This window comes from Contarinia nasturtii, unplaced genomic scaffold, assembly GCF_009176525.2.
Source record: "Contarinia nasturtii isolate CC-2019 unplaced genomic scaffold, AAFC_CNas_1.1 Cnas_scaffold_187, whole genome shotgun sequence".
NCBI classification, from domain to species: domain Eukaryota; kingdom Metazoa; phylum Arthropoda; class Insecta; order Diptera; family Cecidomyiidae; genus Contarinia; species Contarinia nasturtii.
Window position 1 is genome coordinate 1,224,908 of NW_022197544.1, and position 66,172 is coordinate 1,291,079.

A 66,172-nucleotide genomic window follows, 5' to 3' on the forward strand; every position below is an offset into this window, starting at 1 on the left:
ATGAAACGGATGGCATAAAAGTACCATTTGCATTTCCTCATTTGTACGAAGAGAAATCCATGCCCTTCGCATAATTTGACGGTTGACGTGTATGCAATACACGATCAAGGAAGTTTTTAGAGCGATTGATAATAATTAATCGAGTAATTTAATAATGCTGCGAATGAGACTCAAAATCTTAAAATAGACAATGGAATATGATCAAATCGATTCGATACATCGAACACAGCCGGATCTGCACGTTTATTTAATAAAAAAAGAGGAGAACACGGTGTGTGCAAGTGCATCGGGTGACCGATACGATCAATATAATATATACATTATATGTTCGAACATTAAAAATAATTTGCCGTTAGTCTCGCCCGCCTTTTTTCTGTTTTCATTTAATTCATCATCGATTTACACCTGAACAGAAGAAAACGAATCTTGTGCACAGTCAAATACCAAAATTATTCCATAAACCATGTAATAGTTTCATTGACTTCTGTTCTGTCAATTGTCTGGATGTGGTGTTTTTTTCTCTGTGTCTCTCTCTGCTTCTCTCTTTCTACAGTGCCTTTTGGCACGAACATAAAAACGAAACAAAAACATACGATGATTATCTTGTTAATGGTCTAGATAGTGAACGGATTTTGAAGGTCAACATAGAAACATTTAATACTGACATCAAAGAGTGAATCAACGACATCCAAATATCGGATCCATGTATCGGATCTCATCAAATGCCTTTTTGTTTTACCTCTTTATTTGTTAGGCGCATACAGAAAAACGATACAAAGTGTGAAATCAGTCACGACACGAATTTTCATTATTCAAATGCATCATAGTTTTTGCCAACCGTTTATTGTTGATTTGTGTATGTGTCTTGTATGTGTGTTCTCCATTATAAACGATAATGAAATATGTAAAACCAACAATTCATTTTTTTATGTATGCATACACATTGTTGTATGCATTAATTACTCTTTTGAATCAATAGATGCACTCAATAGAGATCGGACCACCTTAAGTGACATAAACTATGATTGTTTTGTTGCAATGTCATAGTCACTATTATAAATATGCGCGCCCTTTGATTGCTCATGCCAACATTTGATAAACTTCCTGGAGCGTACACTTTGTTTTGTCTCTTTTTTTTGTCATTGTCGTCATCTTCGCGCCTAATGCACGATCGAATGTAGTTAAACAGACAGACACATTCCAATTCTTTGAATTCCCGATGAACTCACAATCGATACATATCATGAGCGATGTCATGTGTTTGCCTCAGTTTATTTCTATGGAAATCGTGATCGATGCTATGCTATGAGAAATGATAAAAAGCTTTTGCTCGTTTCTTTCATTGCCATACAAAAAAAAAAAGATTTTTCCTTAGTGAGAGATCATGTGTGTAGCGCGCACGGTCGACATTTAGATGATTTTCAGCTGTGCACGCTTTCAAGTTTCACATTGTTTTGCTTTCGTTTCCTCATTCATCGGCGTCCTTGAAGTACTTGCGGTTCTAGAATTCTAAAATTGGTTTGCGATTGCCTTTCAACACCGTCTTTTTTCTTCTTCTCTTCTTCAATTTTTACGGCTTGATTTCACACGAACAAATAATATCGATGCAGATCACCGTCATTCGCTTAGAGGTTAATGGAAGTTTGACGAGTTTTAACAAAGCCGTTCACCTAATTACGGAATTTACGAGAGAGCCAGAAGATGCATAAGAATTTCGTCAAGCATTCGTACATATAATATAAATTGCATAGGTAAAAAAAATAACAAAACCAGCAAATAAACAAATAAACGAATAAACGAATAAACTGCATTTAAACTGCTAAACAAAATTTGATTGAAAACGATTTGTTTGCAACCGAAAAAAAAACCCAACAAACAAAATCATTTCATGTTGCCATAAAAAATGCGAGAGGCAGATTTTCTAGATCAAGCATATATTGGATGGAGAACCATTTGACCTTCGTCCGATCAAATATTCTCCCCCTGGGTTTACATCTCCTGTTGCCATTTATACACTTGCGCACTCATCATCAAATTACATTCAATAAAATGAGAATTCAATTAGAATTAAACATTTATATTACGGCTGATATAGCTGTAAAACAATTAAATTTCCATTGAAATGCTTGGCGTGCATTTTGTCACATAAACTGTGCATTTCAAAATAAGAAACGACCACACACACATATTCATATAATCGAATAACTTATGAAGAAGAAGAAAAAATGTTTAAATGTAAATTATTCCACAAATATTAGTCGCGCACCTCATCGCCAATAATCGTGTCTCACTTTTATGTGGCCGATCGATGAGCAACATTGATGGTGTGTGACACCTGCGTGCTCATGCTCTCTATGCACATCACTTCAGTGCCAGAGTTTTTTATGTTTGCATTCGCGTTTTTTTTGTAGCTATGCCAGCATTAGGATTTGTGTGTTGCTATTTTTTTTTTTCATTCAATTTTACGAATTTTTATGATTGCATTATTATGCACTGCACTCGCAACGATCACGCAACATCCATCTATCTGAAAGACACATTTACAACAGCAATGACTCTTTTAGCATACAAAAGAAGATGTGTAATTTTTGGTTGTGTTTGGTAACGAAAGGAAACCACAATGAAAATAGTGCGGCGACTAATGAATCGACAATTCAGTTTTCGAACAAAACTATTTACACAAAGTGCGCTTGATTTACCCTTTTAATTGAACAACACACAAGAAAAAGCCTAAAGCAATGATGAATTAGATTGTCTGAACGAAGTTAAAAATTGGCATACTCTAATGAGTCAAAAAGCCCCAAGTAAAAAAAAGCAGCTGTTTAGTCTTTGATTCAATTAAAATAAAGTTCTTGGAAATACAATTTAAAAAAATTGTTTAAATGGGTGTTTGTTTTTCTCTTTCTTGAACAATGTGAATGAGCAACAATAAAATTCGTTGCTTCATTTCGAAAATGCAACGAATAAAAATGCACTTGTGTGTGACATTGTTAATGTGATTCCAATAAACCACGTCGTTTGAGGCTTATAAATGAACTGGAATCGCAATTTTCCTCATTTTATCTACTGAAAATATCAATTTATTTCGATGAGAAATATTCCAGAAATATCTACGTTTCATGTTTTCCAATAAACAACCTTTTTAATGCGTGCCACCGATTAATCATCGTTTTCGCGTTTTAAGTGAACTATTCAAAGTAATCGATTGAAAATGCCTTTCAAATGAACGAGAGATAGATACAGAAGACAGACACATCATTCAAATAAATCATTCAACAGCTGTCTATGTGTGTGTGTGTGTGTGTGTGTTGTGGGAAAATTTTAATTTTAAATTATGTTCGCTACCATTTCATTTTATTAATTTAATTATGAAAATATGAATTACATATATATATAAATGATATCGGTGAGCAATTATGATAGCTCTGGATTATTCGACTTTGACATTTATGATTTATTTTCAATTGATTTTGATTTGCAAAATGAATTTAAAATAGGTGCTAAAAGTCGTCATCAATCTGAATCGCACATAAACGATTGAAACGTATATTGATTGAAGTGTTTTGTTTTTTCCAACAAATTGCGTGCCGAGGCCGAAAAAACGGATCATGATGAATTGTTGAACTATTGTTTCAATAATAATATTAATAATTAGTTGCCTAGATATGGGTCGTCAGACAGTTGACATCTTGATAGACCACAAAAACAACACACAGACACACGTATAAATTAGTTTACGAAATAGGTTGAATTAAACGGGAAAAAATATTGAAAAATAACTTCCTGTTTTTCAGTCACGATATCATAAATAAAGCGATGATGCGTAATGTCATCTGCTTTACTAAGCATGCCATCCATAATTTGGCATTTAAAAAAAAGCGTCAAAAAGAACATTTTTGGTGATGGTTTAATTTGTTGTGTGCGTTTATTAAAGAGGTGTATATTTACATTGTGCGCGATTGAATGGCCGTTATGGTAAACCTTGACTCGGTGCGCGCTTCACATTCCCTCGAACAATTTAAAACAATTAACAAATCCGAAAGCATACATTCGCCCAAAAAGCAGGTAGCGTTCAAGTATTTGAGTTAGTGACATCAAATTATACAATTTGAGCATATCGTGTTTCACGAAGTGATTACCACAAATTAAGCGTTTGCTACACATGGAAAATCAATGTTTTATGTAAATTGTTCCACTTTAATCTCGACGCTATTGCGGCCATTGTTGCTCATGAAGAGTGCAAATATTGGTCATCGTCAATCAAAACTATGCGTCGGCCCATTCCACACTTGAGCATCGCTGTCCAAGTCCGTTTTTTAAACGTAGTTTTTTTTTTTTTGTTTTTGCGCAATCGAGATCGATGATAGCAACAGTTCATCATTTGAATTGTGTTCATAGAAAAGACAACAATTTTGAATTGCTCTTTAATTGTGTTGATTTTTTGCGGCTTTTTTGGATGGTGTGAGGTAAAACGGTAGTCAATTTTTGGCATGCCAAATAAAATATATGGTAATCTTTTATTTAATTTGTCTCTGTCTCTCTTTTATTCGGCCAGAAAATGCCGACACTCAGCCGATAAATATGGGATGTGAATGGTATTTACCAAATTATTTTATGCGTGTTCTTGACCTTGCCGAGATGTGTCGTACTACACAAGTAACGACACGTGATCGCAACACCATCATCGAAAAAATTGCCACATTCGATTTATAAAAATTTCGGAAGTGATCACAAAAGTGATATTCATGCCGTCAATAAATCCGTTTAGATAAATCGCATGGAAACGATGATATTTGTCAATGAAATATTTTTGATGCTTTCAACATGAACGAAAAATAAATTACACAAAAGATGTAATATAATCGGCTTTGAGAGAAACTCTAGAATTTTCGATATTTTTTTTTTCGGTGTCAGACATATCGATTAATATGTGTGAAACGGACCTTTAACGTGCAATTATTATCAATTTTATTTGTCAAGGAAGCAGACTTATGGATGCCATATTGGGCTTGTGGAAAATTCGCATTAAATTAATAGAATTTTAATAATATCTTCATTAATCTAAAGCTCTCCGATTTTGGAACCGCCGGCGCCGATATGATAACGATGAAACCGTCGCCGTTTCTACCTTGTATTGATATTATGAGTGTTGACGTAAATTACGTATCCACGCCTGTTTTTGTCGCAGAATTCATGTTTCACCCTTATTCCATGGCAAAAAAAAACCCAAACATAATTAAGTGACTGCCCAAAATTGTGAATATTTATATTTTTTTTGAATTAATCAAAAAGAACAAGCATTTTTGGGGCGTAAAAAGTTTGTTGATCACATCGCATCCAATGAGTATAAAATGAAATTGATTGGATTGTGTAAGCGAACAATGCATCTCGCGTACAACCACGAAAAATCAGAGACAATGCCAATACCATAATTGAAATGTGAGAAAAATGCAAACGCACACGCACGACGACGGCGACATCAACGATACAAACGATTCCGTGTGCCGATTTTATTACACACTTTTTATTGTAATTTATTTAATCAACATGTCGTGATTTGTTTTCCATAAAGAAGCCTCATATTTACAAAAATGTAAATGTAATATGCATTTATTGGCTTTGCCCAGTGAAGAGAGAAAAAAAAGATCGAGTCGCCGCAACAATCAATGCCGGGAAAATGCAATGCGACGATGACGGCGAGGAAAGACAAAACAAAGCAAAGATCATATAAAATAATATATGGGTGTCCACAGGCAATAAGTAGTATATTTGCGCGAATATGCAGACTGATAAATTGATTTCAATGCGTTCAGCGGTGTACGCAATTTTGTACATATTTTTCATAATTTATGGCTTGAACTGTTGGGAGTTTTTCGGTTTCGAAGAAGAGATGAAGAAAGAGATGTGCACATCAGATCGATCGACACAACCAATGTGAGCGAGAGAATCTTCATCCGAAAATCACTGTCGCACCAAAAAATTTCATACTATTTTTGGATTTGACCTTGATGCATTCATGCAACCAATTTTCATGATTTTTTTTTTCTTTCTGCTTTTTTCCTCCTTTTATTGAAACGCATCGCATTTTTCTACATAAAATGTTCAGAAATTTTCGACGGAAAATATGAACGAACAAAAAAAAAATCCACTGCCGCATTCATTCAGATTACTCATTCACTCATATTCGCTTATAAGAAAAAATAATATTCAGTTACAAGCACCGATGAATATCAAAGGAAGTCGTGCAACTGAATTTGTCCAGTTCGAGGTATTTTTTTCCTTGTATAGTTTTCACTAAGAAAAAATAGAAGAAAAAATCCAGATTTAAGATCCGCATCGATCCATATCAGAAGAGGAAAGACAGTGGACCGATCGACGCAGTGAGTGCGAGAAAAACAAATATTGACATACAAAGCGTGATGAAAATGATACAAAGAAAAAACACAGAGACACACACAAATTTAAGATTTCATACAAACCAAGCGAACACTCATATACCACATGAGTTATAACCACGCATAGTATTTATCAATATTGGCAATCAAATTTACGGGAAAAAAAGACGGCCACAAATATAATATCGAGAGCATAAGATATATTTCATTTTTGTTGTTGTTGTTTTTGTTTTGTTTTCTTTTATAAAGCAGACTTATTCGGATTTATGTGAATAAGTAGACATGCAACGGTGACAATACACACACACAAGCAATACTGAATATCCGAGTGACACAAAAGAGCCACGAACCACGCTGTTCGATTTCCGAATAAAAAGACAAGTATAAAATGCGAACAAAATGTATACAATTTAAAGAAGAAAAAAAATTAAATACGGTAGAAAATTCAATAATCACGTAATAACATTGATCTTCGGACCAAGCCTTTAATGGGGGGCTCTTCTTACCTCTCCGCTGCAGAATGGCATACTTAATTTCCCATAAATTCTCAATAATCAATAATTTTAAATGATGGCGCAAAAGTTTCATCTCATTTCATTCTGTCTCCTTCTCATTTTGTTTCATGTTTCTTATGTATGCATGAAAATAGAGTTACTTAATAAAAAATCGAAGCAGAAACGAAAAAATGTAAAAAATAACATCGGACGAAAAAATGATGATGTGTTTTGCAGTAGGCAACAAAACAATGACACCAAACTGCAACAGTAACAGTTTTACCGTCAGCGCAATCACAGAAGCAAAATACATGCATTGCATAATTAAGTAGCTTCTCGCATAAAAGGATCGCGCAAGAGATCTCTCGTATCAATAATTTGAATTGGGTGTATTAAGTCATTTGTCAGATTTAAACGAATTTTTTTCCACATTCGTATATTTCACATGCACTGATGGGCCTTTTGTAGAACGAAGATGAAGATGGTGACGAAGCAGAAGAGATTCCATGGGCGCAGTTGAATTGCGAATGGAAAATTAAGATTTTAATCGTGTCGTATAAACAAGCAGATGTCATTTTTGACGTTCATAAGAATTTACATATATAATGACCACGTTTCCATTGTACTGTTAGTGGTATTTGAGGGGTTGCGGAAAGTAGCGACTTAAGTTCCTTCACGGCTAATGGACTTCCAGAAAAAGACATACTTATAGAAAAAATTGCTTTTGATTGAAATTAGCACATATCTATTTGAAGTGTAATCATCTTCGTGCCTACCTCATCTGTTAAGCCTTTTGCGTAAACATTTTTTCATGTCACGGAACCTCTTGGTTCTAGCTAGCAATTTAATAATTTTATTCATGCCGGAATAAACAACATTCGGAACGGGCTATTCTATGGTCATACTCTATTACTCTTTTTACTTTTGTTCTTTTTCCTGTTTAAGTCAAAATTTCAACGACAACCATGACATGAGTGGATATTTAACTTTTTTCTTTCACTTTCTCTCTCTCCATCTCTATTTCTTTCATTACATGAAATGTTGTATCCGGACATTCCATTCATTCTCGGCATTTGGATATTTTATATTTAAAACAAATCAAATGGATCGACAGTACACAGTTGTGAATTAATTTTCGATCACGAAAAACAGCTTTTGAAGTAATAATTTTTTCTTGTTGTATATCGATGACAATAATGATGATGTTGATGTGGGCTGGGGGCAGAAACATTTATTCAAATTTTAAAATATTCAAAGATGATTGAAATTGTCAAATTAATTTGGTTAAAATTTGAAATATGTGAAGATTGCAAATGATTGGATCTGTGACAAAATGGGGATGACCACTGAAAATTAAAAATGTGAAAAGGCCATAATTACCTGCCTACAAACAATTTTGTACCTCACGCAAACTGTTATAAAATCATGATTTTTGCTGAAAAATAACTCTTTTTTTTTTTCAACGGGAATGAATTTCAAATTTTATACGAAAAATAGTTTTTTTTTTTTAATTTCTCCAAAAACTGCTAAAAAATTGCTATACATAAATTTGGTCCATGCAAACAATTGTTTTTGTACATTTCAAAAATTTTGAAATATTGGAATTACGTACTAATTTTGCAATAAGTTTCCAAAAGTTTCACGACCGCCTTATGAAAAAAATAAAATTGAAAATTTCACAAATTTTAGAATAGTTTTCTCATTTTGACTTCAACGGACGGACGTATGGATGGATAGATAGACGGACTTTCGGATTCCTCCATCCGTCCATCCTTTTCTACATTGAAATGACTCGAGATTTGATCGAAAATTCGCAATTTCTACAATTTTAATACATTCATAGGTTTTTGACATATTTTGATTTTTTGAGTTTCTTTTCTTTTTTCAATGATTGATTTGAATTTCGAATCTATATTTCCCCTAGAATGTGGGTGATGACATGTTGTGGATGTTTGACAAGTAGTTGTATCCATTGAATCGATTACTATTTTTGTAAAATTTGTGTCAATTGGACGAAAGAGCGGGGCGCACGACAAAACGCCAGAGACAATAAAAAATTGGAGATAGAGAATAGAGACAACACGATAATGGGGCTTTGATAAGTCCAGCTTCTTCTATTATTTCATCTCGTTCCATATATGTACAGTGTACATACATGTTCACTTTCTTATGGCTTCTATATGAACAAATTGCGATGATATATGAAATGAATGGAAAATTCTCTTCGGCCGTATTCCTTCCTCTTTATATCGGTGTTTGTATGTTAAGTATAAAGGCAGCGCTACTGGCATTGCAATAACCGCGGAAAAAAATCCAAAACGACAATTTGCAAAACCATTAGATTTGATTCGAACCGCAGAGTGCATAAATCGATACGCGCACACACACAGCTGTAGATTCTTGGCTTTGTCACAATCGATACTACTGTGTCGCGGCCACTGTGTAATGCAAAATTTGAAGTACACATACACGTTGTGCACACAATAATCGATATTGTAAGTGGCTAGACCTGGCTCTGAGAGTGTAACACACAAATTCAAAATGAATAATAATAATCCGAACAACTCACGAATTATGTCAATAAAATATGTTTTTTTTTCCTCTTCTTCATCATCATCATCGTCGTCGTCTCACCATCAGTCTTCATTAATTGTACAGTTATAGTCTCCGTTGAGTTTCATCTGTTTGGGAAACGAGAGCATCAAGTACATCAAAAGAGAAGTGTACACGAAATATAAAACGTGTGATAGAGAAAGAGAACAACAAAGACGATATGATTCAAGAGAATCAGCTGAAATATTTTATTTACTTAACCGTTTTGGCGTCATCTTCTCCTTATTTTGCAGCAATTCACTTTCTGTAAGCGATCGTGAATGTTTTGTATTTCTTTTTCTTTTTTTTTTGTAATTTGTTTATTCAATCGAAAATCGAATTTGTGCGCATCGCGCAATCGAAAATAGTCGAAAACCTAAACCGCAAAAATAAGGAGCACAAGCTTATGCGCACATACACGTACATCGAAGAGGAATTCGATTGAAACGATTGATTTCGATTTAATGGTCGTGTGAAGAGCGCACCGACATTGCCACATCTATTTATATTAATGGCCTGTATACAGTAAGCCTGTCGCGCAATTGTTTTGTTTTATTGTTGTTGTTGTTTTTTTTTATTTGTGGAGCAAATTGTAACCACATACAATAACGTCGAATTTGTAGTAATCGTTAATTTGACTGTTGTGCATACAATATATTCAACAATGACAATTCCGGCTGCTACTTTATATCTCAACATCAGTTTGGAGTTTTGAGATAGAATTGTTGACATTTTTCACATGCTTTATAGAATATAATACAGTTTACATGTATACAATCTTCAATTTCGTTCTCGGGTTCATTGGATCCATCCGCAGATCAACGATTTAAAGCAATCGAACACATAATTCTCAAATGAAACGAATTCGTTTTAAACAATGTTATTTATTTATCGTAACTTTTATGTGAGACAAGTAGAGCATTATAGAGACACACCGCAACACAATAGAAGTTGAGAACTTAATTAAAATAAGCAAATTTCTCAAAAAGAATGCCATACTTAAAAATTAAAACTATTAATTCACTAACTAAAAATTATCGTTTCCAAAAGGAAATAAGTTCATTGGCGCCTTAATTCAAACGAGAAAAAAATGTGGTTTTACCCAAGGAAGGAATAAAATCATATTGAGTGATGCACAGAACAGTTTCGATGGATTCGACTGCAAAAACTACGCTTAAACGGTAATGTAACAGAATGTCGATGACGACGACGACAACGACATCCAAACACTCATGACTAAAAATAAGTGATAAACAACATATCAGAATGGCTTAAGTTAAATTTATATTTTAAAAAAATGCACACGTCACGTACGTGCGATTGCTGAAACTGACTGAGGGAGCATCGCATAAATGGGCATGCAATAATTAAATTGAAATAAATCACTTTTGTATTGCAATGACAAGCAACATGATGCAAAAAAAAGTCTGATCATAAATATATCGGTGCGCTAAACGAAATGTCAAAAAATCAAGCATAATCCAAACGATTATGCGAAAAATGTGCATGCAAAAAATAAATAAATACAAGCACGCATGCATTAAGAACACGTCGAGACAATGATTTTATCATCGAACACTAATTTAAACAAATGTTCCCGAAACAAAAAAATCAAAACACACAACGATTTTATGGGATATTCAAATTTGTAAAAAATAAGGTGGAATTTATCAGTTTTGATGAATGAATGTTGTTAAGAATTTGCTTCAATTTCAAATAAAATGCGAACTTCAACATTCCAACGAAGCGACATCATCACTTTTGCATGTCTGATTTGAAGACATATTATCTGTCGTTCGGTTTATGTATGTAAGTAACACACTCAGTAATGCGCATTTGCCATTGATGCTGACATAATAATTCTCTTAACGTGTGCAAACTCGCAAAGTGCTCAAGTGCATATGAACGAGAAATCATATGACCGAATAGCATTAGCTAAAAAGTATAGCAACAATAATAATGAAATCAATTGAAATGTCAAAATACGGCAAACTCTTGTCTTTGCGCCAGTTTAGCACACAACCATTTGTTGCATCTTCATTGCGAGTTGGCATTAAGTGTTTCAAGACATGCGAGATATACTTTCATCTGTAAAAACTGCGCTTAGCGAATGATAAACGAAGATCGATGTCACAACAATCTACACTTAAAACTAATCATATTAGTTCAATTCGGCGGCACCATTTTTCATAAAATAGTTGTGATGAGATGAGATAGAGAGAGCATTTTATTAAATCCAAACATGTTATCAATAGATTTGAATGTAGTGTATGTTCTTTCTCTTTTTTCTTAATCGCAGTAATGCAACGAAGTAAATGTTTCAAAGCAAGCGTACGTGTTATGTAATTCTTTGCAAGGCCCATCGAGATAAACATTTATTCAAGTTGGTTTGCATTGATTGCAAATACAAGCATACACAAACTAAATTACAATTCAAATTAAAGCGATTTTTGTTTTTGAATTCATTGAGTTAAGAGTTAACCGTTTTAAAGTTGTTACGAAGATGTTGTGGCATCCAAAATGTTTAACATCCAGCAGAATGGAATGAATAGTGTAGCACATTAAATTGATCTCGGATAATGTAAAAAAACGAATCATTTCATATTCGCCAAATACATTTACCCGAATGAATGTAGAATGTGAATTGCATGCGACTCATATCAATAGATTTTCCGATGCCAAATGGGAAATATTCGAGTATATATGTGCGCCAATGTTTATGGAAAAAGTATTGCCAGCCAAAAGAAACACCAATTTTGATTTATTGTCGGTAAATGAGTTGAAAATGTGGGGAAAAAACCACAATGCCAATTTACACGTTGTACCTCAAAATTCATATCGTTAGCACGACAAACGATGTGCGAGATTTCAACTTCATAGACATTGTGTCACACAGTGCCTGCAAATCAATCAAATGTGTTGCGATTGACAGCTTATGGATTTTTGATGTTTCATCATAATTTTTTTATGCTATTGAAGAAATCCATGCAGCCACTTAATTAAGTCTCATGTTGCTCTCAAAATGAATGCACTTGTTAGGTTAAAAAAAATGTGGTATAAAAAAAATCGACACACTAATTTGAAATTCAGAACATCGTCGGAATTAAGAATTACATGTCGGTATTATATTTTATTGAAGTGAATCGAAGGAATTGCGCATATATTTTGGGCGGTGTTTTTATGTGACAGAGCGTGTGATAACAATACTTATGAGACAATTGCAAAATTCATTGCATTCGTGAAACGATTGCGAAACTTTCGGATTTATTCTCATTCTCTTTTGGAAGATGGTTTTTTTCTCGTTTCATTTTCAACATGGTCGTGTCATCACGATGTAGTCACGGTTACCTTCACTATTCGAACGTCCGATATTTTTAAATGGCTAAAATAGACAAGAAAAAAAATACCCGGAGTACCTTAAACGAGTAAAGCGCTTTTTTACCACACATTTTTCCATAATGGTGCTCTATTTGTACGAACCAATAAGAATAAACGAATTTCCATTTCCGCATCATTTGCTAATCTCTCGTGCATTGAAAACTGCTTCCAATTTAATAAATTGGAAAATGTAAAAAAGAAAAACCAGTGTCTGCCGATGCCACTGCACGATGCACTTGAAATCGAAAAAGATGAATTGACATTAAGGTCACAACTTGATGGCATATAGAAAGGACACAAATGAAAAATAAAAGACTACACAAAACCCACAAAGTGCTAATTAATTATATATATTTTTTCTCAACGTAATATTGAATAAGAATAATAATGAAGAGGTCATTTTTTATTCGATGCGAAGTGAAAATCGATTTTGCGATAGGTCAAACACTACGTGATATTAGCACCTATTCAATTTTAAATATGTGTATGGTTTACGATTTACTTTACTAACCCGATTCGAAACGAGCTCCACAAAAAAAAAACTTTAAAATAAAAGTCGTCTGCCTCAGAATCGATGATTTTTACCGATTTTTTTTTTTTGCTTTCGCTTAGTCTTTCGCTTGCATCCAACTCATGACCTGTGTATGATGTTATTATACCAATTAAATGAGCTGAACTACTGTCTGTCCCTCTTTAAAATGATACAATCACAATTATTATTATATGTTAATCAGATAAATATATCCGTAACTGATGGCAATGATGCTATCGCACATTAACAACAGGTTGCAATTGTAAAATAAAAAATCGCCAAATCAAGTACATGGATCTGAATCTAGTTTGGCATGTGTAATTTGTTAATACAAACAGAAGTGATCAGGATAATCAAGATGCTCAATTTGATTTACAAACTCAATACGGTTCATGTCAACAATTTACTGTCTAATAATTACAAATTCATATTTGGGCATTATATCATTTATAATTATTTTTTTTTATTATTATTTATATATAATCATTTATTTATAGATGAATTAAATCATTTATCATTGGAATTTTCCAAATTGTACATTGCACGAGAGAGCGAGAGAAAAGTCACACACTTGCATTCAACTTGGGAGTATTGAAAAAGAAACCAGTTTTTATGATGGATCGAAACACAAATTCGAACTCGTTGCAGTTGTTGCAGTTTATCGAAATATATAAACGAACCATGAGAGATATGACCAAAGTGAAGATAAGCATCAATTACATAAATTAATTCATGGGATATATGAAAATTTTAAGAAGATGACGACGACGACGACGAAAAAACAACAAGAAGATAAACGAAGAGATCACATGGAGTGTGAAACTGCCGCGAACCTTTGAACAACATGATTCATATTTGTTCATATCATGAATTACAAAAACAAATGTCTGATAAATTAAATTATGTTTAATGTCTTTAACTCTGGTGTGCGCGCAAGCGCGGGCACACACTACGGTCTCCGCCTGTTTCACAGCTATAATCATCTTCTCCTCACATTGGGCGATATGGCTACTGGCCCCGCGAACCCCCCGCATACATTTGAATGCCCACAAATAAAGAGACGGAGACGAATGAAACAAAACGAGGAAAACTCGGTTGGCCAATTTGTACGCACTTATAATAAAGATTAAGAAAATGTAACGTATACATTTGATCGATATTTTTGCTGGCATGAGTTAAATTTGCATTAATGTTTCTATGTCTTCACAGTTACTATGTTTCATACACTACTGCCACCCATTCTGATTGATCGGATATCATGCAACCATACAAAAAAAAAAAAAAATTACCGCTCGTGCTGCAAACCACCGAACGAAAAACACAACAACAATATGAACAAGTAACAAACCGCGCAACTGTAACCGTCGGCAACCATTTAAAATAAAGCCCAAGGAAAGAAATGTTTTATTTTAATTTATTTTCATTTCGATTTCTCGGGTTGCCGTTCTTTTTAATAAACGAAATCATCTTCATAAAACAATACGATTTCCTCAATGTTCAATTCAGTCATTTGGAGAATCGGTATGTGTGCGAGGCAAGAGTCTCATGTAACGAAAGTCCCTGATTTCATTTCAGCTAAATTTATCGCTTAATGCAATTTGTTGCAATTTAATTTCCAATAAATTCGTTTACAAGCAACAACGGTGTGGAACAGATTATTGATTATTTAACTAGAAAAACGCGAAACTAATTTCTTGAAAAATTTCGAAGGTCATGCAACGATCGAAAAATTCAGTGCCTTTAACTGTCATCGTTAACAGTATTCGTTGATTATATACGAACAGCTTTTTTTTTACAAATACACAATGATTTATAATTTAATTTTCTTTATATTTTCAAGTGAAATGTAACCGATTTTAAACTTAAACATAATGTGAATTATTTAATCATAAATACTTAATTATGTAATAGTGCGGAATGCCGTCTTGGAATCAAATAAATTTAAATAGAACACAAAATCCACTCTAAAACTAAAAAAACTCAAAAATATGTGGTTTGTTTTTATCTTTTTTTATTTCACAGTACAGCAATATCAGCAACCGCTATGATAGAATTTTCGAATGAAGAAATTACATTCTACCATGACATCAAGATCGACTCAATGTGATGAAGGAACTTCTTTTCATTCGAAAATTCTATTGATAGTTGAATTCCGTCCGTCGTTGTGGTATAAGTCATCTAATTTTGGATGCAAATATTCGTAAAAAATTCAAAATAACAACTCAGAGTACATAAATTTGAGCATTGAATAGCCATAATCAAATGAAAATTTATATCTTTAGTTTCATCCAAATTTATTGTAGGCATTTGTCATTGTGGTTGCGGTTGATTGAATTGATTTTGGCTACATATGAAGTTCGGATGTATATTAATCTTCGGATAAATTTCAATGCGTTATTTATTGAATTAAAATTATGCCAAAAGTTAATTTTCTCACAATTTTTTTAGAGCAATATATGTGAGGAGGATCGCTCTGAAGAGCACGGAGAGGCAAAATATTAAAAGTTAAAAAAACGGTCATTGTTGATATAAATTTTAATTATTATTTTTTTAATTTCGAATATTGTCATTACTGCGAGGTGGACCATGCTCTTCTTGTTCCTCAGAGAAAAGAAGTGAGTGGCAACATTTATATTGGCGGGAACTTATTAAAATATAAACCTTGAATTTTGAAGACTCCATTTCACCAAAGAAGAATTAAGGATTATCCGACGATCATGATAAATCGTGATTGATGTGTTATTATATGCGATCATGCCATTTTCATTGGCCACATAACAAATAAGAAATTATGATTGGTGTGCCCTCTGTTTATGAATAGCTGTATGAGCTTTGTACAACTTTTTTCGATCTATTTTCGGTTCAAGTTTTTAATAAAATTGCACGCTGGATCGATACATGTAGCTTTCATCATAATTAATTTTGATACTTTATAGTGGGCACAAATCTCTGTATAATTTTAGTATCAAAGAACGCGACTGTTTGTGTTTATTTGACGATATCTGCTTTTATGTGGTATCGAACATTGAGTGAGTTGATTTACATGGAGGAGAGACTTTTATTGGTAAATATAAGCAGAATATTTTCATATAAATGTTCCTAAGATTAATTTCTTTTCAGATGTTTTATGCTTTTTTCAAAATCTTCAGATGATGCGCAGCATCCTCCCATTCAATTGGCGCATCCGTTTAAAAACCTTGAATTCTTAAAAGATCTAATGATCTTCTGTGTATATTCTGAAAATATTCCATTTTTTGGTTGCTCAGCATTCTCTGAGAATGGAATCATGCGACCTGGATTCATTTTCTCACATTGTATTTCAATTGGAGTTTTCTTTGGTACGTCACCATGCTTTTCTATCAATCGTTTCACTTCTTCGATTATGTTATCCAAATACTTGGTTCGGCCTTGAGACAGTGCTTTGCCTGCAACTAAACCATCATTTGTCACATCAATATAGTTAAATTCGTCTGATTTGCTTGCACGTTGAATCGGTTTGAATTCTTTGGCCATCAGATCACCATTATGTACTGGTTTACTGTAATTTACAAAACGATAATCTAACATGCAATTACAAAGCGATTTTGTGTATTACCCGTATTTTATAAAGTTTGAGAATAACTTTTGGATCACATTCATCGCATTAAAAGCTATTGCACAATCCTTGTCAGTGTCCTTATTCTCTTTTATTTGTATTAAAGTGTTAGAGGAGCTGCTATTTGTACGTCTGTAAAAATTTGCCACTATATAATATTATATTTGATAAATTTAGTATTTACACAAAGCTACCCAAATATAAAGTGTCTTTCGTCTTCATGGCCAGCACCTGGGTACTCTGAATGCATATTTAATTTGGTTTGAAGTGAAAACCTATCGCGAATATAATGTTTTAGTAAGTTCATTCATCAACTTTTCACACTTATTGAACACAATAGAATCAAAACTGAACTTTGATTTTAATTCCATAGGAACTAAATAAATGCGATTTGACATACTTAATTTCTATAAACTCAAATTTTTATATTCATTTCTTTACAAACCGATGGTAAAAGGTATCTTTTTTCGAAATCGCAACATGTCGCTCCATCCATTTTTCGATAGAATAACCATAAACAAAGTCTGAGTCTAGCACAAGACGTTGCTTTAGTAGCTCTTGATCAGAAGAAGAATTTTTGAAGTAAAAATTGCGAAGTTTATTCATTATTTTTTGAAGGTAATACGGCTAGAAAAAAAAGTATTGTAAATATATTTAAAAAAAATTGAAACTCTGATTTCCTCAACAATACATTTAATGTTAGAAATATGTTCACTTACTTTCTGTTCAATTATTGATTTATATCCAAAAATTGGTAAAACAACATTAAAATCTTTGATGAATTGGCGTACGACTTCAGGGTCTGAATAGTTTGTTCCACCAATTAAGTATGATGACAAAAATTCCTGAAGGGGAAGAAACAAATGAATTAAATTTGGAATGGAATTCCATTGTGGGTGCAACCAAATATCAGCTGTAAATAACCACGGGAATGACATGTTTATGAGATGGTGAGGTGCAAATCGTAACCCGACCTTGGCAGGTAGCCCTTGAACCACACATTTTCTACTTATGATCTCATGTACATTATTAATAGAGATTGAAACAATTATAAGGTTTAATCCGAAAAATGTTTAAGGTTTTTTGCTACATTTTACATTCCATGCCATTTCCTTGGTCATAGCCACTTTGTTTGTACCACACGCAGTGGCGTGCGGCAATGCTGTACAGGCGCTACAAATATCCGGGGCTACTCAGACAGCAAAAAACCTATTGCCAGTGATGGCAGGTAAACATATTACCCACACATAGTAAAGTTTTTACAAACAATTAACTATGTTCAGTCTATGTATTTCGGATGGATATCCATCCGAGATATTTTAGAATATCTGGATATTCAACGCAACTGCACAGCGCCAGAGCTGTGTGCGTCTCAAATAGAATCTACGGTATGTCGCGACGTATATGTGTATCAAGTGTCGCACGTACACAGTCACACTGTGTCTGTATTTTACGTGTAGCGACATACCGTAGATTATATGTGCGACGCACACAGCTCTGGCTCTGTGCAGTTGCGTTAAATATCCAGATATTCTAAAATATCTCGGATGGATATCCATCCGAAATACATAGACTGACTATGTTGATTTATTAATCGAAACGTACATATTGTGTAATAGTATAGTATGCAGTTTTTTCGATGTTTTTTGTTTTTTCCAGTGCAGTCATTGGGTCATCAAGAATAATCGGCCGTATTGCATTCGGTTCTATAAAATAGAATACAGAAAATAGTCAAAGGTTCAACTTTAAAGGTTGAAAATAATATAAAATACGAATGTTGTATATTCCTTACTTTCAACCACGGGACTCCATGGCGATTCAAATGGTTTAAATGTTTCATAAAGAAAATCAATTATTTCTTTGACATCGGCTTTTTTAAGAAAATCTATCAGTTCAATGTCATTAGGGTAGCTGTTGAAATGTTTATTGTAAAAGTGTTCCATCAGACATCGATGGTCACCTTTCTGATAGTTGTGAGCTTTATTCGGTGCTCCACTTATACTGAGGATTTGACTGAAATATTTTGACGACTCTTCATTGATCAAATGTAAACCAACACAATTTGCGCCTTAAATTTAAAAATGAAGTCCGTATACTTCTGTTGTTTAAAGTGTTAAATGTAAAATTATACCAGCACTAGAACCAGAGATTGTGATCATCTGATTATCTCCACCAAATGCTTCGATATTCTCATAGATCCATTTCAACGCAAGCTGCTGATCTTTTAATGCCATATTACCAGAATATTCAGGTGTTCCCAAGGACATGAATCCAAATATTCCGAGGCGATAGTTTACAGTCACGAGAATAACTTCATTCTCCATCCAAAAGTCAGGACCTTGGTCGCCAACTCCAGACATAAAAAATCCGCCGTGAATATAAAACAATACGGGTAAGTTTTTTGTTGCTTCAACAACTGTTGGAATATAAATTAAATTTTTTTTTTTTTTAATGTTTCTTTTCAAAAATTTATACGTATGCGTCCTCACCAGGAACGAATATGTTTAGAAAAAGGCAATCTTCGCTAGTTTTTCGTCTCGCTCGTTGAGCACACAATGGACCATATTCAAAAGCATCCAATGGTCTATCGAACCATGGCTCCACAGGTTCAGGTGCCTGTAAAAACATTTATATAATTAAACCATTTGCCTGCTTTCATTATTATTCTAATTTTTACTTTTCGGTCTAGCAAAATACTTATTTATTTTTAGAAATGAAAGTTTTTACCCTAAATCGAAGCTCATCAACTGGCGACTTGGCATATGGTATTCCTTTGTACGAGTAATACGGTTTATTGTACCAAATTGTTTTTTGAAGTTTACCTCGAATCAGACCGTTGACGGTTACAACCGTTTCATTCATACAGCTCACTATATTTAATACCGTTGAACACAAAAGAAATATTCTGAATTGTAGCATTTTTACAAATTCAACAATATAGGAAAACTTGTATGATAAATAAAAGAACTTCAATCTTTCAATCGAAATGTCTAATTTATACTGTTAGAGTAGCACCGTCAAATTAAAATATTATATACGCAGTCTGTTCAGTATTATTTTATTTGAACAGCTTATGTGTTGAGTCACTTGATCGTACTTCCAAGTAAATTTAAGTTACACGTGATATGTTCGTGTACGTTTTAATTTTTGGTTTTAAATAGGAAATTAAGAATATTTAACAATATGCATATCATCAATGTTATCGATTTTACGTCGTTCAATGTTCAACTTTGAAAATCAATATATTTTTGTGAACTTTCTTGAAGTCGCGGAAACCCCCAGATGTACTGATGGAGTGATCTTCATGAAATTCAAATTATTTCCCGAAAGACAAACCTTACATGCTATGGGAGTATGGCAGCATTTATTGAGTCATTATTATAGGACTTGTCAAAACCTTTCTAATGGTATACAAAAAACTCAATTTTTTTTATTGTCGTACTAAAGTGTAGTATTTTTTTTATTTATTCATTATTTATTATTTATTTCGCCGTCTGTTCACAGACGGAATATATCACAATAATTTTACAATTTTTTCAATGACATACTACCCGATCGTGTTCATTGTATAATTCTAAATTCAATCATAATTTGTAATAACTTCATAAGATGACAACTTCATCCGTACCCGTAAGTTTTGATGTAGTTCCAAATTTCTTTTCCGCACACTATGCGCATTAAAGTATTATAATCAGCTCAACATTTTAAAATGTACAAAAATGATTTTTCAACGCGTTTTGGCCCTAGAGATTCAAGAACAACGGTTTTTTACCCTGATAATGTGGGGATGTGGTACGCAGTACATTGTACGAATTTCTTACATCTTAAGAACTTACAAGAACTTTTCTCATGCGTGTACGTCGACTTATTCGTGCTGAGACGAATATATACTTTTTACATATTCATTTATATCTGCCAGAACATTCATATTCGTTCATTGAATGTCCGCTTACCTGAAAAATATCAAACGGACATCAAATATATCCGCCTACATCGCGTGTGCGCTCTTATTGACACTCTTCTGAATTTCTTTTTATTAATCTTCTTTACATGCAATATAAGCAGCAACGAATGCTGTATCATACACATCAACGAACCGGAGCTATCTCGAATTTTTTGCCGGAATTGGTCATTGAAATATCGATAATTTTCTATATTTTTACTAAATTTACTATAGAAAAAACTATTATATAAGAACAACAGACTATTGATTAGTGTACATTTGTCATATTCGAAATTTTTATTTTCAATTCAACAGTAGTGAAACCCTGAGAAACTTATTTTTCTGCGAAAAAATGGATCTAGACAAAATGAAGACCCAATTGGGACTTAATTGGGACTAAATTGGGGCTTAAAAACCTAATTAAGACCCGATTGGGTCTTCATTGGGACTTAATTTTCTACGAAAAAAATGATCTAGACAAAATTTCATGACGATTGGTGCATGAATGAATATACAGTACATTGTCAAATGTCTCAATCCGTCGGCTTGCAAAGCACAATTTTGTCTTTAATCAGATAGTTCTCAACAAACCAAGAATATGATCGTCATTTCCAATACACTTGCTAAGTCAGTATTCTTCGCTTGCTAAGATACAGAAAGGGGATGTGTTATAAAAAAAAATCACAAATAACTATCATAGCAGCAATAAAATTTTCCAAATTTGAGAGTAGATATAAAATGCTTTTGTAGATGATTCTCTATTCGAATATTCTTGTATAACTTCTAGAGAATTTACAATAGGCAAAAGAGATTCCTTAAAGTAGTGATTGAATCCAGCCGCTCAAGCCATTTGTTTTAAAGTATATTTGCAGTCGCTTCTTTTAATTTCATTTTTTATTCATTAACTGCGTTATTTAAATACTCTTCTCGGTATTAAAAGCAAAAAATAGACGGATGTTATTGTAACACTATATCAATTGAATAAGATCAATTTATACTATTTTATATTGTTTATTTTTTATCAGAAAGACCTTTCAGTTGACGTTTTTTGGAGAAAAGTTTGAAACATTTGTTCGTTGCGCCGTCTATTGTGATTGAGTCGCAATTCACATCAATACACAAAACACAACAAGCACCTAAGTGTAGCGCACACAAAAACGAAGTTCGTTGTGTTAGTATGTATTGGTGCGAATGATTTCACAATTGTTCGACATACAGCTATTCACTGGTTTGCCATTGGCATTGTCAACCAACACGTTAGGCGACGCCACTGACGAAAAAATATTTCTTTTCGCATAGGAATAAGGTCTCAATGTTTTTTATACGTTGACTTTCTTGAAAACTCCCCTGTCATGAAGTTCTGGATACGCCCCTAGCTGCTGTGGAATCAATTCGATTTCAACTTACAGAAAGCAACAGTAAAACGAATAAAAAATAATTATAATAAATGCAAAGTACCATTTTCAAATAATTTATGCTGAGCGTATGTTTGGTATATTTGAAATTCAAAAATGAGTAAATGTGAAATATAGATGATGCGTGTAATTTATATGAATATTCATTTCTATTACCGTTTCTTTTTCTTCCAATTCAAAAACAAGTTTCTTTGAATTGTTACATAACTTTTAATAATTTGCATGGTATATGTGGAACTTTTCCATGAAAACAGTATAAATATAGTGTTGTTGTACGAAACTATACATTATTGTATTCTACAACTAAAATAAAATGCGTTCATCGATCTTCATATTTTTTGCTGGCGTCTGCGCACTCCACGTAAGTGACAAATTTAATAAAAATGGAAAGTATATATCAATAAGCATTTTTTAACTTAATTCAATCGCATCAACTTAATTAGCGTTGATAAATGCATTAAAACCGAACATGTGGCTATACAGATTTGAATAAAAAAGTTTTTTTTTTTCTTATTTATTTTCCTTAAAAAACTAGATTCAGTCATCATTTGCTGGAGTGAAGGAGAGAATTGAAGCGTTGGCGAAAACCGGTACAAGATCTGGTGTGCTACAAAAAGATCATTTGCTATCTGGAGCGGTCGACAAAAAGTTTTCATTAACATTTAATTGCACTTCACTAGAATCTGTTACGCTCAAACCAGTTCCCGTGAATGCTCAATTAAATCAACTCAAGAGTTATATTGGTAAAGTTGCTGATAAAGCTCTTCAATCGAAGTTGAATTCATTCTATAGTTCGGTCAATCAATTTTCACACATGATGCAAACGCTGAAAACAGCAATGGGAGAGTATAAAAAATGCTGTGAATTATACCAAACAAAACAAAAACAATTCCTGGATTCCATACAATCGGATAAAGATAAATTGGGACAGAGTTTGGTGAAAATTCAACCATTCGAATCAGATTTATTGCATCATTTTATTAATTTACAAAAAGTAGCAACAGAGCTGAAGGTAACCATTGATAGTTATGCGGCTGAAATTAAATCAGTAATGACTAAAATTGATGAAATAAATTCCGCAAAACCAAAAGATAAGCCAAAACATACAGCACAATTAAATGAAATTATGGACGGAATTGCCCGCAGTGACGTAATTAAGAATCTAAATAATGATGTTTATAAGATTGTTAATGAAAAATGCCCAAATATCATCAGCTTCTATGATGGATTGAAGCATTGAAATTTAAACAAAATCATCGAAGCATAAAAATCAATGAGAAAAACATAAATTTATAACGATTGAAATTGAATTTCATTGTTAACATTAAAAATTTGATAGTTTGAAGAGATTAGAAAGTTCAAATGTTACAACACATTTCCATTTTTTAAAATACATTTCGAATATCCAATAAAAATGATAAAATGTGTTTTACTCAAATTTAAATTCCTTTCATTACCTTTTTCAAATTCATCAAAAATATGAATACTCATTTGAACAATTTAATACTTTGGATATTTCTCATTTTACTTCTTTGGAGTATTTTTACAAATTTCGTCTTCGCTATGAGGTTTTCAGAAAATTAACACCATTGTACTTGATTGCCATTCGTGTAAGGTAACAATCAAACACATAGAGATAAAACTTACAAAACTCAGTTAATTCTGAAGCATTTCTTACAATGCCAATGGATATTGTCTTTTAACAATATAAGCTTCCCTAAATCATTCATAACCTGACATGAAAATACTTTCTCATTTTTATCTTTCAACTTATCAAATGATCTAATTGTATCCAACACGTGGATGACACATATATGAGATTGGAGACTTTTTTATGCGAGTCTCGCTAATCAGCGCCATCATACCTGACATCCCTCAACTAAATTTACATCTCTAGCATGTAAACAAATTTGCTCTATGTAACGTAACACAAATGCACATATTTATTATTTATTTTTATTTTAAGTAATATATTTTTCCTTTATAATAATAATATATTTTTTAAATTTGATTTTATTTGAATTTTTGAACAAAACTATATTTTTTTTTTTATGATGAAAATGATGAAATATTATTTTTCTCCGACGTCTCCAACCAAATTAACGTAATGTATTTTACGTATTCATGTTTTTGACAAGTCATTTGTCAATTTAGATTTATGACATTTCGTCATTTTTCGCATTTTGAAGTCGCTGTAAATAGCGTTATAAAAATGGTGAGAAATAAATATTAGACTGATATATTTTTATCAGTAATTTATTCTTTAAGTTTATTTTATCTCTTTATTTTGTTTTTTTACCAAAAGCTGTGTATTGTTTTATGTTTGTTTTTAAATATTTTATGTAACCTAACAAATGGGTTGGTGATTTGATTGATATTGAAACAGGACGTTCCAAATTGACAAATGACTTGCCAAAAACATGAATACGTAAAATACATTACGTCAAAAATGTCACAATCTCTCCCATCTCTCCAAGCCAACAGATGGCATTAATGTAAACCATTCGCAATGTGTCTCTTCTTAGAGCCATCCACTTGGTATCCAACATTTTCCTAATTTGAATATTTTGTCATTGAATGATTTGGGTTGGAAATGTATTCTTTTCGAGTCGCAATTTATGCTGATGAACAGAAACTTATTTGCGTCACAAAAAATAAATGTAAATGTAATGTATTTGAAACAAGTGAACTTTATTATAAAATACTAATAAATAATCGAAGAAATATGATTAAAACGTAATTTATTTTACATGATTGTTCCACCCAATGCGTATAAATATGATTCAATGGTGGTGTATTCAATTAGTCGTGTGCTACGTTTAAAGCAAAATGCGTTCATTATTTTTTATCTTTTTATTCGGTGTTTGTGCACTCCACGTAAGTGAAGATATTATAACTCATGGTTAGATACAAATATTTGGTCGATTTTCATTTTTTTTGTTTCATTTAGATTCAATCATCATTCGCAAACCTGCGAACAGTTCAGGAAGAACTTGACGAATTATTGAAAAAAGGAACGGCGTCCTCTGTGCTAAGAAAAATTAAAGCTGAGGCCGATAAAAAAAATGAAGCGGCCAAATCTACAAAAAAGTTCTCATTACTATTTGAATGCTCTTCAATTGAATCGGTTGCGCTGAAACCAATTGCGGTGAATGCTCAACTAAGTCAACTAAAAAGTGTTGTTACTAGAGTTGCCGATAAAACTCTTCGACCAAAGTTGATTCTATTTTATAATACAGTCAATATGTTCTCAGCAATGATTCCAACGCTGAAGGGAACAATGGAAGAGAATAAAATATGCTGTCAAAAATTCCAACGAACACATGAAGCATATTTGGATTCATTTCAATCACAATCTGATGAAAAGAAATTCATAAAGCTTCAAAAGAAAGTTCGACCATTCGAAACGAAATTATTACATCATTACATTGATATACCAAATTTAGCCCAACTTTTGAAATTGTCCATTGATAACTATGCGATTGAAATAGCTGGTGTAATGGCCAGGATAGTCGAACTAGTTTCTGCAAAACCAAACGATGTACAGAAGTTAACCGCCAATTTAATTTCATCAATGGACGTTTTTGCTCGTGATGATGCAAAAGTAATTAAGGCACTCAATGATGATGTCAACAGAATTGCCAAGGAAAAATGCCAAGACATTAACGCTCTCTATGAAGATTTATAAGAAATTCATTAAGAAATTAAAAAAAATATCTTCAAAAACATTTTCTTATTTAATAATAAGGGCTTACTAGAGGGCTACTATGACTATACGATTTCCAAAATATACACAATATATAGGTCTTGTTCAACAAACGGCATAAAGCTTCAGTTATTCACACTATACACAGTACATAATAGAATGAAGAAAAAAAATTCAATACACAAAATATATACGGAATATACGATAAATATAATGAAGTTTTCGGCATTTACTTGCGAATATTCTAGATTTTTTGCAGCATTATGTTTCACTATGTACAGTAATAATAGTACAGATTTAAACAATTAAAAGCTCAAAGTTTAATATGTTACATAAAATTCTTTGTTCATAATAAACTTTACATCGTGAAATTGTATGAATAAACTTTAAATTGTGAATATTAATTTGTTTTACTTTATACATATCTTTTTACAATGCAACCATCATGACTGAGAGACGTCATATTGTAGAATCGCCATCTGGTGACGTGTGCGTATTGTGGTTGAAAACAACCGATATGTAAATTTAGTCAAGACACCATCTAAAAATTCCGTCTTTGTAGTTACATACATTGATAACCACGTCAACAGATGGCGCATTATTGTGCGACTTTTTTCTCGCCTATATTAATATACAGGGACTCATGGTGGTTGTTACAATGGTGCTCAATAAATGATTCTGTATTTTCTTTTCACCTGTTTAAATTTTTCGTTTTTAATAATTTGAGTCAGAAAAATTAGCATATTGTAAGTGAACGTGGATTATCATATAGGAATAATCCATTCTAATATAATCAGAAAATCTAATTCAATGGAGATACTCCAGGAGATAAAAAAATTTACATTTCAAATGCAGATGATAAATTAAATAAACTCTTAAATTATAAGTACGTTCAATATAAATTGGAAACAATATGATACATTAGAAAGAATCGGACATTTATCCATTAGAAAGGGATGGCTGAAATGAATTTCGTAATAATAATAATAATAAAATCTTTATCTAAGTCATAATAAGCAGTGGTGGCAGAGGGAAGGTCAGGCGATCATGGATCGAAGCGGCTCACCACAATTAAAATTTAAAAAAAATGTGCGAAACATTTATGAAAAATGCAAATGGATCGTCTATAAGGCTTTTCTTTTTAATTCACTTGGTCGATTTTTTGTTAATAAGGCTCGAAAATGGAACATTATTTGTATATTTGATGTCTCCTTCTAATGCAAAATTTTTGATGAAATTCGAATTTCTCAAATTTTAATACTGTATATGCAGCATATGTTAATGGTATTAATATTTTTGCATATTTTTTTTTCAAATTCAAAGTACTTAATTTAAATTGTAAATGTAAAAATATGTAGCTGGTTTTATATTGCTGCTTCAAGGAAAAAGTATAAATATCATCTCATTTCATTGCCTTTCAGTATTTGTAAAACAGAATGCGTCCTTTGGTCTTCATCTTTTTCGTAGGTGTCTTTGCACTCTACGTAAGTAATAAATTACAAATCTGTTTTTTATTACATTTATATATTCTAATGGTAATAACATTATTGTATAAAATTAGATTCAATGTTCATTTGCTGGAGACGAAGAGGACCTTGCCAAATTGAGGGAAGCCAAAACTGTATCTGCTGTACTTGACCAAATAAATGGCAAAATCCATACAAAACTAGAACCGACATCAAAAGGTCAAAAATTTTCAGAAGCATTTGATTGTTCATCAGTCGCATCGGTCACGTTACAAAAAGTTCCTGTGAATGCTCAATTACATCAACTTAAAAGTTGCATCAGTAAAGTATCTGACAAGGCTCTACAATCCAAAATAAGTTCGTTTTATGACGCAGTAAATACATTTTCATCCATGATACCAGCTTTGAAATCAACAATCGAAGATAACCAAATGTGTTGTCAAACATACCAAATCACGCAAGAAGAATATTTAGAATCGAAAAGACAGAAAATTTTAAAAAATCTTATGAAAATTCAACCGTTCGAATCAAAGTTATTACATCAATTTGCCCATGTTCCAAATTTGGCAAAAATCTTAAAATTGATCAGTGAGAGCTATTTGTCGGAAATGGCTACCGTAATTACAAAAATAAATCAATTAAATGCCGCAAAATCAAAGGAACAAGTAAAATATACCACAGAATTAAATGCATTGATGGACACATTTGCCCAAGACGATACAAAACTGATTAAGACTCTCAACGATGATGTTCACAAGATTTCAGGTCAAACTTGTCCAAATATTGAAGGTTTCTTCAATAGTATATAAATATACCAAATAAAAAAAATACCCAATTGAACTTAACGAACCTTAAAATATATTGTATTACCTGCAAAAACTTAAATTATATAAAAATGAATAATATATCTTTTACCTTTTCCATACGCGAATTCCATTTTGTGTTACAATCATAACAAATCCATTTAAAAAGTCTAATAGGTCATAGGTGATGACGAGGGTTCCTAGGGTTAGAATGACCCCCTCTAAAATATTTTTCGGAACCCTCAACAATTTTGGAAATGAGGACCTTTTTTTGCTCTTCACTTTTTTTGTCCGAGAAAATTCTTTCGATTTGCTAGGGTTTATGGCTGACTTCGGTGAATTAAGGTCCAATCTCAATTTCCCGCTTGCTAACTCTTCGGGTGTAGTACAAAATTTCGCCGGAATAGCTCATTGAAATATCGATATTTTTTCATATGAAAAATGCGTGATTTTCCATATAAATCGATCTGAAATGAAGTTTGCTTCCACAGTTTCATGATGGAACGTGATAATGACCTGAATTATGGCTGACTTCGGTGAATTAAGGTCCAATCTCAATTTCCCGCTTGCTAACTCTGCGGGTGTAGTACAAAATTTCGCCGGAATAGCTCATTGAAATATCGATATTTTTTCATATGAAAAATGCGTGATTTTCCATATAAATCGATCTGAAATGAAGTTTGCTTCCACAGTTTCATGATGGAACGTGATAATGACCCGAATTATGGCTGAATCCTGCTTGCTTACTCTTCGGGTGTAGTACAAAATTTCGCCGGAATTGGTCATTGAAATATCGATATTTTTCTATATTTGCTGATATGGAATATTCACTGCGATTATACTCAAAATACGTACATTCAATGCATAATTCGTAAAATATGAATAGTATATATTCAATTGATGTGCCGCCATATTGGAATTTGGTAGCCTTTTGCGAATATTTGGCGAATACTCTGCGAATATTCTCGTAACATATGCATCCGTGACGGGTACGGATGAAGTTGTCATCCGTGGGAATAATGACAGGGAGCCGCCATTCCTTTTTTCATAAAATGTAAAGTTCAATGTACAGTTCTTTGTCATTTTTCCAAAGTCATTTTTGAGTGAAAATATTAGTCATATACATTTGTTCTTATAAAATTGTTATTAATTCACCATCTGGCCTCTTGGATAAAAATACGAATAATTATAATTATTTTTGACGTTTGAATAAATAAAATAATCCGTTGAAAAATCATTTGAATTGTAAATGAAATAATTATATATAAAAAAAGCACATCGATGTCATTTTTCAAAGGTATAAATATCATGCAATTTGTTGCAATCAATCAGTCTTCTTCAAATTGAAAGAAAATGCGTCCATTGATCTTGATCTTTTTTGCCAGTGTTTGTGCACTCCATGTAAGTTTTCAAATTGTATTATAATATTTTTTGGCTATTATTTCTGCTTTTGAATTTTTCTGATTCAATTTATTTTTAAAAATTGATACCATCATCAGTCAGCCAAAAACTATATCTTTTTTCTTTTTAAATCTTTACGTTTATCGGAATGATTAGATTCAATTGTCATTTGCTGATGTTGAAGCGGAGTTAACAAGTTTGTTAACTGCTGGCACCACATCAGCTGTGCTTAAAAAAATCAACGCGCAATTTCAAACGAAATCGGAGCCAAAATCGGATGGCAAACATTTTTCCGCATTATTTTCATGTTCTTCAGTTGGTTCGGTTACTTTGAAACCCGGTCTCAGCATAAATTCCAACCTAAATCAACTTAAAACATGCATCAGCAAAGTGTCTGACAAAGGTCTCAAATCGAAGTTGAACATGTTTTATAATGCGGTCAATTCATTCTCATCTATGATACCAAAGGTAAATAAAGCAATGGCGGATGGAAAATCTTGCTGTCAAACATATCAAACCGCTCAGGAGAAATATTTGGATTCAATCAAATCAAATGAAGCGAAACTTACACAAGTTTTAGAAAAAATTGGACCGTTCGAAACAAAACTATTACACTTTTTTGTTCACGTACCAAACGTGGCCAACATTTTAAGGCTGTCAACCGAAAATTATTTGGCCGAGATTACTGCAGTTATTACCAAAATAAATCTGTTGAATAACTCAAAACCGAAGGATCAAAAAACGCATATAGCTGATTTGAATGCATTGATGGACATTTTTGCCAAAGAGGATATGAAAGTGATTAAAGTTCTTAATGACGATGTCACTAGAATTTCTATTGAAAAATGTCCAAATATTAAGGCATTCTATACGGGCTTGTAAATATTGAAAAAATCAAAAGCGAACGGCAACAGTGAAAAATTTGTTGATACAACATTTTTTTTTGTAATTCAAGCTCGATAAAATAAAATTGAAAATTGCTGAATTGAAAATATGTTTCCTTATCATTTGTTCAAGCGTTTTGAGAGCTGGGTCTAGGGGCTTCCATCAGTCGTTCATACAAATTTATACACAATATTCACGTCCTATTCATCATATATACGATTAAAATTTCTTGCCTATACCAGTGAATAAGGTGGTTTCTAAACTGCAGTGTAGCAAACACACAGAATAGCTACACAGAATCGAAGAAGATCCGCACATAAGAGAATGAAAAAACATGCCATAGACGAAATATACACGAAATATACACCAAATATATGCAGTTATGCACATTTATTTGCACGTATTACAGATGATTTTGCAATATAGTTCACTATTTGCATTATAAATTGTATATATTTGAAGATAAAAGCCCCTAGAGCTGGGTACCATCTAATGGAAAAGTTGTATATAGTATATATCTGAGTTATACTTCCACTATTTTTTTCATCTAATACCTAATATTATGACAGTACATTGTTGAAAACCTCCGTTGAAAATTTCCACTTCTTTAAGAACTTTGGGCATTGTATTATACAATGATGGAATTAAATGATATTATAACCTAAAAATTCAATAAAAATATGTTAATAGAGTAATCAAAAGACGAGTAGCTTAATTTTTATTTTATTTTTTTAATTTAGCGTATAACTATTGTATCGACATGTTCAAATAAATGCATTAATGGAATACACATCACATGGAAATTTTCATTATTCGAAAAGTATTTGTTAATTTCTAACATTCTTCTCCACAATATATATAGAATATAACAAACAACTTTATGGAAGGCATGCGCTCTGATTGATTTATGAATTGAAAGAAAATTCTTAGAACATTTTATTTTATTTACTTTAGATTCAGTGAAGAGAAAATGAACAATTGGCAATTAATGTAGTAAGGTAGTTGAATTATTCGAATTTACAAATTGATGGCATACAGATTTAAAAAAAAAGCTAATGCAAACGATTATAAAAGTCAGTTGGCGACAGTAACTTGAGTTAAGACTCTCTGTTAAGACTGTGTTCATCACGTTATTTAACATGATAAGTACAGTCTTTGGTAAGCTCAAATTAACTTACAAATCATTTTCTTTTAGATTAATATGGATAGTAATTAAATGCTCAGTTATTTATTTATTTGCACAGTTAAATAAAAAAATGTATCAGTAAAATGAAATTCGCGCATGAGTAAAATATGCTATTTTGCTCGGTAAAAAAATGCAAATTTAATTTAATTTAATTTTTATTTCAAGTAAAATTATCTCTAATATGCACAGATACTTTCATTATTTTGCGGTATTGAAATATAGAAACGCGTAGTATTAAAATTCATCATTGTTCTAAATAATATAGATAAAATTTGTCAATATTTTTGACTTTCGCACATTTGTTATTTTTAAATAATTATTAAATTTGATTACAATCCGGAGATTTCGATAAGCGATGCAGCTAAAAGTATTCATAATGGCTTCGAAGAAGTTTATGGAAAACGAGATTTCAATGTTATGTGCTGGTTTCATATGCGTTCCGCTGTTTCTGATAATTTAAGTAAGTATGGTATTCGCACAACCAAACATCAAAACGAACTACTGCATGATCTCGATCGATTACAATTGAACCAAAATACCGACATTTTTAACAAAGCTGAGACACCTCACACCATCAACAAATAATGCATTAGAATCAGCCAATCGCTTGATCAAACAGGAACACACAATAAGAGAACGTTACGATTTGAGCCGCTTTGGAACTATTTTGTTTGAAATGGTCCAAAAATGGTCTCTAGCATACTCCAATGGTAGCGTAGAGATTCACAATAATCCAGAAATTACACTAAAACAATGGACTAAAGCGTACGCTTGGGCAAAAAATGATTTTCATATGGCAGTCAGCGAAAATGATGGTTACACTTTATATAAAATACCATACGATTCAAAAGTCAATGTAGTTTTGCCAGACGAAGAATGGAATTCGTTTGAAGAATTTAAATCAAAGAACTTCAAATATTTCAATGTAAATTTCTCGATTCCATTCACAAAACACAATTGGCTTCAAGGAAGATGTTATTGCAGCGATTTTTTTTAACTTTTCATGTGTGAACATATTCTTGGAATTGCACTTCGAATGAAATTCGTCATCGCGCCAGATGAGGCTAAAGCTATACCGTTGGGCCAAAAACGTAAACGGGGTCGCTCTGCACGAGCAAAAGCAGCATTAGTTCTTCAGTAATCAAGAAATGATAAAAATAACAAATGTGCGAATGTCAAAAATATTAACAAATTTTATCTATATTATTTAGAACAATGATGAATTTTAATACTACGCGTTTCTATATTTCAATACCGCAAAATAATGAAAATATCTGTGCATATTAGAGATAATTTTACTTGAAATAAAAATTAAATTAAATTGAATTTGCATTTTTTTACCGAGCAAAATAGCATATTTTACTCATGCGCGAATTTCATTTTACTGATACATTTTTTCATTTAACTGTGCAAATAAATAAATAACTTAGCATTTTATATATCCCCGATTAATATTTCGATTTTTAAGTTTTTCTTTGTATTGCAACGGCCACGTTGTCTATTGATTATTGTTCAACATCGTTGTGCCATGGATCGAAGAAACATATTGCCTGCAAGAACTCTGGAGTAGATTTGATCGAAATGATTTTATTATTAATTTGTTGTTGTTTCTTGTGCTAATAATGCATATGATCTTTTTGCAGGCATTTGGCAAAGCATGCCCAAGTAATACCAATATCATTGAATTTACTGATGAATTGAAGCAATTAGTGTTGGACACACACAACAGTTATCGAAATGAAATTGCGTGCGGTGAAGTTGATGGATACGACAAAGCCGCTCGGATGGCAACTCTTGTAAGTTTCTCTTCCGACCAAAATCAATTTGTTCTTGGATTTAAATTTAAAATTTGGAAATTTCTTCTATACGTAGGTATGGCATGATGAGCTAGCAAAGTTCGCTGAATATAATGTGCGTCGATGCATTTTTGGACATGATAAATGTCGAAATACCGGTAAGTTCCAATGATATGAAACAAATTATATGTTGTACACATTTGGAGTTTTCTTTCGTCCGTTGATTTGATCATTTATTTTTTAAATTTCAGAGAAGTTTTTGTATGCTGGTCAAAATTTGGGTAAAAGCAAGAATAATAAAGAATTTGAGATGGCCGAAGACATCATTAAAACGTTACATGTTGGCTGGTTTGGTGAAAAAAAAGATGCAAACATGACTATAATAAAAAAATATAATAAAACCGAGTTAAATTACGAAAATGTTCATTGAATTTATAAACTTTTAGCGAAATATTAACTTTTTTATTTGATTTGTAGGAAAAAAATTGGCCATTTCACGCAATTAGTTCGAGATCAGGCATACGCTGTCGGATGTGCATTGGTGCAATTTGAAAAAGACGGATGGTTTACATCAATCTTTGGTTGTGATTATTCACTCACCAACATTTTAAATAAATCGATTTATGCACCCGTTAACAGTGATTCGACAAATTCAGCATCTAAATGTAAAACCGGAACAAATCCAGAGTTTAAATGTCTTTGTAGTGCCAATGAAGTTTACACTAATAAATTGTACTACAAAAATTAAAGTCATAACCATTGTTGAAAACATAGAGACGTAATGTTTCTATTAAAATTGTCAGAAATCAAGATTTGAGTTCGAAAGTAGTAGGTAAACTATATAGTCAGCTTAACGAAGTAGACTTTAAAAGAAAACAAAAAATATATTAAAAGATTTAATCTACCGAAGAAAATTATGAGATTTGCGAAACATTTGTTTTTTTATTAAATGCATCGATAATGTTTGGAACTTAGTAATAAACGCTGGAGTCCATATAGTGAGTGGAAATTTGGAGTGGAGTTTTTTTGGCAGAAAATTAAGTTTCTCAAAGTTTCACGACGATCGGATTAAAAATAAAAAATTTCAATATGACAAATTATCGACAAACATCATTTTTTTCCTGATTTTTGTAAAAATGTGAAATTTGAGCTATGTTCATTTATCGACCAATTGTTATGAAATTTTGTCTAGATCATTTTTTTGGCAGAAAATTAAGTTTCCCAAAGTTTCACGACGATCGGATTAAAAATAAAAAATTTGAATATGACAAATTATCGACAAACTTCATTTTTTTCCTGATTTTTGTAAAAATGTGAAATTTGAGCTATGTTCATTTATCGACCAATTGTCATGAAATTTCGTCTAGATCATTTTTTTGGCAGAAAATTAAGTTTCAGGAGTAAAATTCAATAAATATTCCAAATATGTCCAAATTGTTTAAATAGTGAAAACTAACAGCTGCTAACGTCGAAATTGAACATTAAAGGAGATATTATAGCACTGTTTATTTTAATTCTCCAAAAAATGGACTTGATTTCAAGCATTTTGAAATTTGATTTTCAATTTTAACACAAGCATTTTGTAATAAGCCTACAGCTTGTAAGATTTCATTGAATTTCACAATTTTTTATTTGAATTTTGGCTGTACACATTTTAAATAATCGTTTTTTTGGTGTTTCATAAATAAATTTTAAACAGTCCGGTATAAAAAATAAAAAAATAAAAAAATAAAATAAAACATTTTTTTTAATTATACAAATCAAGAAAAAAACATTTTTTCGGTAATATATATTTTTACAATTTGTACTCTAGCAAGTACTTGTACTCTAGTATTTACAAGAGTATTTTGTATAATATATTGGAATATACTTGGAAAATAAATAAATATTGGTGGCATATTTGAAAAAAGTGGTTTCATATTCGTATACGAATATAAACCAATGTGTCGCAAATATTTGTCAATAAATTACGACTATATACACGCAATATCCCCCTAGGGATTTTTACTGGTGAGTCACCTTCGACATGCAGTAGAATTTGATTGAAAAATCACCAATTATGACGGAAAATAAAGAGCGTATGAGAAATAAAATAGAAATAAATTAAATGTTTCGGTGTCGATATAATTTTATTTATTACTTTCATTTACATTTCTTTGTTGCAAAAAATAATTTAAAAAAATGATTTCTTTGATAATTAGATGCAATTTGATTCTATGTAATTCACGTGTAAATTTCTAAATTTAGAGCCAAATCATTTGATTGAGAATTAATGAAGCGAAATAAAACATATAATTATATGCTTTTGGTTTGAATAGCCGAAATAGTTGCATTTGACTGATGATACAGACATATTAACAATTGCGCGAGCGCATCCGCGCTTTTAAGCATATACAATATGATTTTTTTTTACTAGAGTGTGTATTACATAGAATAATCATTAAATAATGTTAACGTGGTTGGCGCATTTGCATGCATACAACCCACTATTAAATGTATTTTATTTTTCTTTTCATTCATATAAATATATGGGGGTATGGAATATATCCGTGTTGTTTAGTCTGAGTGCGCTCACTCTGCGTACTTTTCTAAAATGAGTAAAAAAATGATTTTCGACAATTAATGACAATTTCCGTACTGATAACGTCGTCTACTTACCTCATTCGCTGAAAAATTTGTTTCGATTTGTTGGTTTTTACGTGAAAAAATCATTCGTTTTGGTGTAAATGTTGTGCCCTTGTTTTTGTAAGACAAACAAACGCTTTTCGACTGCCTCTTTATCTACAAATCGATAAAATTTATTTATGAAATTCATTTTTTTTTTAATTTTATAAAAATGGACTTACATTTTCCTAAAATGTTTTTATCTTGCGGATGATCTGTTTGTTGAGCCAATGAATGGAAAAGAATTTGCGCCGTCTGATATCGTGGAAAGCAAACGCCAGGCTTGCCAAACAATTCATCTAACGCAGCTGATTGACACTGAAATTCGAATTCAAAATACGGGTTATCAATTGAACACCACAATTTGTAAGGCGAACATTTTATAAGTTTCTTTGCATATTTCACTGACCATTTGAATCGCATATTCATAAAGAATTTTATCGGCGGTGATATTGTTCGCACTCGCTTTTTGCAGCAAACCAGATCCATTCAATTTTTTCGATTCCATTAAAATCATTTTATACTTTGAGTTCATTGATGTGATTACTAAAATCGGAAATATATTACATTTTTATTGATTTACTCATTCTGAGAGAGTCTTTGTGAGAAAAACGTATTTTGAGAATGAAAATCAATTACTCACCATTCTTCACATTGTCGGAAGGCTTTAGATTACCATCAGTTATTTGTTTAATGGCTAAATTCAAACCAGATGATAACAATTGCAGTGCTCTGAAATGACATTATTTTTTTATTTTTGTTAAATTTTATCAGAATGCCAATGAGCGAAATAGAATGAAATGATCGCAGCTCACCTTACTAATAAAACTAAACGTTCGGACCGTTTGCAATTTTCGGGTGCATGTGGAGCAATCGGAGCCGCTTCAGCTGACATGAGTGCTGAAAGTGGTGCGCATTTAGCATCGGCCACTTCAACAATGCAATCACAAAGCGCAATGACAAAGTTCAATTTAGCCAATGTTTCGTTATGAGTACGATCTAGGAGAGTTTCAACTGGTAAATCTGGTGCATTGAACGTGCACGGAACATTCCACATGCCTGTGGCACATTGAAAAGCATGATCTGCTAAGGCCTCACTAGCTAAATGTCGAGATATTTCACCTGTTTATTTAAATAAAAACAAATTTGATGTGGATTTCAAGAGAATAATACTAAATTGATGTCATGACAATCGTTTGGGCAACGAATTAAAAATATACCTTGTTGCAATAGCTGCGTAGATGATGATTGTCTGATTGGTGGCGATTGTTGTGTGGTTGGACTAATTTGCCATAGGTATGGTGCAACCGGAGGTGATTCAGACAATGAGCCGCCAGATGCTGACCGACGACTGCCCAATGGTGGTGGTGAACCAATGGCAAACTGAACGGCTGGCGGTGATATTGAGCTAATGTTTATGGCTGATGGTGCTGTTGCCGCTGCACTATTCACATTATTTGGATCGTTGCTATTACGTTGATCGGAACGTTTCATGCTAATCGGTTGCGAACGTGGTATTGCATTCGAACTACTCTTTTGTGGCAACGATGATGCCGGCTTGATTGCACGTCGCACACTTGATGGTAATGGCACCGGTTTCGGTTCGGATATTTTCAAACTGCTAGGTCTAGACTGTGCATCGGCTGTAGTCCATGTGGGCGAAATTCTTTTTGCATTATCCGGTGATTGTTGCACTGTTGTCTGTACTCTGGTATTTTGGCTACAAAATTTAATCAATTGAACGATAACATTAACATTTTTTTGTTTATTTCACCAATTTTTTTTTGTGACGAATTAAAAATGAAAATTTTTCTCGACGAAATTCACTTACTTCCGTTCATAGTTTAGTATTGTTGCATCTGTGGGCAAATTATTTGGAACTAGAACAAAATCATCCGAATTTGTATTCTCGGGACTACTTGATTCGCTGTGTGTGTCATTTTCAGCAATTGTTATATTGGAATCTTCGGTCGCAACTGTTTAAAAAGTCAAAAATGAGAAAGAAAAAAAAATAAGTGAAATGACAGAGATTTAAGAATGATTAAAATTTGAATTACCTAGAGTTTTCATTTGAATAGGACTTGGTGTTTTGGGAGGCGTGAATGTTTCGCCAGCCATGAACGCTGTTTGTTCTATTGGAGGTTGTGTTGTTTGCGATTGAATTTTATTCATAAACGGATGATTGAAATAATCTTCAAACGATATGCGATCGGCGGCATTTCTTTTTAGCAGTCCCATTAATAAATTGCTTAATTCGGGTGATGTTCCCAATGGAATCCTAATGAAAATCGAATAAATTTATGAACATTATTTTTGCCACTTGAATAAAACATTAAGAAAAAAAACCGATCTTACTTTGGTGCAAGATTTGGAGTTTTTTCGTAGAACATTTTAAGCTCCTGTGGGGTGTGTGCTTGAAATGGTGCTTTTCCGGTTAAACATTGGAAAATAATTGTTCCAACGGACCATAAATCGGCTTTGTTATCGTAATGAAGTGACATTATTACTTCTGGTGCCTGAAATGGAATCGCATGCGTTAGAATTATGCAGATAGAGTTTTTCTTTTATTTATTTGAATTCATACACATACCATATACATAGGAGATCCACAAAGTGTAGCTGCCATATTTCCATCTTGTAAAAATCGCGCAAACCCAAAGTCGGCAATTTTCAAAACAATTTTTGACGGTGCTGGTAACGTTTTGCCACAATTATGAGCTAATAAAATATTTTGCGGTTTTAAGTCACGATGTATAATTCCCTTGTTGTGAAGTGCCTCCATTGCTCCAGCTACATAACAAAAGAACCATAAAAAAATTGTTTTCTTTTAAATTTAGTCATTATAATGTCGCATAAATGTCAATGTAAAAACATTAAAGTTACCGAGTTGACGTAAAAACAGTCGAATTGTGTCTTCGCTAAGCGTGCCCTTCGCAGTAAGGTAATCGGCCAAGTCACCTCCATTGCAATACTATAATGATGTTGACAGAGATAGAGAAAATAAAAGAGACACATATATTGTTTAAAATATCATTCAATTGCTTTATCACATTTCAAATAGAATGAATGACAACAGATATTTATAAATATTGTAATGCTTTCAACTTTGGAATTGATATGATACAAACGAAACGATTGTGGAGGAAGTCATAATATGTCTTTATACATGGTTGCGAAAGATGTGCTGGGTTATAATTCAATTGAATATTAAATGCAAAATATCCGTTGATAATGACTTCAAATATTTGTATATTTAACGCTCACACAGATCATGAATTAATCGAATCTATCGTGCACCAAAAAGACCACTTAAATTTCAAAACAAGGATGGGTCAACGTTAATTAAAGAGATATATTTTATGAAAGTTTCAAATTACGAAATTTTAAGGTGAGTTTTTGTATTTTATACAACTCAGTACTCAGATTTGAAAGGATATCAATGCATAATCGTTGATAAAATCCATTTTGTTAACAGTTAAAAATATATTTGTAAACAGCTCATTTTTTTTGTATTCAATTTGTTATTGTAACGAATAAAACTTCCGCATAAACACGAATAGTCGTTGTTAATTCTATAGGCCTTCGTAAACATTTCCGAATGTGAAAAATGTCATTTTATACATCTGATTTTATTTTTGTATACATGATGATGTTTGATTTTTTTTTCATGTCAATGACAAGACAAAATTATAGCATAAAATAGTTCAAGAGGTTTTAATTTTTAGTGTGCGTAAATATGAGGTGATATGAATCGATTATTGGGACAGCACAGTAGTATGCATGTTCACGATGTTTTCGTACCAATACGCAAAAAAACACACACGAAGACCTAATATATCTGTCGAGTGTTTGAGTGTATTTGTGGTGTAGTAAAATCGCTTCGACTTTGGTTCCGTGTGTACGTGAACATGCTCATAACGTCGTTCGCAGCATTGTACAATATATTGAACAACAACTCACCAACACAGTTTTGTCGAACAGTTAAAACCATAAACAAAATGCACCAAAACACTCACACTTGCTCACATCTCTTTCACTGAATTTGACGCAGAAACGTCATTCCTATTTTCTGTCTCTTACATAAAATTTTGTGAACGGTTCACTCATTAGTGTGCTCTCTACATTTGAAATAGTAATTTTGTTAAGTCAGTGTGTGAAAGAAGTATTTTTTGCATTTTATTTTTCATTCAACAAACAACAATAAAAAAAATAGTACCGTATTTCGTTAAAAATGTTCTTTCCATCCTATTCGATACATTCAATTCGACTAAGATTCTTTTTCCATTGAATTCTTCAATCGTAACATTTTATTTTGCATATAAACGCATGAAATAACCGCAACAATGCAATGAAATTTCACACTTTTTCTATGAATTACGATTGGCAACGGTACTAATTATAACCGATTCATTTTTTTTAAATTCGGTAAATACAATTCCAGTGCGTAGCAAGAGTGTATCAGTAATATATCCGTTGTTGGTTGCTATTGCTAAATGTTCAGTTAAAAGCAATGCGGGGAGAAACAAAAATATTGATTGAGAAACATTTATGTGTATATTTTGTTCAATAAACGGTCAATTTGGCAGGAGATTTCAAGTGAAAAAAAACCTTCATGAAAGTTTTGTGTTAAATAAACCTGAATGTATGCGCTGTGTTTCGTTTCTTTTTTTTTTTTTTTGCTTGTCCCGAACCGAGAAAATGAAAGTAGGCAAAAAGAGAATATTACCCAATTTGTTATTGTTGTTCGCGAAACATTCACACATAATTCGGTCATGATATATCGTCACATTCAAGTTCAAAGTTTGAAATAAACGCAATGTTTGAATAAATGTATTTTGCATCATAATTCGAAGTTAATCAATGTACAAATGGAATTGAGTCATTTTTTTCAAGCGACCAATGTTATTTTGATTATTGTTTTTTCTTCTTCTTCTTTTGAAATAATTATAATTAAATTGTGTTCAGTTATTTGATCAGTTAAAGTGGGCCTTATCTTTGTTTTACATTGTTCGTTAACTCTGTGAAGATAGAGTCTTTGACCTCAGTTAATCGCTAATCACTGCGAACACTAGTATCGTCCACATAAGTTATTGCTAAGCCCGTCATTTATAACTAAGCAACAACAACAAAAAAAAACTATCAAAAACTGTGCACATATGCAAATGAAATTTTCATTGCGCTACTAGAAATCCATAATTGCTCTTTTATTATCTATGTGCATGTGTGACTCTTTTTACGTTGTGTTTCAGCTCTTTCTTATTAATCACATTGATAATTCATCGATTGCATCCGAAGTTCGTTAGCACATTTTGTGATACAGATTTATTGGGGATTAAACAAACTTTGTTATTCACTTCGGAACTTCCATCATTGTTCATGAAACATACAACGTTTATATTTGAATCTATAATTTTTTTTTTGAATCAACGATGGCGGTACTCAATCATAGCTAATTGCTTCACGAGAAGAAACCTTTTGACCATTTAATGAATAAATAAGTGAAAACAATACAATGAAACAATGATTGTGCTTGACATTCATACATATATAAGTCTGTATCTCTTGCTCGGTGATATACTTAAAAACGTGTAAACCGGCTTTGTCGTTGCCCCGGTAAAATTCGGCATAAATTTAACCAAGTAAATTCATGTAGTGACTCAGTGAAAATAGTTATCGCAAAAAAGCACACTGGCAATAAATGAATGTCGTATGCTCTGTTGCTAACTATAAACGAGCATATAAATTTAATATATATAAGATTGTAATTGAAAAACCATAATAGTACATATAATTTGATGACTACAAATCGATAATGGGGCACGCATCTACTTCATTGGCAAATCAACGTTCCTTTAGTGATTATTCTATCTCAATTTTGCTCAAATAATTTTTGGCAGGCGTGAACGAATCGATTTTCTAATTTATTTGAGATTGTTATCAGATTGTGATTTAATGAAAATATTGTACGCACGCACAGAAAAATCGAACGTCACAACAGAATGCGATTTTATTTGAAAATAGAGAATAACAACACAATATAGTAAATTGGTCATCTGACATAAAGCTCACCGACTCACGCCGAAATTAATCAAAGAAAAAAAGTGCTATAGCGATAAGATAAGCATCCTAAGCATAATAAATAGCTGAATGAATCAGAACGAAAAATATCGATTTGATATTTGAACTAATGATAGTGTTATTTTCAGATTGGCAGCGTAACGATAATGCGGTATTCGATGCATGGGGGCAGAGTTGTCAGTGGGTTAAAATCGTCAGTTCATTGGTAAATCAATGTGTATTTGAAAATCAATGCGTGAACGATTCAAAACCGGCCATTCCTTTTGTTGTTGTTGTTACTGTGTGTCGTTAAATGATACAGATTTATCATTAACGACAATAATGAAATGAACAAAATCGCACGTTTAAATCATTTTCGCACAAATCAATGTGAACAGCCAGTGAATAATAGTCAAATAAAAACTTATACATAAATTATCAAATAATAAAAACATTGTAGTAGCCTCGAATATTGTGTGTGAGAGAGAGTTGTGATAGATATATACATAAAATTCAAAATCGACAATTATGTGTGCATGTGTTTAAAGTCCGGCTAATGTACAAAGGTGAAATTCGACAATAAGGCGATAAGATCGAAATCGAAACCGATCACCCGATTCCTAGCCACTGCTTGCAGCAACGACTTCGTTCAATGCATGCTGTCATCGACCAATCAATTGGGTATTTAGTATATTTGTTCCATAAATTTAATCATCGCACATATTAACATGAATAGGCGTTGTATATTAATCATCTTGTTGCTGTGTGTACTCAAAATAAGGTAAATAAAAACGTGCAAATAACAAATCACAAACCTAATCATTCACTTAATACATTTTATTCTCTCTCTTCTCACATTATTATTTCATTGTCATTTCGGTTTGATATTTTGCAATCATCGATATTAAATTTTGATAACATGAATGGCGATTAGTATGTATTTCAATTGAACAATTTACCACCTGTCCACCTCTATATATGATCCAAAAATTCCGCATTTCATATTGCGCTTGATAACACAATGACGTTCGTCAATACGTAATAATTTCGTAATTGCTTTGATTACAATAATTAACGATCTCATCGAAATGTGGTTTGCCTCTATGAAATCCATCGATGGTTAATCATTCGACAGATTCAAAATAAATGTGCTTATAACTTGTGTGTGCACCTCTCTCTCTTTTTGTATATTAAATTTTACAAGTTTTACGTTTCGCATAAAAAAGGTAAATAATTCATGAGAAATCTCTTATCGTGTGCATGCTGTTGTGCATAAAAGTATATCAATCAAATTGGTCGGTGAATTGAATATCGTAATGTACAAGCTTAATATACATTTTGTTCAAAGAAAAAAAAAAACCAATATTATTACATTGATTTAATGATGCAATTTTGTTGCGCTTTATTTATGCTTCGGAAAATATTATGGTAATTATGGACAACGGCCATTATTACTGCGACGTAATCGGAATGATTTCATGAGACGAAAAAAAAATCAACAACAAAATCGATGCTGAAAAGTAGGCTTTGATTTTCGCTACGATGTCAATTAGTTCAATTTGTTGTGAACATATATAGCAATTTGTTTTATGACAAACATATAGACAAGAATGTTACTTAAATGCTAATTTTAATTATGAATATGCTACAATTTAATCTAATTAATCTCGTGCCTGTCTCAAATTTAGTTGTCAAAGCGATGAACAGACGGACGACGATTACTATGCAGATGAAATTGAAGGCAGTGGAGATACTTCGATGACAAATAGATTAGACACATCTTCATCATTATCAACACCATCATCAATACCTCCTAGCTTGAGTGAAATATCGTCGGCTGAGCCGAATCCAATTCAAATAACCGAATCTATAACAGAATTTACCACCGTTTCGACCATTGTCACAACACCAGTACAAACAACATATGAAACAAGCACAACACAAGGTATTAAAACAATCTATACGTCGTTATTCGACGAAATTCACGATGGGTTTTTTTTTCATTTCCAGAACCAATTGAATCGGCATGCCCAAAAAGTTGCAAATGTTCAGATACATTTGGTATTGTGGATTGTTCCCAACAAAATTTAGTAGAAGTACCAAAAAATCTCCCAAACAATACCAATCAACTCAATTTAAGTCATAATTTATTAACAACGCTTAATGTCAGTGATCTGATCAATTGCCGTCAACTACAACGATTAGATTTGAATAACAATCAAATTGAAACAATCATCAATACTGAAGTGAGTGATTGAAATGTTTCGTCATTTTTTTTTTAAGAACAATATTACTAAAACATGGTATTTGTATTTTTTAGGATTTTGCAAAGTTACCAGGCTTACATTATCTCGATTTATCATCAAACGCTCTGAAGCCATTGCAGGGCAATGAATTTTCAAAGGCCAATAAATTGGCCACCTTAAATTTAAAGGACAACCAACATGTGATTGCACCGAATGTACCGATTATTCAAAAATTGAAAACGTTGAATTTGGCCAACTGTAGCATAACACAATTATCAGAGAATATTTTCCAAAACTTATCATCTTTGGTGGTTTTGGATTTGGATAACAATCCATTCGATACGGTATACAATCTATTCCGAATTTGAATCATGTCATGTATTTTAAATTATAAATTTTCTTTCAGTTTTTGAATGTTAAAGCATTTAAATATCTTGTCAATTTGCGTGTTTTAAATTTTGCAACACTGCCACGAGATGTATTTCCCGAGTTGTGTAAACAACTAGACAGTATTGATATCGTACATTTGACATCGGAACCATATGATGTCAGTTGTTTACTGCTTTTGACCGGATCAGAATTCGATGAAAGTATCATAAAATATGGCCAGTCGACACTTTCTTCAACCGATACTGATGGTAATGCTATACATTCAAAATGCCATCGTTCATTTGGGTCTTATTAATGTATTTTTTCTTTTGTTTCGTTCACTTGAATAGAATTGCATGATGAACGAGAGAAAATACCACCGAAGCCGAACCAACAAAAGCCGACAACACAAAAACCAATATCATCGACGAAAAATGTGACAAATAATTTAGCTGTTATTGATCCAGTGGGCCCATTATCCGGACAACAGATGAGTATCATTTCACAAAATGAAACCAGAACTGAAAAGACTATAAATAGCACTGAATCAACGATAAAAAGTGAAGATGCTACACAAGCCAAAGTCGATGTACCACAGCACATTATCTATATGCTTTTAATCGGTGAGTTTTTATGTGAATCGGTTTTTTTTTTTTTTGAATTTAATATTCAATTCGTCTAACATTGAAAATGACTTTATTTTTGTGTCATAGGTCTTATTGCGGTTACAGTAGTTGCACTGTTGATTGGCGTCTGTTGTCGTCTCGACTGTTGTGGCATTAAGACGAAATGTTGCCGACGGCAACATAATCGAGCTGAAACTGAAGATCGAGTACAACCTCATGAAGAAATTCCATTGAACAAAGTTTAAAACTTATTCAATTCCATATTAAACACGCTAAATTTTCTTGAACGCTTTGAAATTCAAGACCATAATGACATATGCATGTAATTGGTCTCTTGAACAATTTTTGAGCAAATAAATGACTCTTGTATGTAAGATTAAGTTAATTTATATATATATATATATATTTACTATATATAAAGTAGAAAAACATTGATTACGATGTAGGAGCTTGAAAACCAAATTGTTTGCATAATATTAAGTAAATATGGAATACACTTTATGCTATTTCTTTTTTTCTTTTAAACAATTGTATTATAAATACAACACTGGCTGGGATTGAGACGATTGAATCGATTGATTGTTGAAAAATGAACAAAACATAGAAATAAATTGGTGGTATGCAGTATGCAGAATAATAAATGTATATTATTTCATTCCCTTTGCTGAATTTCATTGAAAATGGTGAATGCAATAAATGTGATTCTATCAAATTGTGTATCCGAGATTGTATTTTTTTTGAAATGGAACAGAGTTGGTGTGAAAATTGTATTCGATTTGTTGCGTAAGCGAGTATTAAAATAGCACTTACCTCCATGACGAGCGACACGGATGTCGGTGTCTCTTTACAATCATATAGCTTGACAACGTTTTCATGTTGTAATGCGGTCAATTCTTTCAATATCTTTATTTCCTTTGTTAATAATGTTTGAGATTTTGCGATATTCTTCTTGGTGATACTCTTTATTGCAACAACTTTATGTGGCGGCTGCAATGACAACGGATAATTTTTATTTTTAATAATAAATCATCAACAAAATGTTTATAAATATATTTTTTTATTGATTAACATTTATTTTACATTTTAACGCTTGAAACCGTAATTTTATCAAGTTATTTGGTGGCTATCGAAATGTTAGAAAAAACCGGCCCCATTACAGGTATGAAAACGTCATTGAATCATTATTGATGTGAATAAAATTGATTTCGTGATCAATTGCAATCAAACTCAGAGTACAGATGATGGTCATCATAAACACTTGGTGTTTATAAATAAACCGGTTTTAAACTAATTTATTCGCTTAGTTAAGTTGTGTGGCAAAAATTAAACAAAACAGTAAACCTGCTTATTAATTTTTTCGCTGACTTAATGAAGTGTCAATGACATTGCGAGCAATTCAAACTCTTTTTTCGATGTGTACATTAGTTTCAAGCTTTAAAATGAGTTATAATCGATAATCAAATCAATTGATATTGGAAGAATATATAGACCTTTCGTTGACGGCCTTTAAAAACAACGGCAAAGGCTCCGTGCCCAATCAAGTCTCTTGTATTATACTCGTAATCGCCCACATGCACGATGCTACTATTTTGATGGGAATCCATGTTGTCTATTCCACAGTAGCAGAACCTGTGCTCAATTCACTGTCGACAACTATTTTGTTTATTTATCAAATACAATTAATCGTCACTCTTTCTTATAAACGAAATAAACCACACTAAGGACGATACTCATTACGACAACTAAGATCATTGAGACGAAATAAAAAAACAAACTCAACACTTTCTTTATTATTACACACTTATATTTCGAGCACTTGCAATCATTGCTTAGTCGATGTGTCGACGCATCGTTTGTGTTTCACTATTACAAAAATTGACTCAGTTTTTGGAGAGCGTGACAATGAAAATATTTATATTTTATTTGCATTCATTTAGACATATTGCTACGACATATAAATCAAAACATACAAATAACTTGACTTGTGAAATGTTATCGACGCGTGTGTTTTGTTTGCAACAAGGGAAATTCATGTGGTGGTGTGTTTTTTTTTACTTGGCCTTTGTTTCGATTTTCTTAGTCTATCGCCATCCGTAATCACCTTTCTACAGAAACATTTTCGTAAACATGTTCGCTTTTGATAGTTTGAACTCTTATAAAACAACGCGAAAAATTATGGAACCACAAATTAATAAAATTGCATTCCAATTGACAATCGAATAAATCGATTTTTGGTATCCATTCAATTTAAGTTTAACAAAATAGAAACAAGCAGTACAACGCTCTCATGCACAGAGTGACATTTCAAATACATAAGAAAAATAGAAACGTAATTGTAACTACACTTTTTTTTAAATTTACACATTTATTTTTCCTCACTCAATCGCCATTGTAATGCCAATCCCAAAAAAATATTAAAGCTATTTACACAATGGTCATAAAATGCAAGTATTTAACTTGAAGTCTTGATAAAACTAGTCACATTACGATTGATACCAAAAATAATTATATTCATATGTTTTTATTTAGTCAAAGATGCTTTGTATGTTTTTTTTCCTATTCCTTGTTGTCTTTCTCGTTTACTCTGCTGCTTTCATTGGTATTCGATTATTACTATTGTTTTGTCGTCGTTTTAGAAATAAACGTTCCGTGTTATTATTATGTTCCATACACACACCGAAAATCTTTTTTTTTTCACTGTACTAAGTACACAGTATGGCTTATGCACTCACACAAATACTTTCATCGAACCAATTTTTAATACTACTTCGCAAAAATCTGCGTAATACTCGGTCCTATTGACATATGGCAAGATTGCTTTTGACAGTTCGATAATGAGCATGCGTCAAAAATGGTAAAGAGTCATCTATGGCGCCATTTTTAAATTATCTCTATATTTTTTATTTTTATTTTTTTTAATACAAATTACATACATTTTTACTAGTTTTGTTCAAACAATATATGAAATTAAAAAAAGTTGTATTAATTTTTAAATATTAAATAATAATATGTCTTTCAAGCTTATAAATTCAAATCATACAAGTTAAAGTGTGAATAGTGCTTAATTATAAGAAAAAATATTTTTCAACGTAGTTAAAACTATTGAAACTACCAAAAAATAAATAATATATCAAAAAAAAAAAAAAAAAAAAAAAAATATTCATATACCAACCCAAAGGAAAGTCCAAAAGATGTTTGAATTAATTTTAATTTAATTGATTGTTTTTTTCTCATAGCTAATCTAAGTTGATGTCTTGTATTTCGCGTAATGGGTTGAATCACAATTTTTCGGCAAAATCTACAGGGGTAAAAGAGTTTCATTGTGACTAATTTTCAAATCCGTTCCTCTGAATCCTCGTCAGAACCTATATTTCCCCTTTATCTTAGAGGCGTATCTTACATAAGTAATACGAATAAAATGACACGTTTTTAATTTTTCTCATAATAATAATTTTTATTAGTTCGCATTCAATTTTAAGGTAAGTATTGTATAATTCGTCTTTGATTTTCTTTCTTTTTATTGTTGTTGTTGTTTTTTTGTTCGCTATTCAGTACTAATGGTATATTCATCTGACATTAAATCCATGTATTTTGGATTGTCTTTTCATAAAAATGCTGCCTGAATGAGAGTTTCAATTTTAAAAATATTTTTGAATTATTATATATGTTAGAGATGTGATGTAAATTACCAAAGCGACGTTAATTTTATTAATGTTAAAAATATCCATCAGGATAATATCCTGTTAAAACGAAGCCGTAGTTAGTCTAAATCCACTGGTATCAAGAGTTTCATCTAAAAAAACATGTAGAATAACTGTCTCGATTTTCGTAAGTCTTTTTGTATATATATGTGTGTGTGTGTGTGTGTTAGTTAACAATACACCATTTCGAATCATCTTTCTTGATGTGCAAATTTCCAGTCTCACAAGAATATTTTCACGCGAAAAAAATGAGCAATAAAATGCTTCAAAATTATGGAATATCAACTTTTGTCATAGAATAACCGAAACGAATGCAAATTCCAGACAAACTATTCTCAACTATTACAGGCTCACCATATAATATATATATATATAATATTGTGTATATTTGCATGAAACAAGCAATTATAATTCTTTTTCGATAAATAATTTTATAAATAGAAGTTACATTTACTTTTCAATTGTTTTCTTTCTTTCCAGAAATTTATCAACGAAAAAAAAAAAAAAACAAAACAAAATAATAATAATGAGTTATTATTTGAAAACAATATACCGGCTCACGTTATATTATTTATTGGCTGGTGAAATGGCAAGATTTGTTTGATTGAATACAGGTCAAATATATACTATTTTTCCCCAAAACAAATATAAAAGTTTCCAACTCATCTGGGAGAAATTTTTGTAAAATTTCAAAATTCGGATGAATGTAAAAAAGATGTAAATTGGCAAGTTGTTGCATTTAAAAACTGCATCTCAGCTGCATAAACATTGTAACTTGATCAACGAATTTAGAAGCTGTTTTTGTTTTTAACATTATGATTCGGTGATCGATGAGATTATTTTCAATCAAAAATTTGTGTATAAATGTCAATGTATCTCTCTATCTTAAATGGATTGCATTGGGTGAATGTTCTATTAAATAGCGGCATGTATCATTTGTACTAAATATGCTGTATAATATTGTTTTTTTTTCTTCATTTCAATTAGACACCAAAGAACATAAAAAATGGCATAAATCAAATAATTTGTATACCTAAACGTTATGGAAGTTCTATTTTGACTGGGAAATTGCCTATTTGCATGAAAATGTGAACATTTATATTATTTTCAATATTATTTTATGTTTTCATTGAAATAGTCCAATGACTATGGTCACGGTTTTTATGCTGTAATCGTTCATAGAAATATCAACACATGCTGTATTCTTGTATGTGTATGGGGTAATTTTAATCACGTCTTCTTCACAAAAAAGTGGAAGATTTTGCGATGTGAGCGCATCAATATGCATGCGTTCTTTCACTAAATGGAATGTTTCTAATTATTCTTATATAAACTCACGTTAATTTATACAAATCGTTAATATAATTTATAAAAACTTTTATCTTCGAGTTTTTTTTTTGTTTGTTTTCTTCAATTATTAGATTATAGCTCGTCGATGTGATAATCTCATTCAATTTTTGTTTTGTCTTTCGAATAAATACAATTTGAAATTATTTGTGATGTTTTTCTAATATCGTCACGTTTGTATGTTTCAATTGGAAACGTGATGCATTAATATTTAATATGGTTTCCATTTTGTCAATTCGGTACTAAACAAATCTCTTGGTATGTCTAGAAGCAAAAAACAAAAATGCGACTTATTTACATTCGGGAATAATTTGTGTGCTTTTGTTTTGTGTGTCAATCGACTTGGTGATGGGAAGTGTTAGAGTGTGTATGTTTTGGATTATTTTACTACATTGTAGAACCGTAGTAAATTTGTTAGCATGTATCGAAAATGTTTTAGTTCAGAAAAAAATGTTCAGAATTAATTCATTAAAAACGCAGCGGCGGCTATTCGATTTAGGCTCTTCATTCAATTAACTTAAACCGTGCCTTGTGGCTGTGACAATTGATGATTTATTGTTGAATTGCTTTGTGTGTCGGACTGTTTCTGGTTTGAATGTTGTTGTGCTGGCGGAATTGGTGGACTTTTGCCGGATCTTGGACTGCTATTAGGCGTCGAACGTGGACTCGATGATGTTTGTTGATTTTTCAACATTTTCATCAAACTCTCCAATTGTCCCATCAGTTGTCGCCTTTGGATCCGAACAACAAAAACAATTTATCATTAAACATTTTGAGTAAATATTAAAATTAAAAAAAAAAATCCAAATATTCACCTTGAATCTTGCAATTGGCCTAAATGTCCTTCAAGCTCTCCCTTGCGTTGTCGCAGTGCTCGTAGTTCTGTCATTAAAGCTGGACTTTCTTGTGTTAATTGTTCGGCATCTTGTTGACGTCGCAGCCGTTGAATTTCACGCATAATTTCTTTATTTTTAGCCTCCAATTGAGCAATTAATTCGCGTTGTGCACGTGACGAATCGGCGCCAAGTGAGTTTTTATCATTTTTCAATGGATTCATCGTAATATTTGCATTGGTTGCATTCGGTGTTCGGCTCTCTTGTGCCAATCGAGCTGCATACCGTGCAATTAATCGATGCTCTTCATCATTTGATGTACTCGATCGTGGAAGTGATGAACTACCACCAACATTATAATGATGCAAAACTCCACCGCTACCTGGTCCTGAGCTATCCAATGATCGGCCATAAGTGCCGCGCGAATCCAATGTGCTACCTCGATCAAATGGCGGAATGAGCATGCCACCAGATCCATCCAATGAAAATCCATTATGCGATGGCAATGGAGATGGTGGCACTACAGTTTAAAAATGAAAACGTACATTTATGATGCATTATTGAAATTTGGTGATTTTTTTATGGACAAAGTAATTACCTATATGTGACAAATTCAATGTTTTCTCCGGTTTTTCCGGAAATCTTGGTATCGCTTGCGTTGGTTTCTCTGGTACACAACGGAAACTCTTGCGCAATGTGTAGCCAATTTGTTTGCTTGGCGATTTATAATTTGTGTACTCTTTTACTTCATGGTCATTTTGATGACCAAGTGAGACTCGACCATGCCAAAAACAATCCTGACACAATTGGTAGTTATTACACCGTTGGCATCGATATCGAAAACCAATAAAGTTTTCACGATGACACGCCGAACAAATGGTTGGATGCACAATCGATTCGACCGTTGAAAAGCGTTGTAACAATGGTAACCAAACTAAACATGGGGGTCCTGGTTCAGATATTAGTGCACTTATGAAATCGTTCACCGATACTCTAGCGTCTGGTGAAAAAATTTCACACTCCAAACTGTCTTTATAATTGAATGAAGGTGATTCGTAGACAGCGGCTGGTATAGCTAGAATTTCTCGTAGAAAATCTCCTAGTTTATTGTGTACCTAAGGCGAGAATCACAAAAGAAACGAATACAATTAATTTAAAATACTCGAAAAAGAATCAATTTTATTGTGTACCAGTTGACCAGCGCCATCGGATATTTGTGAAAATATATCTAAAATATAATTGAATATATTTTTTTCAATAAATGTGTTTGGATCATTGAATTGAAATTGGAAATATGGTAATACTTACATCGAAGCTTATCGACTAATTTGCCCGCACACATAATGGCCAATGCAACTTTTATGGAAAACACACGCATTTTACCGGAATTGTCATGTGAATAAGCGGCTATGAGCCAGTTCAAGAGAAGACTTGCTTTGGAATCAACAGGAACTTGTTGTACGGTTGTCAATCGCTTATTCAAATTATGATACAGCGACGATACTAACGTTTCCAGTCTTGCCACACTCACTTCACTTTGTGGTTCCATCGTATTCAATCCATTCTCACGAAAAGCTTCAATTACATTCCAAATATCAACGAGATGCACTAAAATCATAGATAAACATCACAAAAATAAATGTCCAAATCAATTTATAAAAAATATGGGTGGTAATAAATAAATTCAAGTCACAATATGTACTTACAATTTGTTGATTTTTGAATGTAACGCAATTTAGAAGCTGTGCGATATGATGCGAAACGAATGCCATCGAATGTTTGCAATCGCAAATCTTGCAGTATGACAATATGCGGTGACTCCAAATCCATCTCGCCGATCTGTAATTAAAGTATGTTTTACTCATGCAAACATTACACTATTTGATTTAATTAGTTGTCACGTGAACTGATTATTTAAAATAACATTCCAACTGAATTGTACATTCCAGATAGATAAAAATGTGATTTGCGCGATAAAAATCGGTGTGAATTTCGCACGTCGTCACTGATTACAAATCACATAAATCATTTCTTTCGGATTACAAAATGTTGGTGTCTTTGCTATTACAAATACTACTACTATCACTACTGTGCTGTATTGTTGCTGTAGTTATTTGTCGTCTTTCACACATAGAATGCATATTCCACACAAATTACGCACGAAAAACCAATAATAATAACAATAATAATTTAAGATTTCTTTTCAGTTTCATATATTTTTGCTTGTCTTTTACGCAGCGCACATTACGTACATTTTTTTTTTCCCAATGTTAGATATTCATGCAAGCGATTGTTTTTTTCTGCTTCTCTCCCACTGATTCCAGACTTTTTGTGCAATTGATTATTTTTGTGAAATATTTGTGCACAAAATCGAAGTGATTCAACTGAAGAAAAATATTTGGGAAAAAAACAAAAACAAACTTGAAAGTCTTTTGAAGTGCAAGTGTGCAATGTTTTATATTTACGGCCACCAACACAAACATACCATTGAAAATGAGTCCATTTCAATGTATGTGGGAGATGCGCGACTGTCAAATTTTCGTGTTAGTTTTTATTTTCGTTGGAAAGTGAATAATGAACACTGAAACGTCAAACCACTGCTTTAATGTCGATCAAAATTTACTACATGCTTGCACTTCTATAAAAGTGGGAGAAATGGACGACTAATACATGCTGCAATACATTGAACACACCATTAAATTAAAATCCATTTATAGAATATTGAATTTTTTTTTATTAGCATTTATTAAATGTTCCTACTACGCATTTGGTTCAGATGGTATGTTGTTTGATATTAAGACTCGTTCACATCATGTTAAAGTTGATGCATCCGTTCGTTGATAGATGGCATCACCAACCTCAGATGGAGATGGCAAAAGCTTCTTTTTCAAATACAAACCATTTGTTTTGAAAATGCACACATTGGTATACAGTGAAAGGATAATTCCATTACTAAACTCTTGTCTTATTTATTTGGTTTGATTCTATGTTACATCATTCATAAGTTCTTAGTTTAAAAGTTTTTTAGCTAAAATCAATGTAAACATTATAATGGTAAAATGTGATGCAGTTGAATAGCTGGTTCCCGAATTTGTTCGAAATCGATATAGGCCTGGATCAAGTTGTGGCTCTTTCCAAGTGCTACGATTATAATTGCTGTAATACCAGTTCATATCGCCCTTGTATTGTGTCGCCTGATCTTCAAGATCATTTGTTATTGGTGTTTTGTTTGGATGAATGTTTGGTGTTGTATTCTCTCTGATACTGTTATCTTGCGATGTTGTTCGCAAATACTCTTCGGCTGTGGGTAATTTTTGTGCAATTGGATGTTTTGTTGTCGTAATTGTTGTTGTTTTTGTTGTTTTCGTTGTTGTCGTCATAAAAGAGGTGCTAGTAGAGATGGTTGTAGTGCTTGTGCTTGGTGTCGAGGTGGGTATCATTGTGGTGGATTGCATTTGAGGAATTGACGTTGGCGCAAAACTCGTATTATTAAATACTTTTGTAATACTTGATCGTCCGGGAGCAGTACGGTGAATGCCCTGTTGAGCTCCAGGTGCCACAAGTGCTGATAGTGCACTACCTGCTGCAATTCCGGATGTTCCATTTACTGATGCCCGATTTTTTGATAAATTTATAATATCGCTTGAATTCGTCATAAATATCGGATAATATGGCGTGGTCGAAGCGACACCATTCGACAGTAAATTCGATGTTTTTGGAATTTTGCTATTATTATAAATTTTTTGAATATTATTTGTAGTTTGCTCATTTTCAAGACCATTTCTATCGATTTCGTGTAAATTACGATCGGCATTTAGTTCCGTAACTGTTCGTCGTGTTGTTGTTGATGTTATTATTGCAGACGTGATGGGCGAAGGAGTTGATCGTATTAATAATATGCCATTCGAACTTTTTGTCGGTGCAGTGATTTCACCCTTTTTCAATGATGAAACATTAAATGATTGTGATGGTGTATTTTGAATTGGTCGGTCAGCACTCACAGTCGGAACAAGAACCGGATATTTATTATCAGTGACATCATCGAAACTATCATCAAATTCCAAATTAACATTTGGCCTCAATTCGGTGCTAACGGTTTCATGAACATCATCCGTTTCGGTGTCATTTGGGTATGGATTTTGAATTGGCGTGAAGCCCTTTCGACCTGGCAACATTGGAATAAATCCACCTTTTTCGACTCTTGGATCCGAATATGCATAATATCCATTTGAATTTGGCGGTATAAATTCACCGCTTAAAATTGGCGGCGGAGGCGGTGGATGAATGTTTGTCGGCTCTTTATCTTCGTTCAGCGTTGGAGGTGTTGGTTTCTGTGGTTGTGACAGTGAAGGTGGTACTGGGGTCGGCAAATGTATATTGTTCGAAAATTGAAAACTTTCAACAATTTCACCAGGTCGAGGACGAAAATGTCTCAAACGTGATTTTCCATTCGCATCAATATCAGCACGTGATGTTGATTTTCTTGCTGTATTTCCGCCACCCCATAGATTACTTAAGCTCGGCAATGGCATACCGAAAAATGTGAACGCAGAACCGCCGTTGTTATTTTTATTATGCAATTGTTGCAATTTATGTTGCTCGTAATTTAGAACGGTATCATTTCGAATCAGCGTCATATTTCGACTAAATGGAGATAAATTCGGATCGGGCTGACGCAAATCACCACTTTGTTCCGTTGCTGAATCGTTCAGTGGATAATCAATAAATTGTTCATAAAAATATTCACTTTCAATTGGTGATGCGGGTATATTTTCGGTTTCACTGTACGGCTCATTGTCACATTCATCCAAATTGAGTTGACGTTTGAAAACATCACCATGCTCGTTTGTTAGCAACACTTGATTCATTCGACTATCGTTCGAAGAATCGCAATCACTCTTCGAAATACGCATATCTGTCAACAAATTACCATCTCGACATCTTGGCCCCGGATATGAATTACTTTCCTGATACCATGCACGCAACCATAATATATTACAACTGCATTCTAATGGATTACCTGTAAACATTGGTGAACATAGGAGAATATGTATGTTATTTGTTTGGTTTAAATAAAAATTAAATATATTATGCACGCACCGTCCAAATCCAGAACCGCTAGGTTGCTTCGCAAATGCCTGAACGTTGGCTCTGTGACAGACACCATTCGATTATTTCGCATAGTTAATACTTTAAGTCGGGGCATCGATGAAAATGGTTCACCTTGCACTTTGCAAATATGATTGTCGTCCATTTTTAACTCAACCAGCCAATCTAAATTCCTCAATGGATTCGTTGCGATGCGACGCACTTTATTTCCAGACAAATCGAGAACTTCCAAATTTCGAACGCTACTCAAACCCATGTGCTCCATATTTTCAAAATTATTGTACGACAAATTTAAGTATACGATGGAATTTGTGCGATAAAAACTCTTTGGCGAAATGTATCGAAGGAAATTGTTTTGCAAATGCAATGCCTGCAAAAAATGGAAAAATAAAATAAAATTGTATAATCGTTCGTGTAACAATGTAAAATGGATTTTTTGGTGAATGAAATAAGTTAGTTTGCGACTTACTTGTAAATCTGGTAAATCTTCAAACGACCGCTCACCAATTTCGGCCAATTGATTATCAGCAAGTACAAGTTCTTCCAATTCCGGTAGATTTTTCACCGATCCCGAATCAATGATTTTCAATTCATTGCTTGACAAATCCAAATACTGTAATTTCGGTAGATCGGTGAATGTGTTTTTCGGCAATTCCGTCACTTTATTATCGGACGCTTTGAGTATTTCAATTTTACGCCATGCTGTTATAATTTCGAAGGGAAGCATTGTCAAACGATTGAAACTAATATCAACGTCGCGTAGTTCGGTTAAAGTGGCCAAACTTTGTGGCAATTGCTTAAGAGCGTTATGCGATAGATCAAGTGTTTGCAATTGTCTAGCTCTGGCAAATGTATTTGGTGCTATTTCCATGATATTATTTCGTGACGCATCAAATCGTTCCAATCGTTCATTTTCCGAAATGCATTCAAGCAAAATCTCTAATCGATTACCTTCGACACTCAAGTCGCGTAAATCTTTCATCGGTGAAAATCCTCGCTCATGCAATGCAACCAATCCATTATCTTGTAAATTTAATGTTTCCAAACGGGTTAGGCCGGCAAAACTGTGCTCGTCTATCGTACGCAGTCGATTTTGTGCAAGACTTAAACTTCGTAATTGATACAATGTGCTGAATGCATTTTTCGGTATTTTATTCAGTAAATTTGCGCCCAGGTTAAGCATACGCAAATTCGGTAGATCGAGTAATTTTGTTGATGTACTTGGTAACATGGTAATTTTATTTCCTTCAACATTGATGCGTTCGACAATACGCGGTAGGCCCGGGATAATTTCTTTCAGTTCATTGTAACTCGCATCAATTTCGAATAGACGGTTCAAAATTCGAAATGTTGCCGGATGCAATTCAATCAAATTGTTCATCGAAATGTTGATTGTTTCCAGAAATAAATTGTTTGTAAAACTATGCGCATCAATTTCAATCAGTTCATTGTTACTCAAATCGAGTCGACGTAATGACGGCAAACCAATGAGCAGCGTATCATTTAGTATTGATATTTTATTCTCCGATAAATCCAACCCTTTTAAACCGGGTAAATTCCAAAATGGTAACGGTGTATTCTCGGTCAAACTATTATTTTTCAATCGAAGTTCACGCAAACCGGGCATTGCCATGAATGCATCACGTTCAATACGGCTGATGTAATTGTGATCCAAGCAAAGTTGTTCCAATGATCCGTGACCTCTTAGCGATCCAAATGGAATGATTTCCAACTTATTATAGCTCAAATCCAAGAATTTTAACATCGGCAATGCGTCCAACAGTGATTTTACTTCATCTATGCTTGAAATTTCATTGTACTGCAAGTGCAAATATTCAACACCACTGCCCGATGTTTGTAAAAATGATTCCGGGTGCACACGCCGCAAAAAGTTATTTTCCAAATGTAACAATTTCAATCTTGGCGTTTTATGGAATGCACCATGATGAATTTCAGCAATTGAATTATCATTTAAGTACAATTCTTTTATGTACGCCAAATCAACGAATGTACCTTCAGACAATGTTGATATAAAATTATGATCAAGTTTTAAAATTTCAAGTTTGGGAAGATCTTTAATTGCACGACCAATCATTCCAGCATCTGAAATTTCATTGCGACTTAAGTCGATCGTTTTGACTGTCGGCAAATTGGTGAATGCGCGCAAATGAATCCAACTTATTCCATTGCCATTCACATTTAGCGTATTCAATAGATCCAAATTTTTAAAAACTCCCGCTTCGAGACGATTCAGTTTTGGGCTACTGCCAATGTAAACATTCTCTAATGAATGCAATTCAACAAATCCATACGGTGGCAATTCCATCAGTTCGCTGCCCTCAATTTTAATATATCGCAAATTGAATAGTCCCATAAATGATGGTGCCCGTTTTAAATGATTGCTTTGAATTGTGACCGCCTGCAATTTTTTACACTCAACCAAACTATCGAATGGTAAACTGCGTAGTGTACGTTCGACTATGAAAATTTCCACCAAACTTGATTCCAAATCATTTAACCATCCGGTGGCCAAACGTTCAACACCATTATTTCGTAGCATAAGCCGAACAATGCGTAACGGCGAGAAAAATCGGCTTGGCAACGACGGCAATTGATTATTTTCTAAAATCAACTCATCGATGGGGCGATCGATAAATTTGGCAGCTGCTTTCATGCCATTCAAAACACGAGGTAAATCGCTGTGTGAACACCTATATCAAAGAATGCACATGAATTTGGGACAAAAACACAAATTAAATAAAATCGAATATCATATTATAACGTACCATAATTGAATTTCGTTAGACTTTTGCGCACAACGACATGGTAAAATGAGCTTCTGCGGTGGACACAACGTTTGTTCGTCGCCACGCACATCACATAAATAAATACATATCACCAAGACGAACACTGATATTAATTTAAATGTGTAATCCATTTCGTTTTCTCTAAGCTTATTTGAAGCTGTTTTTTGTTCGATTCAAATCGATGGCTCCCATCCAAATCGCATTGTAACCGCATTCAAATATTTATCATCTGCTCGGTCCTATATATTCTTCCACCTATAAAATTTACGAAACAAAAAAAAATAATAATCATATAATGAAACTCATGTACGTACATGATGCGAAAAAAAATGGAATAATTCATTTGAAATGAAACAATTCCATCGATGATGGTCGAAAAATGTAATTGTCTATCATCAATTCGCGTCATTTGATTGTTGAAAATGGAATCAAGAAAAAAAAGACGAGTCACCAATCATTCGTAACAGCGGATCAATCTTTGAAGAAACAATTAAATGTCCGCATTGTTTTTTTTTTTTTTAATTGTAGTTGGCGTTGAAAATGCACGGTTTCTTCAGTTTCAATGTATTTTAGTAGAAAAATTCACGCAATCAAATTCAAAAGATCGAAAACAATGCAGCGCATTGACGGTACTTTAATGCCGTTAAATGTTACAACTGCTGAAAACGTACAAGTGAAATACAAGGTGAAATCAATAAATAATGACTCAAAATGAGAATCGCATGCAAAATGTTTCCTCTGTGATCGAAGTAATTGCTATGTTTCTCTTTCTCAATGTATCGTCATCACTCGCATTCTGATGCGATTGTATGTTCTGCAGAAAGCAAAAAAACGGATCCATTTAGCCTAAATTTCCAACATTAAATTCATTCGATCAATGATAAAGTGGTATTCCATTTGAGTTCTCTTTTTGAGCTAGCTGCTTATTTTTCACTTTGAATAATATGCTAGGTAAATGGTTTGGTGTTTTTTTCTCTCTCTCTCTCTCTCCGCACTATGCCCATTTTCGTTACGCTGTATTGATTTTGTTGTGCTCCATAAACAAATAATAAAAAAAGAAGAGCAGAAGAAACAAGAACACACATCGCATGAACTGCCACCAAACCGAAAAGCAATGTGTACAAGTTGATATGTGAGTGTGTATGCAAAGGCGCTCAAACATCTCTTGGAAGCAGCAGCGCATTCAAATTATGGATGCCGTTATTGTTTCCATTCATTGCAACATTTACTAGCGAAATTTTGAAAGCGTTTAGTCGCGCGTCGCTCAATTTGTATTTTGATGACAGAAAAAGAGAACATTGTACAAGAACATTGAGAACATTACAAGACTTAGACGATTTTATCGAAATTCACAACAGAAAAACAATTAAGATCATCGCCAACGCATTCGTTTTCTTCATTATTTGAAGTTTAAATGATAAGCAATCTGTCATCGACATATGATTCGTGGTGGATAAGCTCGCGAATAAATGACTTAACATAGAAATGCTTTGAGAACGCAATTGCACAGTTAACATTCGCTCAGAAATAATCAGATGATATTTAGCGAACGAGAACAAAATGTTTTATTAAAGAGAGATAGGGAAAAGCGCAAGAACGGAATGACATACTTGGATAAATAGCAAAACGATAATAAAAAAAACGATACAAATATAAAAATTGCAATAGATTTTATGATTTGATAATCACTTTAAACATGACTAACGGAAACCAGAAGCGAATCGCTCAACATGCACGCAACAAGTGGCTTTCAACGCATTAAAACGAAGCTGTGCCGCGAATTATGAAGCTTTTTCTTTATGCTAATTACAAAAGTCTATTGAACTCCTTGAAGTTGTCATTGTTTGCGAATTGGTCGCAATTGCTGCCATTGAATACAATTTAAATAATTTTTTTTTTAAATAATTAGTTACTCATTTATATGATGCATACTACTACTAAATTATCTGAAAATTTCTTTTGAGTTGGAAAAATAATGACAAGCAAGGTAATCAATTCAAATATACATAGAATGGCATGATAGCACTTGCCAATATTTTTAACGCAGTTATTTAATTTTTGGAGGTGTAATCCATGATAATCCATGTGGATATAACATTTGCGCCATCAAAAGAAAGACAAAAATGGAATACAAAAAAAAAATCATCATTTTCGAAATGTGTTGATTAATTTAGTTGAGGAATGGTTGCGAATGTCTTGCAATGGAAATAAAACCATTTCAACATTTGACATAAATTAATAATGATTTAATGATTCGAAGCCATTCATAATTCACACGAGGAATGATTATGAAACAATCTTTGTTTTCAATTTGTTTTCAACTTGGGCTGTCGAAAAAAAGTACCGCATCTTCGATGTGTGGGCGAATACAAGTCCAAAAACATGAACGCATACATGAGCACGAAGATGAAGAGGAAAAAAAAAAACGCGCGAAATGTGTGCGAATGTGATGCTCAAGAAATGCAATTTTACGCTCTCGATGGAAATGTTTGTTAGCAAAATTTCACATTTGAATTGCAGATTTGTATTTAAGAAATGTACATCAAAAGACCCACACTAAAACAACAGCAGCCGACAGTAACAGCCATTAACTACAGTCAAAAACTACTTCATTCGATTTATGGTAGTATGTTTTTTTTTGTGATTTTTCCTATTATACTCCGTTTGCAAAACAATTGTTTGTGCTCGGAACAATTTTACTTTTACATCACATGCACATTATTTGTTGTGCTTTGGTGGTTTTTCCACCTTCGAATGTGACTGACACTGTATTTTCTACATACGTGAGCCGTGGCTCCGCTTTTTAACTGCATAAACAGAGATTTAAAAAGTAACTACAATAAATGGGAACGCTTACACAAAAAATAAACGATACCCGAACGATTCATTCCAACAGCATACGAATGCGAATGCAAACAACACATCAGGCAAATGACTACTTGATATTCGTAAAATGTGTGATGCACATTTGTGCGTGTGGATATGTGTTCGCCTCGTTAAATTGATGTAAATATTTTGTATATCAATTTGCAAATGATTTGTTGAATGCAAAAATGCAAATGCTTGTCGAATATGTCGACTTGTTGCACAGTCATATCGTTCACATTAATGTATCTCTGTGTGTGTTTACTTCGTACAAGGACTGCATCAAAAACGGCACCCTTCTTCATATTCATCGTCCAAGATACACGGTTTAAAAGAAATGGAAAGTTTATGCTTTGCATAACTTTGAACAACAAGTGACGGATTTCGTTTTTCTTCTGATCGTTATCGTCAGATATTCGTTCGTATGGGTGTATGCCAAAAAAAAAACATTTCCAGTCAAAATCTGCGAACTGTTGCGCTACCACTTTTTCACCAAAGTATGCGGTAATAGTGTATCGCATTGTATGCATCACGCATGAATGTCCGTGTATAATGTAGACGCTTTTGAATAGCCGAAAACAAGACCATGTCTTTTGGTGCGATGCGATTTGACTTCACTTTCATCATTTAATTTTATTGTATACATATTTTTACACGTTTACATGTAACACATTCGATTATGTAGCATTTGTATTTTATTTCTATGTTGTTGTTGTTCGGCACGGCAATCCAACAATTTCGTTGAAAACTGGAAACAGAGAAGTAATTTAATAAGAGTCACGATTGGGTAACAGTTTGCCATGAAATATACGCATTGACTAGGTGGGTGATCGCATCTTAGATCAATTGACGATATGGCCGCTTGACTTTTGCCTGCAGTCTGTTGTCTCAGGCACAGTTTGCGGTTATGGTCAATAGGATTGATGATACTTTTGATTGCCTTTGCGTAGATCGCGTGCAGTCTCTAATTAAAGAGGCTCCCATTGACTTTGGTCAATGTATGCATATCTTGAAAAGTGTAATAAAATTTAAATTAGTATGCTCAAAGTCGGAACGCTTCGCTGCCCAAATACGAATGAACGTTTGTCCATCCTCTGGTGTTCATTACTTTTTGCTCATGTTCATATCTTACGTATGTAATAATTTGTCTTCTTCTTTTTTACAAATTTTTGGCTGAACAACCACAATTATTCAATGAATAATTTGAACTTCAAAAAGACTAGCACCGTAATTAAAATGGGCCAACACTATTCTTAAAATAATCCAATTCGATGAATTTGAAGAAGAAAAAAAAACAACTTATGAATTTTATTTTGTTTAGGCAATAACTTTAATTTCAGTGAAAAACCATTATCGTTTCGCAAAGAATGAGACTGAACTGAGTCTGCTGTCATACTGTCAAATACATGTGACGATAGAGAATTTAGTGTGCTCAGTTCGGTCGTTCCTTCATATAATGAAATTACAATCAACAAGCAGAAAATGATAGATTCGCGGTTAAAATGACGTTGATGATGGCATAAAAGGTGCTTAAAGCCTTGTACAATTGCATGGCACAAGGTAAAGCAGATATATTGTTTGACTTTGATATGAACTAGAATGCACACTTGGCTGATCTCGTGTGGCTTTGTTGCAATTTTCTTTTGTTTAAATTGCAGTAATCATTTACCAAAATTGACTACTGAATGTTAAATTTGGCAAGACACAGCGTCAAAATAGAATGTTTCTAAGTGTGTTAATTTATGAGTAAAGTTAAGCATGATGAAACCTTCAAAAAATACTTTCCTTTTCGTTATCACTCGCTATGGGATAATCCGATAAAAAGTAGAATTGTTTTGATGAAATGATGTCGAACAAGTTGCCAATTAGCGAAATTTTATCGTTCTATTTTCACTTTTATCCACTTTACGATGTTTGTTTTGATCTATCTAAAAACTGGTTTAAGTTATGTTAAAAACGTTTCGATCCTTACTTCGTCTAACAAATAAATTTCACTTTTCTTGCAATTTAAATGGTGTCGTCGAAAAATCACTTTTTCTTTGAATGTTTATTGTTTGAATGTGACGAATGATGGCAACAGAAATCACAAAACGTAAACGTTGAAATGTTTTCATCAAAATTGTGTGTGAAAATTGTACATAAATGAAAATTCACTGACGCACATTAGTTGCGCCGAATTATATGATGGGCATGTGCACTCACATAAGAGAATCGCTGATGTTGATGTCATTAGACGATTAAATTCAACAATTACACATACGATTTTTTTTTCGCAAATAATATTTCTTCTTTCACTCAATCCAAATGCAGCCACCGATGTCCGGTAGTTTCGGGTGATTTACAGATTGCTCGATTGTTTTCACGTAATTTCGTTAAAGTGTCTTTTTTTGGTTGATTTTTCATTTCCTTCTTGAACAAATTCACAACACTTGAATGCCGTCAATTATTTCATATTTATTTTTGTTCAGTTCAGTTGGACTCAAGCAAAAATGCAACACTTTATACTTTAAAATCGATTCTGTGTTATTCGAATTAATAGTTTCCAACAAATGTAACAGGTCTATTCGACAAAACAACGTCTCAACGACTGAAAATCTAAGCGCAACATTTTGATTGTTGTACCCGGTGAATGCGCGCAAAAAACTTACCTCAAAGAAAATACCTTTGAATAACAACAACAACAATAAAAAAGACGTACGCGAAAAGAGAAAAGGAAAAAAAGAGCAAAAACAGAAAATGGAAATGGCAAAGACACAAATAAAAACACACATCTAAAGCAGTCAACGAAAGAGCAAAAGAAAATTTTCAACTTCAATCGCTTATTATATGGTTTAGTAAATCTGTAGAAACGATTCTCTCAAATATCGAGCTGACGGCCTTTGTTTTTGTGCACATCAGTGTGACTGCTATTACATCTGTGTGTTCATTTCAACTGTTTTTTGGTGTTTCTTCTTCCTCTGCCAAACACTTGTGCACCCAGTGTATATGCTTGTATGGCTCTTGTCTTCGTCGGGTATAATCATAACATTGATCAACAATGATGGCGGGATTTGGTGCTATATGCATTACATTGCAATTGAAATAGATATAATGTCTGCAAAGAACTCAATTGACACTCGTACATTAAAATATTACTTGCCTGCCATATTTTTCCAATCATATTCATTTTAAATTTAAAGAATGTTTTTTTAACGCAAATATTGGCTAGATTGGCAGTGTATCGATATATAATGATAACATTATTTGTGAGTTCGTGCACAAAGTGCGTTGGCACGAAATCCATAGTTGCGTTTGATGATCAGAAATGATCTAGTCAAGCACTTTTAGTTTCGTTACTCACATTTTCGCTTTCCTCAGCCGAACATGCAACATGGAAAAAAGTTGATCATTGTGTTAAGTGATGTACAACGTTTATATTTGTTGCTTGCACAGAATACCCATTGTTTTAGTTGTTTATAACTATTTTTTATTTGTGATTCATTTTACCCAGTTGTTTCTTTTCCCTTTGCAATGCATCCGCAAATCTAACTAACTAATTTACCGAACACATTTTATGCACTTCCCATTCAAAAAATGAAAAAAAAAAAAAAAATTATCAATGATAATAATTTGTATGTGCGTATGAAAAAAAAAATTCTTATGCAAGAGAAACAAAAATCATATTCCTTATATTTCCCTTCAAATTCTCTTGCTCTTCGCTTAGACATTAGGTGTTTACAAACCAAATCTAGCAAATTCAACGAATAAAAATAATAATTTTCGTCGTAATAATGGAAAACTTATCAGTGGAACGAAGGCTACCACTTGAATGTGACAGTAAATTGTTAACGGTTATTTGAACCATATAGTTGCCGTTGCCACATTTTTCTTTTATTATGCACACAAAAAAATTTGCGGAAAAATTTAATGTAAAAGCGGTTACTGAGTAGTGTGTGGTTAAATTTAAAGGCAATGCGGTTAA

At 32.8% G+C, this 66,172-nt stretch overlaps 10 protein-coding genes across 10 annotated transcripts; 6 read left to right on the plus strand and 4 right to left on the minus strand.

The window, feature by feature from the left end:
• Positions 1 to 16,429: 16,429 nt before the first annotated feature.
• Positions 16,430 to 19,975, minus strand: LOC116352544 (venom carboxylesterase-6-like). The gene is made up of 10 exons (XM_031785231.1): positions 19,714 to 19,975; positions 19,476 to 19,602; positions 19,118 to 19,402; positions 18,779 to 19,054; positions 18,592 to 18,692; positions 17,706 to 17,831; positions 17,432 to 17,613; positions 17,181 to 17,261; positions 16,987 to 17,118; positions 16,430 to 16,929 (listed from the first exon to the last, which is right to left on the minus strand). The coding sequence occupies exons 1-10, from the start codon at positions 19,903 to 19,905 to the stop codon at positions 16,563 to 16,565; spliced, it is 1,869 nt and encodes a 622-aa protein (XP_031641091.1). The 5' UTR covers positions 19,906 to 19,975; the 3' UTR covers positions 16,430 to 16,562.
• A 2,599-nt stretch (positions 19,976 to 22,574) lies between these two features.
• On the plus strand, positions 22,575 to 23,767 carry LOC116352642. The gene is made up of 2 exons (XM_031785373.1): positions 22,575 to 22,705; positions 22,880 to 23,767. The coding sequence occupies exons 1-2, from the start codon at positions 22,658 to 22,660 to the stop codon at positions 23,582 to 23,584; spliced, it is 753 nt and encodes a 250-aa protein (XP_031641233.1). The 5' UTR covers positions 22,575 to 22,657; the 3' UTR covers positions 23,585 to 23,767.
• Positions 23,768 to 25,125: 1,358 nt separating this feature from the next.
• On the plus strand, positions 25,126 to 26,448 carry LOC116352355. The gene is made up of 2 exons (XM_031784893.1): positions 25,126 to 25,221; positions 25,295 to 26,448. Exons 1-2 carry the CDS (start codon positions 25,174 to 25,176, stop codon positions 26,030 to 26,032), a joined length of 786 nt encoding a protein of 261 aa, XP_031640753.1. The 5' UTR covers positions 25,126 to 25,173; the 3' UTR covers positions 26,033 to 26,448.
• A 1,006-nt stretch (positions 26,449 to 27,454) lies between these two features.
• Positions 27,455 to 28,416, plus strand: LOC116352491. Its single transcript, XM_031785138.1, has 2 exons — positions 27,455 to 27,534; positions 27,612 to 28,416. Exons 1-2 carry the CDS (start codon positions 27,487 to 27,489, stop codon positions 28,323 to 28,325), a joined length of 762 nt encoding a protein of 253 aa, XP_031640998.1. The 5' UTR covers positions 27,455 to 27,486; the 3' UTR covers positions 28,326 to 28,416.
• A 1,223-nt stretch (positions 28,417 to 29,639) lies between these two features.
• On the plus strand, positions 29,640 to 30,936 carry LOC116352433. Its single transcript, XM_031785030.1, has 2 exons — positions 29,640 to 29,720; positions 29,877 to 30,936. Exons 1-2 carry the CDS (start codon positions 29,673 to 29,675, stop codon positions 30,600 to 30,602), a joined length of 774 nt encoding a protein of 257 aa, XP_031640890.1. The 5' UTR covers positions 29,640 to 29,672; the 3' UTR covers positions 30,603 to 30,936.
• A 2,399-nt stretch (positions 30,937 to 33,335) lies between these two features.
• On the plus strand, positions 33,336 to 34,389 carry LOC116352487 (antigen 5 like allergen Cul n 1-like). Its single transcript, XM_031785135.1, has 4 exons — positions 33,336 to 33,587; positions 33,664 to 33,745; positions 33,839 to 33,992; positions 34,065 to 34,389. Exons 1-4 carry the CDS (start codon positions 33,414 to 33,416, stop codon positions 34,333 to 34,335), a joined length of 681 nt encoding a protein of 226 aa, XP_031640995.1. The 5' UTR covers positions 33,336 to 33,413; the 3' UTR covers positions 34,336 to 34,389.
• Positions 34,390 to 35,690: 1,301 nt separating this feature from the next.
• Positions 35,691 to 48,311, minus strand: LOC116352002 (serine/threonine-protein kinase unc-51). Its single transcript, XM_031784175.1, has 14 exons — positions 47,040 to 48,311; positions 46,360 to 46,536; positions 39,135 to 39,222; positions 38,842 to 39,041; positions 38,607 to 38,767; positions 38,309 to 38,529; positions 38,083 to 38,227; positions 37,472 to 37,971; positions 37,067 to 37,373; positions 36,895 to 36,983; positions 36,661 to 36,797; positions 36,434 to 36,569; positions 36,246 to 36,368; positions 35,691 to 36,175 (listed from the first exon to the last, which is right to left on the minus strand). Exons 1-13 carry the CDS (start codon positions 47,151 to 47,153, stop codon positions 36,283 to 36,285), a joined length of 2,361 nt encoding a protein of 786 aa, XP_031640035.1. The 5' UTR covers positions 47,154 to 48,311; the 3' UTR covers positions 35,691 to 36,175; positions 36,246 to 36,282.
• LOC116352003 (peroxidasin homolog) lies at positions 42,541 to 45,934 on the plus strand. The gene is made up of 7 exons (XM_031784176.1): positions 42,541 to 43,089; positions 43,997 to 44,253; positions 44,319 to 44,554; positions 44,629 to 44,898; positions 44,961 to 45,192; positions 45,274 to 45,546; positions 45,637 to 45,934. The coding sequence occupies exons 1-7, from the start codon at positions 43,037 to 43,039 to the stop codon at positions 45,792 to 45,794; spliced, it is 1,479 nt and encodes a 492-aa protein (XP_031640036.1). The 5' UTR covers positions 42,541 to 43,036; the 3' UTR covers positions 45,795 to 45,934.
• A 2,429-nt stretch (positions 48,312 to 50,740) lies between the features above and the next one.
• On the minus strand, positions 50,741 to 53,913 carry LOC116352553 (dystrobrevin beta). Its single transcript, XM_031785248.1, has 7 exons — positions 53,683 to 53,913; positions 53,137 to 53,269; positions 52,739 to 53,038; positions 52,621 to 52,658; positions 52,029 to 52,545; positions 51,413 to 51,950; positions 50,741 to 51,328 (listed from the first exon to the last, which is right to left on the minus strand). The coding sequence occupies exons 2-7, from the start codon at positions 53,258 to 53,260 to the stop codon at positions 51,115 to 51,117; spliced, it is 1,731 nt and encodes a 576-aa protein (XP_031641108.1). The 5' UTR covers positions 53,261 to 53,269; positions 53,683 to 53,913; the 3' UTR covers positions 50,741 to 51,114.
• Positions 53,914 to 54,438: 525 nt separating this feature from the next.
• LOC116336720 (protein artichoke) lies at positions 54,439 to 59,477 on the minus strand. Its single transcript, XM_031760785.1, has 4 exons — positions 59,326 to 59,477; positions 57,009 to 59,250; positions 56,531 to 56,909; positions 54,439 to 56,450 (listed from the first exon to the last, which is right to left on the minus strand). Exons 1-4 carry the CDS (start codon positions 59,475 to 59,477, stop codon positions 54,439 to 54,441), a joined length of 4,785 nt encoding a protein of 1,594 aa, XP_031616645.1.
• Between the last annotated feature and the right edge of the window lie 6,695 nt (positions 59,478 to 66,172).

Coding starts and splice junctions, on each gene's coding strand:
- LOC116352487 (XM_031785135.1), top strand. CDS start 33,414: ATGCATATGATCTTTTTGCAGGCATTTGGCAAAGCATGCCCAAGTAAT. Junction 33,746..33,838: donor TGATAAATGTCGAAATACCG/GTAAGTTCCAAT, acceptor TTTAAATTTCAG/AGAAGTTTTTGTATGCTGGT. Junction 33,993..34,064: donor AAAAAATATAATAAAACCGA/GTTAAATTACGA, acceptor TTTGATTTGTAG/GAAAAAAATTGGCCATTTCA.
- LOC116352553 (XM_031785248.1), bottom strand. CDS start 53,260: ATGGATTTGGAGTCACCGCATATTGTCATACTGCAAGATTTGCGATTG. Junction 53,039..53,136: donor CATTCAAAAATCAACAAATT/GTAAGTACATAT, acceptor CTATGATTTTAG/TGCATCTCGTTGATATTTGG. Junction 52,546..52,620: donor CCGATGGCGCTGGTCAACTG/GTACACAATAAA, acceptor TTCTCGCCTTAG/GTACACAATAAACTAGGAGA.
- LOC116352544 (XM_031785231.1), bottom strand. CDS start 19,905: ATGCTACAATTCAGAATATTTCTTTTGTGTTCAACGGTATTAAATATA. Junction 19,603..19,713: donor TTGATGAGCTTCGATTTAGG/GTAAAAACTTTC, acceptor ATGTTTTTACAG/GCACCTGAACCTGTGGAGCC. Junction 17,262..17,431: donor AAAGATACCTTTTACCATCG/GTTTGTAAAGAA, acceptor TATTCGCGATAG/GTTTTCACTTCAAACCAAAT.
- LOC116352642 (XM_031785373.1), top strand. CDS start 22,658: ATGCGTTCATCGATCTTCATATTTTTTGCTGGCGTCTGCGCACTCCAC. Junction 22,706..22,879: donor CTGGCGTCTGCGCACTCCAC/GTAAGTGACAAA, acceptor TTAAAAAACTAG/ATTCAGTCATCATTTGCTGG.
- LOC116352002 (XM_031784175.1), bottom strand. CDS start 47,153: ATGGATTCCCATCAAAATAGTAGCATCGTGCATGTGGGCGATTACGAG. Junction 38,768..38,841: donor GTGGATCTCCTATGTATATG/GTATGTGTATGA, acceptor ATTCCATTTCAG/GCACCAGAAGTAATAATGTC. Junction 38,530..38,606: donor ACTCCAAATCTTGCACCAAA/GTAAGATCGGTT, acceptor GATTTTCATTAG/GATTCCATTGGGAACATCAC.
- LOC116336720 (XM_031760785.1), bottom strand. CDS start 59,477: ATGGATTACACATTTAAATTAATATCAGTGTTCGTCTTGGTGATATGT. Junction 59,251..59,325: donor TCTAACGAAATTCAATTATG/GTACGTTATAAT, acceptor TCTTTGATATAG/GTGTTCACACAGCGATTTAC. Junction 56,910..57,008: donor AAGATTTACCAGATTTACAA/GTAAGTCGCAAA, acceptor CATTTTTTGCAG/GCATTGCATTTGCAAAACAA.
- LOC116352433 (XM_031785030.1), top strand. CDS start 29,673: ATGCGTCCATTGATCTTGATCTTTTTTGCCAGTGTTTGTGCACTCCAT. Junction 29,721..29,876: donor CCAGTGTTTGTGCACTCCAT/GTAAGTTTTCAA, acceptor CGGAATGATTAG/ATTCAATTGTCATTTGCTGA.
- LOC116352003 (XM_031784176.1), top strand. CDS start 43,037: ATGAATAGGCGTTGTATATTAATCATCTTGTTGCTGTGTGTACTCAAA. Junction 43,090..43,996: donor CTGTGTGTACTCAAAATAAG/GTAAATAAAAAC, acceptor TCTCAAATTTAG/TTGTCAAAGCGATGAACAGA. Junction 44,899..44,960: donor ATAACAATCCATTCGATACG/GTATACAATCTA, acceptor ATTTTCTTTCAG/TTTTTGAATGTTAAAGCATT.
- LOC116352355 (XM_031784893.1), top strand. CDS start 25,174: ATGCGTTCATTATTTTTTATCTTTTTATTCGGTGTTTGTGCACTCCAC. Junction 25,222..25,294: donor TCGGTGTTTGTGCACTCCAC/GTAAGTGAAGAT, acceptor TGTTTCATTTAG/ATTCAATCATCATTCGCAAA.
- LOC116352491 (XM_031785138.1), top strand. CDS start 27,487: ATGCGTCCTTTGGTCTTCATCTTTTTCGTAGGTGTCTTTGCACTCTAC. Junction 27,535..27,611: donor TAGGTGTCTTTGCACTCTAC/GTAAGTAATAAA, acceptor GTATAAAATTAG/ATTCAATGTTCATTTGCTGG.